A 72,089-nucleotide genomic window follows, 5' to 3' on the forward strand; every position below is an offset into this window, starting at 1 on the left:
ATACTAGGTTTTAACATTCACCTCACATTAGGAGTCTGTTGTGGCCGAATGCTTTTTAATTCAACTTTTTAGAAGCAATGAAATATTCTCAGGAGAGCCACTGAACCACAGAAGACAGTCCTCACATGTGTTGTTTGATTCAAGCGTAGTTTACAACTCTGAAAAGTCAGTGAGTATCTGAAAGAATTTGTGTCAATGTGACATGAGATGCATTTGAAAAGTAGGAGCACAGCATTAAGTGCAGAACTAGATCATAGCTCCACAGGATGTCAGATATTGGGCTCAGGATACTCTACGATATGGACACTTTTTAGCCTTTAAAACAGGACTATGTTTTGAAATAAAATAAATATAACATTTTCTAAAAGATACAACCTAAATATAGAGATTACCAGCTCTGCATCTGACACAAGCTCCTTCGCATACATTTAAAACAAATGAAATATTATCTAGTTAAAGACTTTGGCAACATGTTTTATTGTGTGTTTGTGAAGGGATTAAACGTTGAAGATTATGTTTAAAATAAGAAACATTAGGAATCTAAAGCGATTGAAACCTAATACAAATTGTTCTTTAGTTGAAATTTAAGCAAGAACCACCGGACATCGTCTGTAGGGAACCTCTGTCTTAGAAAAAAGGTTAGCAGACTAACATCTCAGATCATCTGGTCTACTAGTCATCCATCTCCCCTTCGATCTGTGTGAGGATCTGAAACAGACCATCAGTTTCTCATTGTTTTGTTTATATTTCAACGTAAACATTTTTGTAAATCTTTCATTCACAGAATGGACATCATTGTTTGCAGAAAAATGTAAGCCATTTTTATGATCACCTAAAATTTTGTAAATGTTTATTTTTATACACTGTTACATATAATGTAATTGTATTTATTATCATCTTTAAAAGAAGCAAATTATGTGTTTTATAAGTTCAACGAACCTAAATAAATGTTAAATACATGTTTAAAATGTATAATGAATGATTTGTTTTGCTTGTCTTTAGTAACATGTTTGTTACACTTTTTTACTTGAGTCTCCTTTAGCTTCAAATGTTTATGATTTATTAGATGTATTATTATATAACACATATACTAACATAAATGTGATTTATGATGAAATGTCTTGAGTCTTAGAATAATTTAGATCACTTGCAAACAATATTTTATTAAAAATGGAAGTATGTTGATTCTTTTTGTGATGAGTAGGTGTACAGTTTGTACAGTAAAAACAATAAAAAACAACAACTTTAAAAATGTAACAAATTATGTATCTATAAATTATAAATATAATTCAGGCTCCAGTGCAGCAGGTGGCAGTAACTGTTCAGCTCGTTCAAACCCTCCAGAAAAACCCACGAAGAAGACGAAAACGAAAGTAACTGCGGAAAACACTCAGATAGCAAAACAAAGCGATGCTCATAGGATTTTATCCAATATATGTCCTAGAAAACATTTTATAGATACAACTTTAGCGCAGACCCTACTAATTTTAACACTCGCGGACATTGTTTTTGTATTTAATCCAATCTGTCTGAGAGATATGAGAATTATTGCTGACAAACTACAGGCCTGAAGGACAGAAAATGATCGTTTCAAATACTTATAAATGCTCTTCTTAGTGGACAAGACTGCAAGTAAGTTTTCCAAAAGGGGTTATTGAAGACGAATGTGTTTCTAAAGGTATTTCCGTATTTTCGCTTCTGTTTTTTTTTTTTTTTTTTTTTTTTTTTGCTGTTGTTTTGTGATGCGAAATCGAAAGTATGTTTAAATCCGCCATTTCTCGTGAAGACCATTTGTTTATTCTACATGGTAGTGCATTTGTTCATAACGGACTTTATTTGATCTAGTGTTTTGTGTTGCTGCTAACTCCAGATATTTCTTGATCTCATTAAGGATCATCATCTCCAGGTCAAACTGAACAGCAGATAGTTTTCTCAACCCAGTGCTGATCTCTGGCAGTTTATCTGCAGTATGTCAGAGGAGCGAGGAAAGGACTCTCCGTCTGAGATGAGTCTCTCACACAAACAGAGGTAAGACTGAGTCTGTTTTCAGACAATCATTTTAAACACTGCTGGACTTTCACATGTTTGCTCTAAAAAAGCTTTGCTAAAATAACATTAAATATATTTAAAAAGTAGCCAATAGATTATAAATATCTGAGAACTGAATCATAATTTACAGTCGCTCTTCAGCATTTGATATGTAGATACTTGAGTAAATTATTCCACATCAGTGATTTTGTTTTAGGTCATAAATGTATATTCAGACATTTAAAAATGACCACACACTTAATTTAAAGGGGTCATATGATGCTTTTTAATGTTTTCATTTTCCTTTAGTGTGTAATGTATCTGTTTGTGTAAGATCTTCAGAGTTATAAATGTCATAGTCTCCTGCAAAGCGATTTATTCTCTCTAACAGAGAACACTGATCCAGAAATGACTAAAATGCCTTGATTGAAGTTCAGATATTACTTTCACAAATGTCTGCATCACAATGTGAAATATTAGCGTAATGCTGTCCAAATGTTTCCACAAAGAGAAAACGAGTCTTCGTTGAGTTGTAGTGTTGTCGTCATGTTGTGGAGACGCTGTGTGTTTGGATGCGAAAGCAAACCCGCTTTGTTTGGAATCAGTGGTTAAGATTTATTCATCATGCTGTTCCTGAGCCGTTAACCCAAAGGTTAGCTTGTGTACAGCACACTTTATGGAGCTGCAGTGCATACACACCTGAGCTATACACACATAAATAAATTGTACATGAAATACAATAAACCACACCTAAAAAACAGTTTTTATATGTTGGCACTTCAGGACATTAAGTTGTTACGGTGAAAAAGAAAAATTATAATTTTATGAGATTGTATCTGAAAGGTAAGAGAGTTGCAAAATGAAAGCTTAACAATGTGAGACATTCAGCTCAGACTTGGACTCGAGGTCAAATGGATAATTATTACGATGACATTGTTATTGTTACACCCAATAAACAAAGTGATGAACTTTTAAAATAGTGTCATATGGTTTCTTTAATTGAAGTATGCTAACAGAACTGTGTAACACTGACATTTCTTCTCTCAAAAAAGAAAAGGTTGTCTTCAATTAGATCAGTAAATTCTTTACAGATATTGTGAAAAAATGTGAGTCTGTAAACAAGAATAACTGCTATCTTTAAAGCTCTGCAAGTATTTCTGTGAAGGATTAGAGAGAATGAGTGCCAATATAAAACACGGATGAACCTCATGTAGTAAAGTTGTTCTCTCTGCATCATTAGTGAAAGTTCAGATGCACATGTGTCCAGCTCTGAGTCTGTGAAGAGTGACCGCTCAAAGGGTAGAGTACCAGACTTCAGTGGAGAAACAGCATCACAAACCATACGGTATTTGATGTTTCTTATTTTTTCTTTACAAATGTGTTAGAAAGTGTATAATTATCATTAAACTTTATAGTTCATAAATGTATCAAATATTTGTTTTCCTTTTGCTAGAACATGTTTACAAGAGATTTTAGTCATATTTCTCCAGAAATGCAATAATTTGATTAATTTTATTGAGCAGCGGGCTTCAGAATGAAACCTTAGATCCAGATTTCCAGACTAACAGGAACCACAAGGACTTTACAAACAGTTTCCTACAGGTTTTCCAGGTAATAAAACACATCTTCATGAATAATTAATAAATATGACAAACAAATGTGTTATTGAATAAGAGTGCAAGAGAAATGTTATTTCTAAATCTTATTGACCATTATTTTTTAAGAACCCATAAAATAAGAATGTATTATTAATACTGACAGCTAATTAACATTAGTCTTAAACTGATTTTTCAAACATTTTTAATTATTAAAAAATCAAATATGGATGAAGATTTTTTTCTTTCATTTATTTTTTTCTTGCTTTGTAGGATCTTGAGAGCATAATAATCACATTTCTAAAGAAAGAACTGGACAAGTTTAAGAAAATATTACAAAAAGAGGACGTGCAATACTTTGTGAAGGATTTTAATGAGAACAGATGCAGTATCAAAGAAGCAGCTCTTGATCTCACACTCTACTTCCTGAGAGAGATGAAGCAAGATGAAGCTGCTGATACTCTAGAAGGTAAGAGACTTATGACAATTTGTCAGACTGTCACTTATGAATGTAGGAGAGAAAATAAGATTAAAATATTCTGTATTTTTGTTTCTGTTCAGATGAGCTGTTCTTCATTCATCAGCTAAAATGTAGCCTAAAGAAGAAATATCAATGTGTGCTTGAAGGAATTGCAAAGCAAGGTGACTCTACTCTTCTGAATAACATCTACACAGATCTCTATATCACTCAGGGTTGTAGTGAACAGGTCAATACTGAACATGAGGTAAGACAGATTGAAGTTGCTTCCAGACGTCATGAATCAAAAGAAATACAGGTTGAATGCACAAATTTATTTGAAGCACCTGAACAAGACAAGCAGATCAGATCTGTACTGACAAAAGGAGTTGCTGGCATCGGAAAATCAGTCTCTGTGCAAAAGTTTGTTCTGGATTGGGCCGAAGGAAAAGAAAATCAGGATATCAGCTTCATATTTCCTCTTCCATTCAGAGAGATGAACTTAAAGGAGAAAGAAAAACTAAGTTTGATGGACCTTATAACTAAATTTTTTCCAGAGTCAAAAAATCTGAACCTTACAAAAAGGAACCAAAAAGTACTGTTCATTCTTGATGGACTGGATGAATGTCGACGTCCTGTTAACTTTAAGGATAATGAGACGTTGCATGATGTATCTTCACCAGTCTCTCTGGATGTTCTCCTGACAAACCTCATCAAGGGAAATCTGCTTCCGTCTGCTCTCATCTGGATCACCACCAGACCAGCAGCTGCCAGTAAGATTCCTCCTGACTGTATCGACCGGCTGACAGAGATACGAGGATTCAATGATGCACAAAAGGAGGAGTACTTCAGAAAAAGAGTCACAGATGAGGATCTGGCCAGAGAAATCATCGATCATGTTAAACAATCAAAGACTCTCTTTATCATGTGCCACATCCCAGTCTTCTGCTGGATTTCAGCCACTGTTCTGCAGAACATTTTAGAGGAGAAAAGAAATAATGATGTGAAAAACAATCAGGCTGATGATGCCTCCAAAACACTGGAGAAGTCAAATACTGAAGACACTCCCAAGACTCTGACACAAATGTACACACACTTTCTCAGATTTCAGATCCAGCAGAGCAGACGAAAGTATGATGGAGAATACACACCAGATGTTTCCTGGGATAAAGATGCCATCTTTTCACTGGGGAAACTGGCATTTCATCAGCTGGAAAGGAACAATGTGATCTTCTATGACAGAGATCTGGAAGCCTGTGGTATTGACGTCCATAAGGCATCAGTGTATTCAGGCATGTGTACCCAGATCTTTAAGGAGGAAACTGGGATTGTTCTTGGTACCATGTACTGCTTTGTTCACTTGAGCATTCAAGAGTTTATTGCAGCTCTTTATGCACATTTAAACATAAAAAAGAAAAGTATATTTCTTTTCAAAAGTGAAACCATGATTGATTTGCTCAAGACTACAGTGGACAAGGCACTAGAGAGTGATAATGGACATCTGGATCTTTTTCTTCGATTCCTCCTTGGTTTGTCTCTCCAGTCCAATCAGCGACTCTTACAGGGTCTGTTGACACAGCAAAATGACAATGACAAAAGGAAAGCATAAAGCATAAAGGAAATTGTTTGGTACATCAAGCAGAAATTGGAAGCTAATCTGTCTCCAGAGAGATCCATCAATCTATTCTACTGTCTGAATGAATTGAACGACCAAACTCTGGTGAAAGACATTCAGACCCACCTTAGCAAAGGAAGTCTCTCATCTGCTGATCTTTCTCCTGCCCAGTGGTCTGCTTTGGCCTTTGTGTTGTTGACATCAGAGGAGGAGCTGGAGGAGTTTGAGCTTCAGAAATTCAAGAAATCAGACGAGTGTCTCATTAGATTATCAGCAGTCATCAAAACCTCCAAAAGAGCTCTGTAAGTTAATTTTTTTGCTTTCATAAGTCAAAAACATTTGTCTAGGCTCCCAAGCATCCTGGAAAACCTGGATAATTAATTATTGATTTTTTTTAGTCCTGGAAAATGTGTGGGAAATTAGAGAAACATAAAATGTCATGAAAATCTTGCTTTTTCTGGAAAATTATTTCTTGTGTTTCTGGAAAATATTCTTGTTTTTCTTTATAGCTGAGAATAGCTGTTTTTTTTTCCTATTGAAACTATTATTGTTAGTAGCAGAAAGTGCATTGTTCAGGAATGCGGAGATTTGACGTATGAGAAGTCTTTTGAATGATGATGGTCAGTTCATCAAATGTCCACTCAAATGTGTGCAGTAAATGTCAACAGATAATCAGCTAACTAGTGATTGTGGTTTATATTAATGTATATTTCCAGTCTTTCTGTAGTATGAGAAGTACAAATACTGGGGCAATGCAGTAACCGCTGATAGGCAGCAGCTCTCAAATATTCCTGTGCATATTTTTTGTGAGCACTCTAAAGAGCCTTGTGTTTTTACTAGGGGTGGGCATAGATTAATTTTTTTTATCTAGATTAATCTAGATTAAATCTTGGAATTAATCTAGATTAATCTAGATTAAAATGGCTAATTTGAATTCTGCTGAAGGCATTCAGAATATGTGTGCTACCCAAATAATGACTTAAAGTCTTTGAGAATGGATCATAAAGCTCATAAAGCTGTTCTATGATAATTTGTTGATGAAAATAAATTATGTTCAATTAGATGTACTTGTGTTTACTAACTAACTAACAATGAAATTATTTTTTCTACCTATTAGATTGTGTTTTTTTAACGTCAACACCTACCCAGCCCATTACATGTTACACCATACTTTTATTTTGACAGGTTGCCATGAAGTTTCTGTGTCATACAGTATGATATGATGCTAGTTTTCTCAAATGAAACGGTAAAAGTGACACTCACAGCAGTTTGGGAGATTAAGTTTATCTGTTCATGTGAGATGAAAATGCCAAAAATTACCGGGAGCCTCACGTGTGTTTCAGTATGCGTGTAGTAAAAGCTCGTCTCCGCAATGCATACATACAGCTAGGCAAACGGAACATATCGGATTCATATTAAAACGGTCTTTTTGCATTTCAGTTTTCACATGCACTAGTATCGCGATTTGAATTAAGTTACTGACCAACATTTGATTTATGAATCCAAAAAACGACGAATTTACGTGGCATTTCGCTATAGTAGATTCGGTTTTTATGAATGGAGGACGACGCGATGTCTGATGACCCGTCTGTGTTTTGGCGGAGGAGACGTAAACGCGCCGCGTTAAACTATCAAGGTGAAAGTCATCATAGTTTGCCTATTTTAGACCCAGCTCCCAACCCAAATTTGAGAATAGATTAACGGCGATATTTTTTTTATCGCGCGATAAGAGTTTCACGTTAACGCAGCACGTTAACGCCGATAACGGCCCACCACTAGTTTTTACATCATGTTTTACAGCTATCTTGAGCACATGATTGCAATGGTTATGTGGTTTAATTAGAATTCACTCAGTAATGCTTTTTCTTAAAACCATGGAACTAACACATTCAAATGTATGATTTATTGTAATTAAAGCTATAGATTAACTATTATTTATTGTTTGTATTTAGCAAATGTATTTAATCTAATGATTCTGTAACCTTATTTCCATCATAGGCTAAATGATTGTGGTTTAACAGACAAAAGCTGTTCAGCTCTGGCTACGGTTCTTGGATCAGATAACAGTCTGAAAGAACTGGACATGAGCAACAATAATCTGCAGGATTCAGGAGTGAAGCTGCTCTGCTCTGGACTGGGAAATATGAAATGTCATTTGGAAATACTGAGGTAAGTTGTGTGACAATAGACCAAAATTGAGCTCGACAAAAACATAAGGTGAAAACCAGACTTAGATAATGAACAAGTCTGTGTTGTGCATCGAGATTCTTTTATATTAACACCTGCCATGGTGTTCTTTTTTTAAATTTGGTTTGTCATTGACACTGTCCTAAACCAATTTGTTGTGAAATACTACAAACTTGCGTTTGATTGTACATAAAAGATCACATCTGTATTTACATATTGTCTAAAGACTCATTATGATTTTAATTTTAATTAAAATCTTTTATTACAATCATGAAGCTTAAACAATTTTAACGTCAGTTTAACAAAAAATATGGCCCTATGGAATGTTTTTTTGTTTGTTTTTTTAAATTGTTAAATTCTGTGTTTTAGCATATCTAATTATTTTAAAGCATACAAATAAGTTTAATGTATTCTTACAATATACTTATCTTTTTTTCCCTCAGAAATGTTGTGTATTTGCATTTTTCTCTTTATCAAAATAGGGCGTAAAACATTCATTTTATTTGTCTTTTAATTAATGAAAAATACATGTTATTTGTTGGCAAATAAAGAGGATTTAATATTACAATTAAAACATTGGAGAAATATTGTATGAGTGTACAACTTTGTTTTAAAATGTGGCTGGGACATTTTCCTTTTTTTCTCAGTGTTTTTGCCTTTATTATTATAGGACATTATTAGGCCATTAATTCTGCATCGATATGTGATTAAACATTTGTTCTCCTAAACAGTCTAGTTTTAAAAACAGCATTAGGTGTGTAGGAGGTTTCGGGTTCTAATCTGCCCATGTCAAGATTTTTTCTCCCTTATTAAAATCAGATATGATAATCAGTAATCATATAGGCAGAGCAGACACACATTTTCTTTTTTTTTTTTTTTAACCTGAATGAATAAATAGTCTCTGCAAGGTTTATTTCTTAATTCCAGTCCTCTAGTACGCCTGCTCTGAATATTGTGCATTTCTCTCTTTTATAACACACCTGATTCAAATCATCAGCTTGTTAAAAGTGAGCTCTGTGCATGAACTGTGTTCCGATTGACATGGTCTTTACCAAGGTTATTATAGTTTTGCTTTTTTAAATGAATTTTAATTTAATATGGTTTTCAAATTTGCAATACAATAGTTTAGTTTTTATTAGTTTTATTAACAATTTTGTTTGTTTTACTGTCATTTTAATTTTGTGAACACATTTTTATTTAGTTTTATATAGTTCAGTTTCAGTTTTAGTTTTATAGAGATCAAATAGAGATCACGATTTCCTCGCAATTCTAAACTAAGCAAAATATGGGAGACAAAATATCTGTTGCTGCAGTTTATTTAAGTGTTTAATTCATTTGCATGAATTATTAAACATTTAATGCATAATATATGTGTGTAAAATAGAATATGTTTAATACACCAATTTTTAATATTAAATGTATGTAAAAGTGGTTTAAATGAATGAATGACTTACTCATAAAAAAACATTACTGGATGAAGCAGCATTTTTGAATGAATCTCTATTCAATGACAAATAACTTTTTTAACAGTCAGTTTGTTTACCTAGTGGTGAAAGATTGCAATCGACACAAATGTTATTTAAGCACCAATTACTTTCAAAAGATGACATGCTCTATTTTGATATCTACCATAGACATCAATGTTTATCCAAACTATGACCTTTAATCCCAGTATTTCTGTGATAATATGAATGACTGTATTTGAAAAGACTGTTTGTCAAGCTGTTTCTTACCTAAATGTGAATAGTGACGACCAAGCACTTGCGTGCTACAAATAATGAATGGACTTGAAAATGTTAAATATTATTTCCAAGCGTTTATACCGTAAATCAAACCGAGCTACAAGCTAACCGAATTGTTTTGTATATGGGCCCAAGGCTGACTTGCTACGCCACTGTGTGGATAGCAGAAACCTCTAGCATTAATTCTGATCATAGATTGTCTTGCAAAACGATGGCACTTTAACATTCGCCGTAGGAGATCTATTTATTATTTTTAGCACACAATTCTTAGCCTATAAATTCTGTCAATTTATTGATAAAATACAAATAATAAATGTGTTTTTACAATCTTTCATTTGTAGTGAGAACTATATTTGCCTCCGATCAAGCGTCATGTGAATCAACGATCTTTTTCTTTTTAATATTTACCGCACAAAATTAACATGAAAAAATATTTGAATGCATTTTTTAATTAATAAACACAATGTCTCATGAAATCGATCAGTCAGAGTAAAAAAAAAAAAAAAAACATCAAAACATAAAATATATTTTAGATGCTGCGCCCTGTATCCACATAATTTTGTTTTTGTTTACTTTTCACGATAGCCAATATTTCAGCCCTGCGTTATGCAGCTCGAAGTCACTGAACGACTTGACTGTCATACAGTCTGACATTAATAACAATGAGATCGCATTCTGACATGATCAGCAAGTTCATACAGTCCGACAAGTACAATCCTAAAGGACTTAAAAAAAAATCACACAGCAAGCACCCGGCTTTAGCCACAGCAGTCATGAGTCACACTGGAGTGACATAATCTCCCCCTTTGAAGGATTGGCTAGAGGAGCAGCTGTCAATCTAGACTAGTGGACCAATGGTGACACTGAAGCCCTCCCTAATTTACAAATGTCCCAGATGTGACTGATAACACTCAGCAGTGTTAATAAGGTTAACTCTCCGTATTAACACCAGCCAGAGGGTGCTGTTTACACCAGCTAGTGTTAATCCCCCAAAATACAACTCCACAACTTTAACACTTCACTCCAAAAGCCTTTACCACTGCAATTTCAACACCAGAGATTTTGCTGTGTAACCATTTAATTTAATTCAATATTAATTTGTCAGATTTTGCTTTACAACTAAGTTTTAGTTCATTTGTGGAAAAAAAAAAGATAATTGTGTTTAGGGATTTTCATAGTTTAGGTCATTTCTAAAATAACTGATTAATGATCTGAATGTGACATTTTCATTCTGGTTCTAGGCTTTCAAACTGCAGGATCTTTGAAGAAGGCAATAAAGCTCTGGCTTCAGCTCTGAAATCAAACCCATCACACCTGAGAGAACTGAACCTGAGCTGGAATGAACTAGGAGACTCTGGAGTGAAAAACCTCAGTGATCTACTGATGAACCCACAATTCAAGCTGGAGAAACTAGAGTTAGTATCATTATACTGTACAGCAGTTACAGTCAGATTAAAGTTCACTGTTTAGATTAGGACCACTGGACTCTTGACATCTTTGCTGTGAAACAAAACAGAAGTGTAAAAAAACAAACAAATGACAGGAGATGTTTCTGACAGATTTATACTGGACTAATGAAATATTTTAGGGATGGTTCGATCCGATCTTCATATCAGGTATCGGTCATAGAATAATATTCACAATATTGGATGTGGAACGGCCCTCTCTGTAACCTTTAAGCCGTATAAAAGCGTAATGAAGCACAATATTGTTTCCGTGCACTATTTTCCAAGTCTTCTGAAGCCATACGATAGCTTGATGTGAGGTACAGATGAATATTTACATTAACATTAAAGTTGACACAAACTCCTCACAGGATGTGGCGACAGCTGCATGTTTATAAAAGTATTTATCACTGAATCATTTATTCAGGAGATTGCAATACAGAAACAAATCTTTATTAATTGAGACACTGACGCCTTCATTTTTTAAAAAATATTTTGTTTGACTATAGTTTTTAAAAGAATATGAACATGTTGTCGGAACCAAGTAAATTATGATATTTTGTTTAGATTTTATTCTTTTTTTCTTCAGAATCATGAGAGAATCGTGATCTCCATTTTTATTTTATTTTTTTTATTTTCAATTCATCCAGAAACATGCCGCTTCAGTTAACATGTTTATTACAGCATATATTAATTAAAATAGAAGTCTTTGTTGACTGAGGATGTGTCATGGATTGTAACTAGTGTCCTCAAATACTCCTGTCTTGGTTTGTTTCATATCATTAAGATTTCATGATCTTTCTGGTTTATTAGTGACTGTATAGCATTTGCTGATGATCATCATAGATCTGAGTCATTGTTCTTTCTCTTTCTGTCTTCAGTCTGTGTAGATGCAGTATTACAGAGAAACAGTGTCTCATCCTGACTTCAGCTCTGAAATCAAACCCATCACACCTGAGAGAACTGAACCTGAGCGAGAATCAAATCACAAACACAGGAGTGAAACACTTATGTGACGTACTGAAGGATTCACACTGTAAACTGGAGAGATTGAGGTCAGTAACATTCACATACAAGAATCAAAATGATGAAAATCACTTCAACAGTTTAAACCACAACACTTTATACTCAATATCTCATGATGAGTTTGATTTCACATTATATTTGTTCTTATAGTTTTTGAAACTTCTGCTACATAGTTAAAATGTAAAACTGAGCTTTTGAAAGACAGAGAGAATAAAAACAAACAAGTCACATTTTATTATTGCATTTAGAAATATTTATATAGCGGTAAATAAAGTGAAATGTTTGCAAACATTAGAAACACTATAAACATAGCTATAGTCTATTTTAGTCCCCTTTACTCCACAACAAATCCTTTCAATTGAACGCCATTCAGAACAGAACAAGAATGAAAAATATAAGTAGTTTACATTTACATTTATTCATTTAGCAGACACTTTTATCCAAAGCGACTTACAAATTGGGAATACAACAAGTGATTCATCCTAAGAGGGCAGACCAACACAGGAGGTCATGTTAAAACAACTAAAATCATACTAGCAACTTCCTTTTAAACTACTTGAACTTCCTAAACTTTTTAAACTGTTTTAAGTGTTTAGAACTTTCTGGTCTGGTTTTCTCGAGACAACATAAAGTTTGTCTTGATGAGCTTGTTTATCTAGTTGAGTATATATGATGTTATTCAGCGCTGTATGTCGGTGTGCTATCGGCGCTGACCACGAACTGAGGTAAGTCTATCTGGTGACACTTTATAATAACATTCAGTTGTAAGTCATTTATAGGTGATTAGTTAATGATAAAATAATCATTTACAAAACATTCACAAATAAGCGATATGCTAACAATTTGTGTATGTTTTGTTAATTCATTTACAAGTCAGTTACAAGTAATCTGTTAACGATTAACTAATTATTTACAAAACATGAGTATGTGTTTATAAATTATTAATAAGTAATATGTTCATTTTATTCAACTACTCATCAGTTGTAAATGTTTTATAAAGCTGCCGGTTCCAGGTTGTGTGGGTGTCAGGTGGGTATACACACTGGGGGAAAGACCTTTGAATAATGAGTCAAACATTTACAACTGATGAGAAGTTTACACTTTAGATTAGGGGACGCAGAAAGATTTGTCAATGATTTATTCATGATGCGATCTTCAGTGGAGCATAAACATTTAAATGATTGATACCTGTATTTTAATTAAAATTAAGTGACATAATATATTGACTTTTTATTATTATTTTTATTATTATTTCATGATATGCTATTTTTTAAGATAACTTAAGACAGATTTGTAAATTGTTAGCGTATTACGAAATAATCATTTGTGAACGTATAATCATGTTATGTAAATGATTAGTTCATCATTAACTAAAGACTTTGTTGAATTTTAATTGAATTAATTGAATTTTTTTTAAAACACACAAATTGTTAGCATATCACTTATTAAACATTTATGAATGTTTTGCAAATCATTATTTATCATTAACTAACCACTAATAAATTACATAAAACTGAACGTTATTATAAAGTGTTACCGTTGATCTTTTATCCTCTGTTTTATTTGCTTATGATAAATTATGTGACTTATTTTATTTTCTTCTTATTTTCTGCTCTCCCTCTTTCTGTCAATGTAGGTTAAGTTACTGTGAAATGACAGATGAAGGTTGTTCTGCTGTGACTTCAGCTCTGAAATCAAACCCATCACACCTGAGAGAACTGGACCTGAGCTGGAATAAACTAGGAGACTCTGGAGTGAAAAACCTCAGTGATCTACTGATGAACCCACAATTCAAGCTGGAGAAACTAGAGTTAGTATCATTATACTGTACAGCAGTTACAGTCAGATTAAAGTTCACTGTTTAGATTATTTGAAGACAACAGACTCAAGTCACATCATTTATAGTGCTGCATCTTCTGCTTTTTCTCCATCATCAGAAAGATTCAGCAATACTATTAGTTCATGGGTTTGTATGTGTATTAGAAAGAGCATTAAACTTGCTGAAATCTGAATTGTTTGCTGTGAAACAAGACAGAAGTGAAGACAGAATAAAAACAAGTGTAACAAATGACAGTAGATGATTTTGACAGTTAGATTTATACTGGACTAATGGTATATTTCACTAAATGTTTTATTAATGAAAATGTACATTTGTATAGTTAGAAATTGTAAACTACACTCTAAAATTTCTTTAAAAATATTTGATTTGATTGATTTAATGATTTTCATTCATTAAAAATGTGAAATTAGACCATTTAATTTAGTTAATTTTACAGTTGTTTCTATATTGATTTAATGTATTGATTCATTATTTGTTGACTGAGGATGGGTCCAGACTTGGATTATAACTAGTGTCCTCAAATACTCCTGTCTTGGTTTGTTTCATATCATTAAGATTTCATGATCTTTCTGGTTTATTATTGGCTGTTTAGCTTGTTGATGATCATCATAGATCTGAGTCATTGTTCTTTCTCTTTCTGTCTTCAGTCTGTGTAGATGCAGTATTACAGAGAAACAGTGTCTCATCCTGACTTCAGCTCTGAAATCAAACCCATCACACCTGAGAGAACTGAACCTGAGCAGGAATCAAATCACAAACACAGGAGTGAATCACTTATGTGCCGTACTGAAGGATTCACACTGTAAACTGGAGAGATTGAGGTCAGTAACATTCACATACAAGAATCAAAATGAATAATAAACTTTATTATTTTATTTTTTTTACAAGTAATTTTTTTAACTTCTGCTGCATAGTTAAAATATAAAATTTAGTTTTTGAAAGACAGAGAGAATAAAAACAGATAAGTCACAAACAAGTCACATTTTATAAATGCATTTAGAAATATTTATATAGCGGTGAATAAAGTGAAATGTTTGCAAACATTATAAACACTATAAACATAGCTATAGTCTATTTTAGTCCCCCTTACTCCACAACAAATCCTTTCCATTTAACGCCATTCAGAACAGAACAAGAATGAAAAATATAAGTAGTTAAGCGTCGAGCCAAAATGAATGAATTGAAAGTAAAACTGAAACAGAAACTGTTGTTGGGCTCATGTAGTCTACCTCTCTGATTTGACACAAACCCAAAAACTCTCATCTTCACAATGTATTTGTGTGCTAAACTATTATTTCTGATGTAAACTAGTCTTTGTCCTTCACTCATGTTCAATACGGATGTAAACGTCATTCTTCACATGAGCAATAATGTGTTTGTCATAACAGCACAGCGGTACGGTGCTCACACTGAACAGCACAGATTGTATTACGGACTATTTAAATGAAGCAGTGTCAATATTTGATGTGTTTGACTGTATTTTACTTTGATGATGCACAGCTGTAATGTGGAGTTAGAAATGCTAGAACTGATCTGCTGTGTGTGTGCATGAGGCACCAGCGCCATCACTTCAGTTATATACTTATAACAGCAGAAACAACTCAAACACCTCATTTTTGGTCATACAGAGAAGAGGAAGGCATCATTTGAAACTATAAAGGGTTTACTTTTATTTGTGTCCAATCACAACAAAAATAAAGCATTGTGCTTTTGTAAAACAAAGAAGACAAACAGGATGTGCTTTCTGTCGTCTCGCTTTCCATCAACTTATTTGTGGAGCGCGTCACAAAAATGAGACAAAACTTATCAGACAGTTTTTTCATTTAGTTTTGTTAAATATATTTCACACATTTATTTATTAAGTTGGCTTGAGAAAGCCCAATTACTGAAATGCTATTTAAATGTATTCTTCTTCTTCTTCTGATACTCAAATGTCTGACTGCTGCTTCTAGAGCTTTAACTCTACAAACTCCAAACTCAGTCCAGATCTTCAGACTGATCTGACTCCAGTTACTGGATCTTTTCTAACTGATCGGAATTACAATTTTCCTATGAATAATGAAAATCTCATAGACTTACATTGAGGGAATGTTTAACCCTTGTATGGTGTTCGGGTCTGTGAGACCCGTTTTCAGTTTTTTTCAAAAGAAAAATTTAACAATTAATTATTTTTTTAAACCTGAAATTCATTGGCTTTGGCTTATTTTCTGTGAAGAACATAAATCCGAACAAATTTTCAATGACCGCATATTGTACCTCCCCCCACGCATTTACATTACATACAAGGTGTTCGGGTCCACTGGACCCAGGTCTAATAAAAGTGTTGAAAGTGTAGGTCCAGTGTTCCTACACTCTGTCTTCATCCTTTCTGGTGATGCTGTTTTCTTCCCCTCCCCCTCCTGCTCCCGCAAAAAGTTGCAACATTGTTGAAAATTCAACTATCAACACTGTCTGCTCTTACATTCCCGCACATTTTATCCTCTCTCTTGCGGGAACCAAGATTTATTTTTTCATACCCTGTCCCACCTTCAAATTAGGGGCATAATACTATAAATAAGCCTTTGCCCGTGTGGTTCCTTATCACAACTGATCAAGATGGCCAAAAGATTATCTGCTGCGAGGGCCTTGCAATTGATTTTGAAAGAGAGAGCTTCTGATGATGATGTCGAGGAAGAGGTTTCAGAATATGAGGATCACATTTCTGAAAATTCAGAGTCTGACAGTGAGTTTGAAGAAGAGGATGAGGTTGAGCACCATTTAGTAACAAAACGAAGATGAGTACCCCATCAGCAGCCAGCTTCAGGACCAGAGCAAGCCCACCAGACAGCAAGTGAAGAAATATGGATGTCAAATAATGTAAAAAAAAAAAAACGAGAAGCACATTAATTCATCAATGTGATCTAACAAAGGTAAAGGGGGAAAATTAACCATGTTTGCTGTTCATATGGCTTGTAATTGGTATGAAGTAAACATTTGTTGAGTAATTTAACATAAAATAGTTGATAGTGTTAATTTGGAAAGCCAAAACTCTAGCGGGTCCACCAGACCCATGAACACTGGCTGAGTAACAAAAATACGAACACCACACAAGGGTTAAATGCACCAGGGATCATCACACTCGGTCCTGGAGGGCAGGTGTCCTACAGAGTTTAGCTCCAACCCTAATCAAACACACCTGAACCAGCTAATCAAGGTCTTAATAGGCATACTTGAAACTTCCAGGCAGCTGTGTTGAGGCAAGTTGGAGCTTAACTCTGCAGGACACCGGCCCTCCAGGATCAAATTTGGTGACCCTATCGACCATTTCAAGAGCTATTCGGCGGCTTAAGGAAGTGACGTCTTTGGTTCTATGATGTTTTAGTGATCGAGTGCATTCAAAACAATGGCGGGAGGCGCTTGATGCACAGTGGGATTGTGATCATTTTTATACAATCCTCCTGCTTAAATGTCTAAATTAAAATCAGACCTTGTCGTTCGGTGGTTGGGTGCTTCCTCTGGGACTGAACTACGATTCTGAGACGTGTTTAACGGTAGATTTCTGAAAAACGTCCCCGAGTTACAGCAGTGAAGGAGAAGGCTGGATTAACAACTCTAGGATACACAGCGCACATTTCGATTCAGGCAAGTAAATGTCATTTTTAATTCATTTGATTATTTGTATTTCTTTACGTTAACTCTTCAAGTATGATGCTGCATAACTTAAAGTAACATTTTGTCATTGTTTACATTTGCACCTCGCATTTTGATTCGTGTGTAGTAAAAAAGGCAAGTTTTTATTTCTGTTTTATTGCTAAGTGTCATGTGGGCTATAACTAAGTTCATATTAGTCGTCTAGTTATCTTGTAAGTTGACAAATGCAGTGAGTAACATGAAAGTAAACTCGTATAACGTTGTACCGTGTAACAGTTAGCTGCAGTAGTTTACAAAAGGTAACGTTAATAGTAAACATTGTTTCCATCTCATAAGCTTTGGTAATGTTAATTCCAACATACACTGATGTATTAAGCAATAACAGCATTGTATTTTAAATATTGTGCAGTATATTAATTGTTTTTCTACTTTTGTCTTTAGGAGAGCCCTCATCTGTAATGTAAGACACCCAAGGACAGCTGATCATCCTGCAGTGCCACACCAGACATGACCATATCAACCCAGACTTGAGGATGAACTTCAGTCTAGTACTTAAAGCTACTGATGGCCAGATACTGACTGCTGCTTTGGATATTTGTTCCTTCTTTGTCCAGAGACTCATTACTCCATTTAAGTTCAGATGTTGTAGTTGTTTCATTTGTTGAAGCATTTTATGTTCATACAGATATTTACATATCAATACATGTGTTGGAAATAAAAACAGTTGAAAGGGAGAGAATGTTTTTTGTTTATATACAGTACTGTGTTTTTGAAAGAAGTCTCTTATTTTCATCAAGGCTGCATTTATTTGAGCAAAAATACATATAAAAAAGAAATTTTAATAAAATAAAATAAAAATTGTGTCATACAAAGCTGAATTAGCGTCATATATAATATGTATGTATGTATATATGTAAATATGTGCATAAAAACATACATAGATACATAAATACTGTATGTAGTGTGTTTGTGTGTGCATTTATTAATCTGCAGTTATACAGGTTTATGCAAAACACCGTAGCCAGCACTGAATTGCATTGATCTTGTTTATTTGTGATCACATGACGACTCAGAGCATTCATACCCTCTTCTTACACTGTTCCACAACAAACTCGACCAAACTAAACACATTTGAAATCAATGACATAAGTAATAACAGCATGGAGCGCTTAGTTTAATAGCATACATTAGCATTGCACTGAAACGATATGTATTGTGAAAAGCAATGTACTAATAAATATGAATATTTGCATAGATATACAGACTGATCAAGCAATGCAAAAACATGCTAATAACTAATTGCTAATCATAGTAGCAACATGTTAGTAACATGCTAATAATTGTAACAACATGCTAGTGACATGCTAGAAACATGCTAGTTACTTGCTAATCATGCTAAAATAAGTAAAATCAAACTAGCAACTTGCTTTTTAACTTTTAAAACTTTTTATACTTTTAAACTTCGTAAACCTTTAAAACCATTTTAAACTCTTTTAACTTTAACTTCTAAAACTTTTTAAACTTTTTAAAACCTTTCAAACTTTCTGGTCCGGTTTTCTCAAAACAACTTAAAAACTGTCTTGACAAGCTTTGTCTAGTTGTGTATTCGGTGTGCTATCGGCGCTGACCACAGTCTTGTTGTTTCTCAGTTAATGATCAGTTTACATGCTTTGGTTTTATTTGTTTGGGAAAAATAACTGAAATCCCTAATCTGCTGAAATAAACAAGTTGATCTGTTTTCCTCTGTTTTATTTGCTTATGATAAATTATGTGACTTATTTTCTTATTTTCTGCTCTTCCTCTTTCTGTCAATGTAGGTTAAGAGAGTGTAAAATGACAGATGAAGGTTGTTCTGCTGTGACTTCAGCTCTGAAATCAAACCCATCACACCTGAGAGAACTGGACCTGAGCGTGAATAAACTAGGAGAATCTGGAGTGAAAAACCTCAGTGATCTACTGATGAACCCACAATTCAAGCTGGAGAAACTAGAGTTAGTATCATTATACTGTACAGCAGTTACAGTCAGATTAAAGTTCACTGTTTAGATTAGGACCACTGGACTCTTGACATTTTTGTTGTGAAACAAAACAGAAGTAAAAACAAAAAATAGTCTTAACAAATGATAGATTTATTCTAGTATATATTAAATTTCAGGAGATGATTCTGACAGATTTATACTGGACTAATGTTATATATCACTAAATCTTTTATTAAGGGAAATGTATATTTGTATAGTTAGAAATTGTAAACTACACTCTTAAATTTATTTAAAAAATATTTGATTTGATTGATTTAATGATTTTCATTAATTAAAAATGTGAAAATAGACCATTTAATTTAGTTTATTTTACAGTTGTTTCTATATTGATTTAATGTATTGATTCTTTATTTGTTTGCCTGAGGATGGGTCCAGACTTGGATTGTAACTAGTGTCCTCAAATACAGTACTCCTGTCTTGGTTTGTTTCATTTATATATTAGGAGTTTCCATGATTTTGCTGGTGTGTTAGGGAATATATGCATTTGCTGATGATCATCATAGATCTGAGTCATTGTTCTTTCTCTTTCTGTCTTCAGTCTGTATTATTGCAGTATTACAGAGAAACAGTGTCTCATCCTGACTTCAGCTCTGAAATCAAACCCATCACACCTGAGAGAACTGGACCTGAGCGGGAATCGAATAACAAACACAGGAGTGAATGGCTTATGTGACGTACTGAAGGATTCACACTGTAAACTGAAGAGATTGAGGTCAGTAACATTCACATACAAGAATCAAAATGATGAAAATCACTTCAACAGTTTAAACCAAAACACTTTCTACTCAATATCTCATGATGAGTGGGTTCATGGGTTCACATTATATTTGTCAAATTCTTCTCCTTAATGATTTGTTTGTAAGATGATCTTCTCTTCCTCTGTTTGTCTCTTTCTAGTCTATTTAACTGTGGCATTACAGATGTTTCTTCTTTAACTCAGTCTTTGACAAACACAAAAGCACTGCAGTTTCTGAAAAAGCTTGATCTGAGAAACAATAAGATTGGAGACTCAAAGCAGCGGCTCATTGATGTGCTACGAGACTCAAACTGTAAACTGAGGTGAGTAAACTTCACTTTGTGATATTAAAGAGATCTTCAATTTCCTCTGATATGTGGACAAATATTAACTTTCAAATATTTGTGAAAGGAGATGATCAAATGATCATCAAGCTTTATTTCAAAAGGGTTTGTGTCAGAATGAAATGTAAAGTTGATCAAAATGTTGAACACAAAGGAGGAAAGAGAACAAAAGCAGACTGTCAGAGCTTTATCCAACAACAGCTGCTTTATTAATGCCATCAGTAATAGTGAATCATTCCAGTTTGAAATAGATTTGGTCAGATTGGAGGAAAACGCTGGTAAAATCAGTGCAGATTCCAGCTTCAGCTCACAGCCGTCCAGCATCACATGATCAATGTCTCTGTCTCTTGTGTGTTTTTACTTTGACAAGCAACACGTCACATTACTTTACACTTACTTTACTTTCACTTATTTACTGAGACCAATACAAATGTTGAAACTAGAGGAAAAACAGCTTTAACTAGTGGAACATTGAACTGAAAGGGTTTAGTTTTGAGGCAAAATCACATTAGTATTTGTTCTTGTGGTTTATTATATTTGGCGTTCACTCATTAGCGTGTGTTTCTCTTTATAGTGTCTCAACAGGAGTCACACAAACAAACAAACATATGAATGGAAATCATGTTCAAATGTACTAAAAACACAAATATTTTGTTTTAGAAATATCTATGCAAGATCATGGAAATGTAACCTTTAAAGAAACCGTAACTGAAGTAGTAACTGATTTGCAAATTTGTTCCACTGAACACTGATTTTTCTTTCTCTCTATTTTGTTCCACCTTACAGTGTTGATTAAAATTCTTTGTCAAGAGTCCCTAATATAATTGATTCACCAAAGGATGGTAACTGCTGTCTATCCTAGTTGTTGAATCCTGATGAAAGCAGCAGTAAACATCAGGTGAGGATCCACAGAAGAGCTTCACTACTGTGTCTATGAGGAGAAAGAAATGTGTGATAAATGTGTGAATGTGATCCATACAGGTGAAGAGACTCAGACTTTACAATCAAATAATGCAGCATGTGTGTTAGAAACATGTGATACTGAATGATTCATGTTGATTTAGTATTCAAGCAAATGATGCTTTTGTTTTATTGAAAGCTGAAACAGGAGGAAGACGCTCAGATGAGTCTGTCTGGCTCTTCAGTTTAATAATATTTGTATTAAACTCATCCATAATGATTCAAATGTTTAAATGTGATTGTCAAGTGCAGCACTTAAATGTGTCAAAGATATAAAACAAGTCTACAATGTGAAATGTCCATGTTATCTAAAACATTAGTTATCTCATATTTTATACACATTGTTATTCTATTCTACTTTATATTCAGTTATGTGTGTGTCTGTTGTTAATGGACAGATATCCAGTATATTGTCTTTGTTCTGTGGATGGAGTCTCTCCTTCATCAGTCCAGACCAACTAAACATTTTTTGAACAGTTAACAGCATTTGTGTCTTTCTCGCTCCTCTATAGATAGTCAAATACATTGTCTTTATTCAACACATTTATATTTGCATATAAATACAGTGATACATATACAGTTTAAACTTTTTTTTTTTTTAAGTTCACCTACCTGATTTCAGTATTATTGAAAAACAGAAATAATTATTACGAAATTATCTAATGTCTTATATCTGATATAAACTAGGATAGTATTAGTAACACAAGTGTCTTGAGGTCAAGAAAACGGATTAAAACGGCATTTGATCAACTCAAATTCACAGAAATATTGGAAACCGAAAAAATTGTTCTGCTTATAAAGTGTAATGCAAAACTTTGCGGTTTAAATCTCACAACGGTGTGAAAGGCCTAGCGCAGTAGCGGCGTTAAACACACGGATAAGGTCAAGATATCTAACAATTGTAGGTGTACTTAGCAAAGATCAGTCTGTTGTGTCGTTAGAATATATTATGAATATTTGTACGTTTATTTTCATTTCAACGTTTTAATGAACACTGCTACAGAATTTGTCTTAGTGGCATTCAATGCAATATTTTATTAAAAGATAACACGGTGGACTGTTTGAGTAATACTCTCATCTGTCACAGTTACTGTCGAGATTTCCCCGCTTACGGACATCCGACTACACAGAACCTGTAACTCTATCATAATTATTTAAAAATAGATATACATTTCATGCCTGACAACTATTGTCATAGTTCTGTCTGTTTGTGTACTTAGTTTCTCCCATTGTCTTCCCCTGTCGATCTGTCTGCTTTGGTTTAGCCCTCATTATCATCATCCCCTGCACCTGTCTGTAATTATCTAGTTCCTTTATAAGTCTGTCTTTGAGTTCAGTTTACTGTCGGTCTTTGCTTTGTGTATACGTTGCGTGTGTGGAAAGATTTCATGTTCCTGATCAGTCTGCTCCTTGGATATATTAAAAGACTCTGTTTGTAATTCGTGTCTCGTCTCATCGTTCCAGCACCAACCCGTAACAACTATGTAACTGACAAAAAAATAATAATATTTAAGCTAAACAAACATTTACAATTATGAAACATTAAGAGAACTAAGATATGTTAAAAAATGTTTTCTTAAAGAAGAAGAGATTTTTAAGGCAAACATGACAAGCGCGTAGTTGCAGTTGTACCTGTTTCCTGGAACAAAAAACTAAAAGACAAACACAACAACTGAATAAAATGGTCTGAATCATCCCCTTCGCTTAAAATAACTGTGATTTATTTATTAATGGCCTGTTTAGAGATGCGTACAAAGACAATAGTGATTCCACACCGTCTTCAACTTGTAATGTGTAACTTTATGTGTTTTTAAATAAGATAGACGTACATGTAGCAGAGGAACAGTAGGATTGACGATTAAGATTTTGTAGCCAGATCGGGGGAAAAAAGCTCTGAAGTACTTCACAATCTCAGTTTAAACACTTTCTTGTAGAAGGACCTTCATTTAATTATTTTATACTGTACTAGTTCTTGTTTTCCTGCAAACATTCACAGCATGTTTGACCTGAGAAGTCTGAGAATAGTCTTCGTCTAAAAACTGTACAAAAACAGTGACAAAGGTATAACATAGTGGACGGACATTCAAAATCAATATTAAAAAAACTTCCACGATAGTTCAGAAGAGAGGGTTTCAGTATTAGATATTTGTTAAACTGATCAATATTTATGTTGTGCAGACATATTTCTTGCATAAAAGACTATGTCTAAAACCTTTTCAATGGGGAGCAGTATAATGTTATGTTTCTTAATTGTGATCAGGTTACAACAAGGTGCCATATACCTCTAGCAAATCTGACAAAAGCAATGCTGAATGCTGACGGCTCTCATAGAGAAGGACTCGCCTAAAGACAAATACAATCCAACAAACAAGATGTGAACAGAGTCATCCGTAATCCTGATCATTTGATGATGGAAAATGTCAGTCGTAATAGATCAAGAGCAGGATTTCTGTATTCTGGATGCATTATGACACTTTTCTTACATGATGTGTAACTGGGTAACTAGTCTTATTGAATTGATGATCACGCTTGCGGTCTTATTTGGGGTTTGTAAATGTAGGGGAAAAGCATGGATGATAAGATTTACTCTATATCTATGTGGGTCAAAAATAATAACATAAGAAAATGGCCATAAACAGTTGAAACAAGCTCAGCTGATACAATTAGAAAAAGATTAACATTTAGAAAAAGCAATAAAAAAACATGGTACTCATGCAGAAATATTAAATAAAATATGTTGAAGGAATATAAAATGTGTTTTCTTTGTTCGGTTGAGAAGCCTCACCTGGTTCTCCTCTCCAGTTAAAAACATCACTTTCTTAAAACCATTGTGTCTAACATACTTGGTAGCATGATTGTCATTTTTATTATGTACAGTATTGACCACACATTTATCAGACTGATAAAAGTAGCAAATAAATGTTAACAGTAAAATCATATACATAAAATGCTGCATATTGTATACTAGGTTTTAACATTCACCTCACATTAGGAGTCTGTTGTGGCCGAATGCTTTTTAATTCAACTTTTTAAGAACAATGAACTATTCTCAGGAGAGCCACTGAACCACAGAAGACACTCCTCACATGTGTTGTTTGATTCAAGCGTAGTTTACAACTCTGAAAAGTCAGTGAGTATCTGAAAGAATTTGTGTCAATGTGACATGAGATGCATTTGAAAAGTAGGAGCACAGCATTAAGTGCAGAACTAGATCATAGATCCACAGGATGTCAGATATTGGGCTCAGGATACTCTACGATATGGACACTTTTTAGCCTTTAAAACAGGACTATGTTTTGAAATAAAATAAATATAACATTTTCTAAAAGATACAACCTAAATATAGAGATTACCAGCTCTGCGTCTGACACAAGCTCCTTCGCATACATTTAAAACAAATGAAATATTATCTAGTTAAAGACTTTGGCAACATGTTTTATTGTGTGTTTGTGAAGGGATTAAACGTTGAAGATTATGTTTAAAATAAGAAACATTAGGAATCTAAAGCGATTGAAACCTAATACAAATTGTTCTTTAGTTGAAATTTAAGCAAGAACCACCGGACATCGTCTGTAGGGAACCTCTGTCTTAGAAAAAAGGTTAGCAGACTAACATCTCAGATCATCTGGTCTACTAGTCATCCATCTCCCCTTCGATCTGTGTGAGGATCTGAAACAGACCATCAGTTTCTCATTGTTTTGTTTATATTTCAACTTAAACATTTTTGTAAATCTTTCATTCACAGAATGGACATCATTGTTTGCAGAAAAATGTAAGCCATTTTTATGATCACCTAAAACTTTTGTAAATGTTTATTTTTATTTTTATACACTGTTACATATAATGTAATTCTATTTATTATCATCTTTAAAAGAAGCAAATGATGTGTTTTATAAGTTCAACAAACCTAAATAAATGCTAAATACATGTTTAAAATGCATAATGAATGATTTGTTTTGCTTTTCTTTAGTAACATGTTTGTTACACTTTTTTACTTGAGTCTCCTTTAGCTTCAAATGTTCATGATTTATTAGATGTATTATTATATAACACATATACTAACATAAATGTGATTTATGATGAAATGTCTTGAGTCTTAGAATAATTTAGATCACTTGCAAACAATATTTTATTAAAAATGGAAGTATGTTGATTTTTTGTGATGAGTAGGTGTACAGTTTGTACAGTAAAAACAATAAAAAACAACAACTTTAAAAATGTAACAAATTATGTTTCTATAAATTATAAATATAATTCAGGCTCCAGTTCAGCAGGTGGCAGTAACTGTTCAGCTCGTTCAAACCCTCCAGAAAAACCCACGAAGAAGACGAAAACGAAAGTAACTGCGGAAAACACTCAGATAGCAAAACAAAGCGATGCTCATAGGATTTTATCCAATATATGTCCTAGAAAACATTTTATAGATACAACTTTAGCGCAGACTCTACTAATTTTAACACTCGCGGACATTGTTTTTGTATTTAATCCAATCTGTCTGAGAGATATGAGAATTATTGCTGACAAACTACAGGCCTAAAGGACAGAAAATGATCGTTTCAAATACTTATAAATGCTCTTCTTAGTGGACAAGACTGCAAGTAAGTTTTCCAAAAGGGGTTATTGAAGACGAATGTGTTTCTAAAGGTATTTCCGTATTTTCGCTTCTGTTTTTTTTTTTTTTTTGCTGTTGTTTTGTGATGCGAAATCGAAAGTATGTTTAAATCCGCCATTTCTCGTTAAGACCATTTGTTTATTCTACATGGCGGTATGCAACCGTTCATAACTGACTTTATTTGATCTAGTGTTTTGTGTTGCTGCTAACTCCAGATATTTCTTGATCTCATTAAGGATCATGATCTCCAGGTCAAACTGAACAGCAGATAGTTTTCTCAACCCAGTGCTGATCTCTGGCAGTTTATCTGCAGTATGTCAGAGGAGCGAGGAAAGGACTCTCCGTCTGAGATGAGTCTCTCACACAAACAGGGGTAAGACTGAGTCTGTTTTCACACAATCATTTTAAACACTGCTCTACTTTCACATGTTTGCTCTAAAAAAGCTTTGCTAAAATAACATTAAATATATTTAAAAAGTAGCCAATAGATTATAAATATCTGAGAACTGAAAATCAGAATCATAATTTACAATCTTGACTCAGTTTACAGTCGCTCTTCAGCATTTGATATGTAGATACTTGAGTAAATTATTCCACATCAGTGATTTTGTTTTTAGGTCATAAATGTATATTCAGACATTTAAAAATGACTGCACACTTAATTTAAAGGGGTCATATGATGCTTTTTAATGTTTTCATTTTCCTTTAGTGTGTAATGTATCTGTTTGTGTAAGATCTTCAGAGTTATAAATGTCATAGTCTCCTGCAAAGCGATTTATTCTCTCTAACAGAGAACACTGATCCAGAAATGACTAAAATGCCTTGATTGAAGTCCAGATATTACTTTCACAAATGTCTGCATCACAATGTGAAATATTAGCGTAAAGATCTCCAAAGGTTTCCACAAAGAGAAGACGAGTCTTCAGTGAGCTGTAGTGTTGTCGTCATGTTGTGGAGACGCTGTGTGTTTGGATGTGAAAGCAAACCAGCTTTGTTTGGAATCAGTGGTTAAGATTTATTTATCATGCTGTTCCTGAGCCGTTAACCCAAAGGTTAGCTTGTGTACAGCATGCTTTATGGAGCTGCATACACACCTGAGCTATACCGGCTAAATAAATTGTACATTAAATACAATAAACCACACCTTAATAACTATATTTTATGTTGGCACTTCAGGACAAAAAGTTGTTAAAGTGAAGAAGAAAAATTTTAACTGTATGAGATTTGTATCTGAAAGGTAAGAGAGTTGCAAAATGAAAGCTTAACAATGTGAGACATTCAGTTCAGACTTGGACTCGAGGTCAAATGGATAATTATTACGACGACATCGTTATTGTTTCACCCAATAAACAAAGTGATGAACTTTTAAAATAGTGTCATATGGTCTCTTTAATTGAAGTATGCTAACAGAACTGTGTAACACTGACATTTCTTTTCTCAAAAAAGAAAAGGTTGTCTTCAATTAGATCAGAAATGCTTTACAGATATTGTGAAAAAATGTGAGTCTGTAAACAGGAATAACTGCTATCTTTAAAGCTCTGCAAGTGTTTCTGTGAAGGACTAGAGAGAATGAGTGCCAATATAAAACATGGATGAACCTCCTGTAGTAAAGTTTTTCTCTCTGCATCATTAGTGAAAGTTCAGATGCACATTTGTCCAGCTCTGTGTCTGTGAAGAGTGACTGGTCAAAGGGTAACGTACCAAATTTCAGTGGAGAAATAGCATCACAAACCATACGGTATTTGATGTTTCTTATTTTTTTTACACATGTGTTAGAAAGTGTATAATTATAATTAAACTTTATAGTTCATAAATGTATCAAATATTTGTTTTCCTTTTGCTAGAACATGTTTACAAGAGATTTTAGTCATATTTCCCCAGAAATGCAATAATTTGATTTATTTTATTGAGCAGCAGGCTTCAGAATGAAACCTTAGATCCAGATTCCCAGACTAACAGGAACCACAAGGACTTTACAAACAGTTTCCTACAGATTTTCCAGGTAATGAAACACATCTTCATGAATAATTAATAAATATGACAAACAAATATGTTATTGAATAAGAGTGCAAGAGAAATGTTATTTCTAACTCTTCTTGACCATTATTTTTTAAGAACCCATAAAATAATGTATTATTAATACTGACAGCTAATTAACATTTGTCTCAAACTGATTTTTTACAAACATTTTTAATTATTAAAAAATAGTAGTTTTTATCATATATGGATGAAGATTTTTTTTCTTTCATTTATTTTTTACTTGCTTTGTAGGATCTTGAGAGCATAATAATTACATTTCTAAAGAAAGAACTGGACAAGTTTAAGAAAATATTACAAAAAGAGGACGTGCAATATTTTGTGAAGGATTTTAATGAGAACAGATGCAGCATCAAAGAAGCAGTTCTTGATCTCACACTTTACTTCCTGAGAGAGATGAAGCAAGATGAAGCTGCTGATACTCTAGAAGGTAAAAGGCTACTGATCATCTGTCACTTATAAATGTAGGAGAGAAAATAAGATTAAAATATTCTGTATTTTTGTTTCTGTTTAGATGAGCTGCTCTTCATTCATCAGCTAAAATGTAGCCTAAAGAAGAAATATCAGTGTGTGATTGAAGGAATTGCAAAGCAAGGTGACTCTACACTTCTGAATAACATCTACACAGATCTCTATATCACTCAGGGTTGTAGTGAACAGGTCAATACTGAACATGAGGTAAGACAGATTGAAGTTGCTTCCAGACGTCATGAATCACAAGAAATACAGGTTGAATGCACAAATTTGTTTGAAGCACCTGAACAAGACAAGCAGATCAGATCTGTACTGACAAAAGGAGTTGCTGGCATCGGAAAATCAGTCTCTGTGCAAAAGTTTGTTCTGGATTGGGCCGAAGGAAAAGAAAATCAGGATATCAGCTTCATATTTCCTCTTCCATTCAGAGAGATGAACTTAAAGGAGAAAGAAAAACTAAGTTTGATGGACCTTATAACTCAGTTTTTCCCAGAGTCAAAAAAACTGAACCTTACAAGAAGGAACCAAAAAGTACTGTTCATTCTTGATGGACTGGATGAATGTCGACTTCCTGTAAACTTTAAGGATAATGAGACATGTTCTGATGTTTCATCACCAGTCTCTCTGGATGTTCTCCTGACAAACCTCATCAAGGGAAATCTGCTTCCTTCTGCTCTCATCTGGATCACCACCAGACCAGCAGCTGCCAGTAAGATTCCTCCTGACTGTATCGACCGGCTGACAGAGATACGAGGATTCAATGATGCACAAAAGGAGGAGTACTTCAGAAAAAGAATCACGGATGAGAATCTGGCCAAAAAAATCATTGATCATGTTAAACAATCAAAGAGTCTCTTTATCATGTGCCACATCCCAGTCTTCTGCTGGATTTCAGCCACTGTTCTCCAGAACATTTTAGAGGAGAAAAGAAATAATGATGTGAAAAACAATCAGGCTGATGATGCCTCCAAAACACTGCAGGAGTCGAATACTGAAGACACTCCCAAGACTCTGACACAAATGTACACACACTTTCTCAGATTTCAGATCCAGCAGAGCAGACGAAAGTATGATGGAGAATATACACCAGATGTTTCCTGGGATAAAGATGCCATCTTTTCACTGGGGAAACTGGCATTTCATCAGCTGGAAAGGAACAATGTGATCTTCTATGACAGAGATCTGGAAGCCTGTGGTATTGACATCTATAAGGCATCAGTGTATTCAGGCATGTGTACCCAGATCTTTAAGGAGGAAACTGGGATTGTTCTTGGTACCATGTACTGCTTTGTTCACTTGAGCATTCAAGAGTTTATTGCAGCTCTTTATGCACATTTAAACATAAAAAAGAAAAGTATATTTCTTTTCAAAAGTGAAACCATGATTGATTTGCTCAAGACTACAGTGGACAAGGCACTAGAGAGTGATAATGGACATCTGGATCTTTTTCTTCGATTCCTCCTTGGTTTGTCACTCCAGTCCAATCGGCGACTCTTACAGGGTCTGTTGACACAGCAAAATGACAATGACAAGAGCATAAAGGAAATTGTTTGGTACATCAAGCAGAAATTGGAAGCTAATCTGTCTCCAGAGAGATCCATCAATCTGTTCTACTGTCTGAATGAACTGAACGACCAAACTCTGGTGAAAGACATTCAGACCCACCTTAGCAAAGGAAGTCTCTCATCTGCTGATCTTTCACCTGCCCAGTGGTCTGCTTTGGCCTTTGTGTTGTTGACATCAGAGGAGGAGCTGGAGGAGTTTGAGCTTCAGAAATTCAAGAAATCAGACGAGTGTCTCATTAGATTATCAGCAGTCGTCAAAACCTCCAAAAGAGCTCTGTAAGTTAATCATTTTTTTGCTTTCATCTTTTATCTAGGGCTCCCATGCATCCTGGAAAACCTGAAAAATTATTCTTAAAAATAATTACTGATTTTCTTTAGTCCTGGAAAATGCGTGGGAAATTAGAGAAATATAGAATGTGTGCATAATTATTAGGCAGGAAAAAAAGTTGCATGTTTATTGCGAAAAAAGTAAGAATTAATGTTAAGAATTAGATATGAAACCATCAGGAACCATTTAGTCTCCAGTGCCACCATTTTCCAGAACTGCAACCTACCTGGAGTCTCTAGAAGTGCAATGTGTCAGGTTCTCAGAGACTTTCTCTTTTGAGTTTATCCTCCAGAATTTGGCAGTAAGTTTTGGGACTTCAATATTAGTCCATCTCCTGTCCTGAAATGTCTGTCTTGCAGAGATGGACCAAAATGAACTCTTAACCCTTGTGCGACCTTATGGACATTTTTTGTCCATTTCAGTTTTGTTTTTTGTTTTAAGTGTGTCTGTGTTAATGCCAACTGCATAAATCGTGGCTCAGGTGTGTATTTTTATTGAAATTTTAATATTTCACCCTCATTTCCTTCAAAAAATCTTACCCTCCGTACAAAAAATACTCACACTCAGGACCTTAAGGACAAAAATGTCCACATTGAAACCTATTAAAACTGCATTTTTTTAACCCAGGGCCATTTGACTATAAAATTATGCAATATTTGCTAATAGGCATTCATTCTATCGGAAAGGCTTCAAATTTAAAATTTTTACCATTTTTTACTAGATCGTGCCATTTTTTTCAAATTTGGCATATGAAAGAAATACTCACTTTTTTGTGTTTTCTGCTTATGCATATTATAGCCTATTATAGAGTCAATTGGAAAAATAATGCAGCTAAAATTGTGTGGGTATGTTGGTAAGGATGTCAGAGTGTGGTTTGCATGTGTTTACTGAAAATTTTATGGGTGTAATATGTTTGAAAGAAATGATATTGTACTGGCAATCAAAAATCCCACTCCATGTATATGAGTCTCACCTTTGGCAGGGTCATAGGGCCATGTGAAAACTAGGAATAAGGTCAAAGAAGGTTAATGAGCGTTGAAGACTTTTCTTTTTCACCCAAACACACATCTTATTCCTTGATTGCACTTTTTCATTTGTTATTGTTTTTGTACAGAGATAAAATGTGAGCTTGAATTTGATGTAGAAGTTCAGAAGCCCTTAAACAGATTGTTTTTGTTTTCACCACAAGAAAACGCTGATTGTGTAGTCTGGTAGATTTTACATTTTACATTTACATTTATTCATTTAGCAGACGCTTTTATCCAAAGCGACTTACAATTGGGAATACAACAAGTGATTCATCCTAAGGAGGCAGATCGACATAGGAAGTGCTCAAAAATACCATATGTCAGGCGTTGTTAGATGAGTACGGGCTAGAAAGGGAAGATCAGGAAAGAGAGGAGAAGATTTTTTTTATTTTATTTTTTTATTATTATTGAGTCAGTGTCGAAAAAGATGGGTTTTCAGCAGTCGCTTGAAGACAGTTATGGAGTCTGCGTTCCGGATAGGGGTGGGAAGATCATTCCACCAGGCAGGGACGTTGAAGGAGAATGTTTTGGAAAGTGATTTCGTGCCTCTCTGTGGTGGTACAATAAGGCGTCTTTCACTAGAGGATCTCAGACTTCTGGAGGGAGTGTAGATGCGTAGTAGTGAATGGAGGTAGGCAGGTGATGAGCCGGTGGCTGTCCTATAGGCCAGCATCAGTGTCTTGAATTTGATGCGAGCCGTAACCGGTGGCCAGTGCAGGGATATGAAAAGAGGTGTGACATGGGCCTTCTTGGGCTCATTGAAGACAAGCCGTGCTGCAGCATTCTGAATCATTTGTAGAGGCCTGATTGTACATGCTGGAAGACCAGCTAAAAGAGCATTGCAGTAGTCCAGCCTGGAAATGACCAGGGCCTGTACGAGGAGTTGTGCAGCATGCTCGGTTAGGAAGGGCCTGATCTTTCTGATGTTGTGCAATGCAAACCTGCAGGATCGAGCAGTTTTAGCTATGTGGTCTTTAAAAGTCAATTGGTCATCAAAGATTACACCAAGATTTCTGGCTGAAGTCGATGGGGTAATTGTTGATGAACCTAACTGGATGGAGAAGTCATGTTGTAAAGTTGGAGTGGCGGGAAAGACAAGGAGCTCAGTTTTAGCTAGATTGAGCTGAAGATGGTGTTCCTTCATCCATGCAGAGATATCCGCCAGACAGCCAGAGATCCTTGCAGCTACTGATGGATCATCTGGTTTGAAAGAAAGATAGAGCTGTGTGTCATCAGCATAGCAATGGTAGGAAAAGCCATGTGCCTGTATGATGGGGCCCAGAGATGTGGTATATATGGAGAAGAGGAGGGGTCCAAGAACTGATCCCTGAGGAACCCCAGTGACCAGTTGATGAGTTTTGGAAACCTCCCCTCCCCAGGCCACTCTGAAAGACCTGCCAGAGAGATAGGATTTGAACCAGCGAAGTGAAGTCCCTGTGATGCCCAACGATGAGAGGGTAGACAGAAGGATCTGGTGATTTACCGTGTCAAATGCTGCAGATAGGTCCAACAAGATGAGTACTGATGATTTGGAATCAGCTTCTGCAATCCGCAGGGCTTCAGTGACAGACAGTAGTGCCGTCTCAGTTGAATGGCCACTCCTGAACCCTGACTGGTTAGCATCCAATCGGTTGTTCTGTGAGAGAAATAAAGATAGCTTGTTGAAAATAGCTCATTCCAATGTTTTTGCTATGAACGGAAGGAGAGAGACAGGTCTATAGTTGTTTATGAGTGAAGTGTTAAGTGTAGGTTTTTTGAGCAGTGGGGTTATCCGGGCCTGCTTAAATGTAGTGGGGAAAGTGCCTGTGAGAAGAGATGTGTTGATGATGTGTGTGAGTGCTGGTAGGATTGTTGGGGAGATTGCTTGGATAAGGTGTGAGGGGATGGGGTCTAAAGGACATGTCGTCGGGTGGCTGGAGAGGAGAAGTTTGGTTACTTTTGCCTCAGAATGGGGATGGAAGGAGAAGGGGGGAGTTTCAGCCGTGGGTGGTCAGTTTTAGTTCCTGTATATGTGGAGCTGAGAACTTATTACTGATAGATGTAGTTTTGTCTGTAAAAAATGTGGCAAAATCATCAGCTGTTATAGAAGTGGTGGGAGGTGGTGGAGGGGGACAGAGCAGTGAATTAAAAGTTTTGAAAAGGTTGCGTGTGTCCGGAGCATTGTTGATCTTGTTGTGGAAGTATGAAGATTTGGCAGTATGGACTTGGGTAGAGAAAGCTGAAAGCAGAGGCTGATACATACTCAAGTCAGATGGATCCTTAGATTTGTGCCATTTTCTCTCAGCTGCCCTAAGTTTGGACCGATGCTCACGAAGAACATCGGATAGCCAAGGGTTGGAAGGAGCAGCCCGTGCTGGCCTGGAGGAGAGAGGGCATATTTCATCTAGGCAAGAAGTAAGAGTGGAACATAACGTGTCGGTTGCTGCATTAGTATCCAGGGATGTGAAGTGGGTAGGAGAGGGAAGAGAGGAAGATACTGAGGAAGAAAGATGGGAGGTTGAGAGAGAGCGTAGGTTTCGTCTAAAAGTAACAGGTAGGGGGGATGGGTGCACAAGTAGCAAGATGTAGGTTTAGTGTAATGAAGAAGTGGTCAGAGATGTGTAGGGGTTTGACCACAATGTCGTCTGAAGTACAATTTTGTGTGTAAATGAGATCAAGTTGGTTGCCGGATTTATGAGTGTATGCAGTGGTAGTGCGTTTTAGGTCAAATGAACCAAGGAGTGAATGGAAGTCTGCAGCATAGGGTTTGTCCAGATGAATGTTAAAATCTCCAAAGACTAGAAGTGGGCTGCCATCTTCTGGAAAAGAGGATAGCAGCCCATCCAGCTCTTCTAAGAAGATGCCAAGTTGACTAGGAGGGCGGTAAATGACCACAACATGGAGTTTGATAGGAGATGTTATAGTGATTGTATGAGATTCAAATGAGTTATAATTGCATAGAGGAGAATGGGTTGTGTATTTCCAGTTGTTGGAAATCAGAAGTCCCGTACCCCCACCCCTTCCAGTCTGACGAGGGGTGTGAGAGAATGAGAATTTATTAGATAGAGCGGCTGGGGTTACAGAGTCTTCTGGACGTATCCAGGTCTCAGTCAAACCTAGGATGCTCAGGTCAGATTGCAAAGAAAATGCCGAAATGAAGTCAGCTTTGTTGACGGCTGATTGACAGTTCCAAAGTCCAACCCTGAAAGAGAAAGGTTCAGTGGAAGAGGTGTCTATAGGACGCAGGTTAGAGAGATTGCGTCAGCGTGTGATGTTAGTGCGGTGTGTAGAGAGCACCGGAATGAGTTGGAAACACATGATAGAGAAGGACAGAAAGAAGAGTGATAAAAAGGGAAGGAGTACTTAAGTGCGTTGTCGGTGTCGTTGCTCGGATAAGTCGCGCAGGAAAAGTCGCAAGTCTTTACTCTTGTTGGTCTTCACGCGAGGAGGCTGAACGCTTCAGCTGATACAACACAGTTAAATACACCACCAATCAATACTTAGGTGATAGCAGCTGGGGACGCCCCCTGGGCTGAGTCAATCCCAAATAGATGGTACGCAAATGGGTCAGACCGAAACGAAAAACTAACACCCTTTGCACTTTAAGCGTGCTCAGGAAGGGAGCGATCTCACAAACAAAAGCTTCCCTTGGCCGAATGAGAGCAATCAAAACTACAGTTTACAACGAAATCACCAGGAAAACAAATAAACAGAAACGGATAAATTAAGTCTAGCAACAACTAAATCAAATAGAAACGAATAAGTCAAATAGTTTAGAAAACAAGGACGTGATTCTCTAGCAGCAACAAATGTAACAACTGCCTATTTAAACTACAGCATTTAAGTACTCACTTACGCGCTGTCGTCCTGTCCGTGCCTGAGGGCTAAAATTCACTTATTTTATACAAAGTTTGAGTGTTCGCACAGCCCAGACAGGTGTTCACAAAGCAAAACCTATACATATTTGGTGCTTGAGGGCTTGGTCATTTCATTGCTTGCAAGATGAAGAGACATTACTCAGCAGAGGAAGCTCTGGAGCTAGTGTTGCCCACTGACAGACAGCATTATGGAAAGAAACCAGCTTTTAAAGCATTACAATTCTGAAATTGAATTAATGTTTGGTAATTATGAATGGAAGAGATGCTGATGAAAAACAACAGTCAGTGAAAGTAGAAAAAATATATTAATATATAACATGTCTATGACAGTTCTTTGACATGGATATTTTTGTCCATTATGGCCCTGTTAGTTTAAAAAAAAAAATCTGACACTACATAAAAAATATAAATGCCTCAAAATTAATGTTGTTGTTCTTCATTGACACACCCAAGAAGCTAATAAGTAAAGAAAAAAAATTCTGCTTATCATTTAATATATGGAAATGAACTACTATTTTTCATTTTTTCATAAAAAACACCTGTGGCATTATGTAAACAAACCAGAATTTAAAGGGTTAAAATTCTGAAAATTAATGAATGTTTGGTATCTATGGATAGAACAGATGCTGGTTAAAAAATTGACATCAGTGAAAGTGGGAAAAAATATTAATAAATCATATTTGTATGGCAGTTTTTGGACATGGACATTTTTTGTCCATTTTGCACCTATGTGTAACTTTTTTTTTTTTTTTTTGAATGCACAAGGGTTAAAGCTTACTGCCAGATTCTGGAAAATATATTTTTGAAAGGTGCTGCAAGAGGATGTGGTGCTGGTCCTTTAAGAGCCACTCTCAACTCATCTGTTTTTTAAAGCCTATAAAAAAAAAAACAGTCTCCATGTTTTTCACAACACTTCAGAATGTTATTCTTATTAATTGAGTCATTTTTTAGTTTTTTTTGCCCAAGCAAAGTCTCTGAGAACCTGACACATTGCACTTCTGGAGACTCAAGGTAGGTTGCAGTTCTGGAAAAAGGTGGCACTGGAGACTAAATGGTTCGATGGTTTCATAACTAATTCTTCATCGTAAATCTTTGCAATTACCATGCATCTTTTCTCCTCCACCTATTTTTCTGACAATGCAGACGCAACAAGCGTTTTTCTGTCCGGTGGTCATGCCTTAACTTTGCAAATTCCAGTATTGCATTAGTATTGCATCCTTCTCATGGGCATTTAATAGTTTTTGATTTTTCAGTCTGAAGTAAATCTTTTTTTTGGCCCATTTTATCTGTAAAAGAAAATGTGCCTAATAATTCTGCACACCTGAATATGAGGAGTTTTTCACTTCCAGCCTTCATGGACAATTATATTTCACTTATAAATAATTAAATATGAAATGAATAGTAGTTATTCAATTCAATTCAATTCAAGTTTATTTGTGTAGCGCTTTTTACAATACAAATTGTTGCAGAGCAGCTGTACAAAAGTTTTAGGCTACTACAATATATTTAGTAGCTTATTAGTGGTGAATACTGTATGTTGAGTCGATGTACATATGATCTAAATCAATGTTAAAATCAGTAACTGTGTAATCAAAACAGATGATGAACACTAATTGCAATGGTTATGTGCTGTAATCAACTTGTAGGAAAATTATGTAGTGCTGTATGTTGTTTCAAGGCTGGCATCATCTGCGGTCATCTGAGGGTTGGCATCATCTCTTCTTCTGATCCAGGCTGAATCTTGTGTAAATCCTAGTTACCACGGGATGGAAATCCCGTGGCAGAGACAGAGAAACAAAGAAATAATTAGCGTAGCTGCTGTTCCAACTTCCGACCAAACAAAAATGATGTGTTTAGCCCAAGCTGAAGAATATTAATGTGCATTTGATCAGATGTAACTGAAATTACAACGTTATAAGATACATTATGTGAATGCTTGGCTAAAGAGATGAGTCTTTAATCTAGATTTAAACATAGAAAGTGTGTCTGAACCCCGAACGTTATCAGGAAGGCTATTCCAGAGTTTGGGAGTTTGGGAGTTATTAACATTGATCTGGTTTGGAATTGATCAAATGTGCTTGGAAAAAAAATATGACCACAATATCAGCGTGCCTAATAATTATGCACACAGTGTATACTATCATGAAAATCTTGTTAAATTATAAAATTTTAATTTTAAATTTATAAATTTTAATGTAGTGTTTTCAAGGTTTGAAAAATGTTTGGATTTTGGATGAAGTGCTTGAATATGCAGTTTCATCAATTTCATATTAATTCGCTTTCATATTAAATAGTTATTTTTTTGTTATGCTGATGGAACAGAGCAGCAGATAAAATATACCGGGAGCCTATTACTCACAAAATGTCTCGGGGCTGTTGTGTTTTTTAGTCGGGCTACCAAAATGTTTCACTGGGCTATTTTAAAGTAGAGGGCTCCTGTGGGTCCTTAAAACACCTCGATTTAGTTGTATCAAATTTAAGGCTATACAAAGTTTTAAATGTATTAATTAGTATAAGAAAAGGCTTAGATAGGTGCAGGGGCGGACTGGCCGTCTGGACGTTCTGGAGAATACCAGAACGGCCGCTGCAGCAGGACGGCCGTCGGCTGTTTTTTTTTCTTGCTTATAATTTACTGTTGTTCCATGTCAAGACCGATAGGTGGCAACAATGCACCTACAAGCCCATAGATGCACAAGCTCACTCGTCAATGCTTGTCACTCAACCGTTTACAAGTGAAGTGCAGATGGGAGAAAGAACAGGGATACTGCAGGTGTTGGCAGTACAAAAAAAAAAAGGAAAGAAAAGGGTGGGGCTGAGAAGGTGAGGAAAAAAAAAACCACGATATAAACATGCCGCAGCATTAACATGAAGGCAGAAGAAATATTTAATAAGTAATTAAACCGTTTTTGTGCACACTGCAAAAACTCCATCTAATCAAGTAAAAAAATCTTGTTTCCAGCTAAAAGTATTTGTAACCTTGTTACTTATATACTAAGTAAGAGTAGAAGGTGTTAGATTATTAATCTTAAATTGAGTAGCCTATATATGCCTTATTTTTTAGAATTCTTACCAAGTGTCATTTGTCTTCTTTCATTGGTAGATTATTTCACTTAATTTAAGAGGTTTTCGACTAAAATCAAGTATTTTAAGGGTTAGGTTAGTCGAAAGCTTCTTAAATTAAGTGAAATAATCTGCCAATGTAATAAGACAAATCACACTTGCTAAGAACTCTCAAAATGAGACAAATATACTCAAAATAAGATTAATAATATAACTGCTCTATAATTCTGCTCTTAATTCTGCTCTTGCTTAGTATATAAGTCTCAAAACAAGATCAAAAATACTTTTTAGCTGGAAACAAGATTTTTTGACTTGGTTAGATGAACAGTTTTTGCAGTGCCGTATGTTTGTGCACAAATTAATTAAGAGATTATTAAGTAATAAATATAGTTTAAGATTGCATGGAATAGATGGCGTAACACATAAACCCTGTTTTTTTCACCTGCATATTTTTCAGCAGAGAGACATTAAAAGGGTGCTGTTTATTTCTGTGAGTATTCTACACTTTGCTTTTAACACATCTTTTAGTCAACATCAGAGATAATGCTGTAATTTGGAAGGTAAAACATCATGGGTTAAGATTTAAGTATTTTGAGACCCGTGTCTGTTGCTGATTAGCTTTCATACACATCTGTTGATGTGGGCTGAGCCGAGTCAAAGTCCAGGGCTGTTTTTTAGTCCCAGTCCGCCACTGGATAGGTGATAGATTTCAGCGCTCCTACCACGCCACCTTGTGACAGAATGAATTTGCGGATTTTCAGCTGTTTAGTCAGATTATTACAAATATTGACCCATGTTTTTATGCAGCAAACACATTAGTGTTGTAAATGTGAAAGAAGGTATGTGCTTTCTAAAAACCTAAATAATTAACACAGTAATAATTATGTTTTAAATAAATATTATAAATTATATACTTGATTTATACCTTTTGAAGTTATAAAGGCTGAAATGCCATATATATCAGGGAAAACTGAATGTTTAGTGATTAGTGGAGAAGGGGTAGGTTTTAATAAGCTTATGCTTCATCCTACTCCTTTTTGGACATGTTGGTTTTATGTTATTATTATAAATTGTTTGTTTTTTATTTTTATTTTTTTTATTTTACTTGGTAATATTGTTATTTGTTTTATGTTTATGTTCGAAAAAAAAAAAAAAAAAAATTATAGTTGAGAGAAAAAAAAGAAAAAAAAAGTCCGGTTTCTAATATCTCACATCTTCATTAAAAGTAATATTATAAATATTAAGTTTAAATGGTTGTAATGTTGGAGAGAACAGCGAACCTGTCACTGCATCAGCAGTCTGTGAAAAGTTTTGTAAAGAAATGAAACCAATTAAACGTCATTTTTAGCAACTCTCTGCGATACCAATATCGCGTATACTGTTATCACGATAACGATAATTATTCGATATATCGTGCAGCCCTACTGAACGGAGTGCACACGCACAGGGCGGAATATTAAGATGCGTTTCACACCGCTCCTCTTCACTCACATGCTCTGGTTAGTAGCAGAAAGTGCTTTGTTCAGGGATTCTGAGGTTTGACATTTGAGAAAAGTATTTTAAATGATGATGGTTAATCCATCAAATGTCCACTCAGATGTGTGCAGTAAATGTCAACAGATAATCAGCTACCTATTGATTGTGATTCATTTTAATGTTTAATTCCAGCCTTTCTGTAGTACCAGTAGTACCAAATACTGGGTCAGTGTGGTAACCGCTGATAGGCAGCTGCTTTCCAACAATTTTGTGCATATTTTTGTGAGCACACTGTAAAGAGAATTGTGTTTTTACATCATGTTTTACAGCCAGTGTTGAGCACATGATCGGAATGATTGTTTAATCAGAATTCACTTAGTAATGCTTTTCCTTGAAACCATGGAACTAACACTTTTAAATGTATATTTCATTGTAATTAAATCTGTAGATTAACTGTTATTATTTATTATTTGTATTTAGCAAATTTATTTAATCTAATGATTCTGTAATCTTATTTCCGTCGTAGGTTAAATGATTGTGGCTTAACAGACAAAAGCTGTTCAGCTCTGGCTACAGTTCTTGGATCAGATACCAGTCTGAAAGAGCTGAACATGAGCAATAATAATCTGCAGGATTCAGGAGTGAAGCTGCTCTGCACTGGACTGGAAAATATGAATTGTCATTTGGAGATACTGAGGTAAGTTGTGTGACAATAGACCAAAATTGAGCTCAACAAAAACATAAGGTGAAAACCAGACTTGGATAATGAACAAGTCTGTATGTTGTGCATAGAGATACTTTTTATATATACACCTGCCATGGTGCTCTTTTTCTAATTTGGTTTGTGATGTGTGTGTGTGCATCGAGGCTTAACTCCTCCATCCATAATACAGAGGAGAATTGTAAATGCATGACCATGTAAAGACAGAAATGACATACTTTTGTGTAAATAAGATAAATAACATAGGGCTATTTGATGTGATCAAGGAGAGAGACACTGCAGGCAAAAAAAAGTTTTCGTGCACCTGTCAAAATAAGTCTTTATTTTGAAGCACTTTTTTCTTCTACACTGAGCCATAAATCTCCACTTCAGTAACACTTACACACACTAGATTTTACAGTTTTATTCCTGTCTATATCCTGAAGGTTTTTACAGAGGGATTTGTTCATATAATTTGTTGGATTTTATACCATTTATTTCCCAAATAAAAACATTTTTTTAAATGTGGCGTGAGAAAATTAGACACATTTGACTCTAATATGTCACTGATTTCATCCAGTGCTTAGATTTTTGTACTAGAAATGTATTCAAATTAGCCCATATTGTATTAAATATTAAACATTTTAGAAGACTTGCAATACAAAAAATGTTTGCAATTATCAATGTATTCAATCAACTTGATGAGGTGAAGTGAGGTGATAACTATTAGTTGTTTTTTTCCCCCAATTCATCTGCAGTGTCTCATTTTAATAAAGGAATAAGGTATAGACCTGTTCTATAGGAAAGGTAACCTTACACACTGTCACGGCCGTTTCATACTGAGTGCGATGCGAAAAAGCGAGGCAACTTTCCAACGAGTGGTGCTTTCAATTTGACCACTTTCTGCTAATGCAATGCATTTGTCCTCAGATATGTCTATCGTATATGGATTTAACATCATCTGCTGCTCAATATACAGCATTAAACTGAGATAAATAAAGTTTGGTTCCACAGCAGAAACACAAACTATCTATAATGATTAATAATACATCTTAAAATATAATAGAAGCACAATTAGCATCAAGCTAAATTTGAAAATGTTTTTAAGTTTTGTTTTTTTTTTGGCTTAAAAACTTATTTAAAATATCATCATGTTCTTGTGATAACATTTGAGAGGTTCCTTGTGAATGATTGCGTCTGGTGTGAATAGCTCCATAGGGATCTATTGTTTCAATTCAAAAGGGTCATTGTGCCAAATGTTTGCATTCAGTGTGAAAAGGTGGTCTCAGTTTGTTCTGTTTCTTCATGTCATTCCAGACAGACTGATGATGATGAGATCAGATCTCTGTGTGGAGCACTGGCTGTTGTCAGACTCCTTGTGCCAGAGGCGGACAGTAGTGAAGTATTTTTGATTTACTCAAGTAAATTTAAAAAGTATCTGTAGTAAGCTTTTTCTTTGGAAAACTTTACTTCACTACATTCCAAAGCATAGTTTTACTTTTATACTTTTTATTGCACTATATTTCGTAAATAAAAGTTGTTGTTAGTTTTACCCTTAATACTTAAGAACATTAAAAATGTAGTACTTACTTGTACTCAAGTAAATATTTAAATTACTTTTACTTGAGTAAAAGTAGGAAAGTAATAGATTTCTAAAGTAATTAAGTATTAAATTATATTTAATAGGAAAAATAGTGCAGCAAATAGTACAATATTATGCTTTGGAATATTTTGAAGTAAAGTTTTCTAAAGAAATACACTCTAATAAAGTACAGAAACGTGAAAAGTACTTCTATAGCAGTACTTTTACTTCACTACTGTCCGCCTCTGCCTTGTGCAAACAAAAATCTCACTGGATTATTACAATTAATGGCAACGTGAATGTTAACTGTAATGTAAACTGATATTTCCTACTGACACACTACAGCAAAAGATAGAAATAACAGACTTTAAACAATTTTTTATCTGGTGGAAATACTAGTGGCATAAGACATTTGCACAGTACTATACAGAACAAAAATGTATTAAATTGAACACCTGAAATGTAACTTTTCTTTATTTTCAGTAAAATCAGTCACTTTTGACCATAAAGACCACAAGTGTACCTCACAAATTAGGAGCATCAGAAGGTTCAATCTTAAAAGTGACTGTAAGCTGGGCATACTAAAGTGAACTGATATCTAACACTTTAATTTAATGTTCATTTGTCAGATTTTGCTTTACAACTAAGTTTAAGTTCATTTGAATAAGGAATAAAATATAATTATGTTTAAGGATTTACATAGTTTAGGTCATTTCTAGAATAACTGATTAATCATCTGAATGTGACATTTTTATTCTGGTTCTAGGCTTTCAAACTGCAGTATCACTGAAGATGGTTATAAAGCTCTGGCTTCAGCTCTGAGATCAAACCCTTCACACCTGATAGAGCTGGATCTCACAGGAAATGATCCTGGACAAACAGGAGTGAAGGAGCTCAATCATTTTCTACAGGATCCAAACTGTCAACTCAAGACACTGAGGTGAGACCTGATCAAATAATGGTACATAAATTAATGGGTAATTTATGTTTTTAGCAATATAATAATCTGGACAATGTGTTTCATCAGAATGATCGTATCAGATGCTGTGGGTTTTGTTGAACTGATGATCAAAGTCTGCTTTATTGTCAGTTCTGCCACATCTACAGCACATACATACAGAGAATTAAAAATGTGTTACTCGCAGACCCTTGGTGCAAAAACATTCAGTTTCACAAGCCAGTTTACAGTTTTTCTCAGTTGCTTAAACACAATTTCTGAAACCTTGCTCCATTTTCTGAAACCATTAAACACAAAACCTCATCTTCAAGCACCATTTACAAAACATCTTACTCCTCTTGCAAAATGGAACTTTTTGCCTCAAAACTGTTTTACCTGTGTTCAAAATCAAGCACTGCTCTCAAATCATAAACAACCTGAACTGGCTTATATTGGTTGTGTCACATCATTTGAAAAAGTTAACATCAATTTTGAGTGGTTGTGTTTAACCAATGACATTAGTTCTCTATTTGTATTTGATTGTTGCCACTTGTGTTTACCAGTATGGATGATATGTGTATTAGAGTGCATAATGTGTTTTGAGAATGAGAATGTGTTTAGAGTTTTGCTGAAAAGTCTAAAGGTGCGTTCATACCGGACGCGAATGAAGCGGCAAGCGCGAGTGATTTACATGTTAAGTCAATGCAAAGACGCGAATAGCTATGGAACGCACTTGGGGACAATACATATTATATGAAACGCGTGAAATTTGGACGCATTGACACGCACAGTTTTTACGCGTCTTTTTGGTCCATGTAAACACGAACGCTTTGAACGTCTGTACGCGAAGTTTTTTGTCATGTTATTTAATGACACGATCGTTTGTATCGCCTTAACGCAACATTTTTGACCGTGTGTTTCTAGACGAATGTTTTCGTCGTATAAACACGACATTTTTGAATGAGTAATATTTCTGAGTCTAATTTGATTTGCGACATCTTAATTTTTCTGTTTTAGTTGAACTGGTGATAATTTAGGGTCAATGATTAAATACATTCAATGACTGCATGAATCCATAATTAAAATTATATTCTTTTGTAACGTTAAAGGAATCCAGTAGGCAGGCCCGGTTCTACAGGGGTGCTTGAGGGTGCTAAGCACTCTCAAACGAAATCAATAGCACCCTCAGTTACATCTGTAATAAATGGCATTTTATTGCAGATTTAGACCAATCCAGTGCGTTATGGTTTGCGCTCTGGAGGTCTATTTCTATTATGTTTTTGCTGAGTTAAGCAATGTAGCCAACCACGCACATATCTGTTGATTTCTCGAATCAGAGGCGTTATCCACTCATCGTTCAAATCGCCGGAGTTTTTGTTGAGGTAATGTTATTGTGTTAAGCACGAATCATCTCATTATAACAACAAAGACGTGGTGTAAATAAGAGAGATTCGAACTTCATTGTTTGTAGTCTATCTTTGTGAGATCGCACTAAGCATAACATCTGAGACTTGAGTCAGGGCAAGAAAAAAAAGATTAATTTTTCTGCTGTAAGCATTAAAACAAGCAGTCAATTAAACTCTTAAAAAATAAAGATGCGTTATTATGCCATAGAAGAACCTTTTTGTCTAAATGGTTCCATAAAGAACCTTAAACATCTGAAGAACCTTTTCACAAAAGGTTCTTTGTGGCAAATAAGGTTCTTCAGATTATAAAAAGGTAAGAATGGTTATTTAAAGAACCTTTGACTGAATGGAACCAAAAATGGTTCTTCTATGGCATCGCTTAAAGAACCTTTTGAAGCACCTTTATTTTTAAGAGTGTAGAGCCGCTGCATTTCAGCCTCGGCCGACGGGCACGACTTTTTTTTACACCTCTAGGGCTGGGCTTCGGGCCAGTTTTCACATCAGTTCAGAGGCGGGCGGGCATTGGTTTTATCTCTTTTAGGCTTCTCCTTATTTTTATATTTTAGACATCCATCAATTATGGTGAAGAAAAAAAATGCCGCGCTACTGGAAACAACAGGAGACTTTAGTTTCGCTTTCATTTTGGAGACTGGCTCTGGCAGCACAGCTGGAAGAGATCTTCAAGCGCACACAATATGCTAAAACTTGCCACAAATATAAATAAATAACAATGAATGTGTCTGTGTGTGTGGGGGGGGGGGTATTTATTTATAAACTAGTGTATTCTGAGTCAGTAGCAAAGATCCTGACTCGCCATATTTCCCCTCTGATTAATATAACCCTACATGTGGAAAAAGTGCATGGGAGAAATGATTTGACTTAAAATTCATTTTAATTCATAAAAGTTACATTTAGGGTAAGGTTAGGGGTAGCTCTAGGTCTTTAATATTTCAATAAGTTGCCACGATTTTAATACTGTTTTATAAATATAATGATTTACTGTCGGTTATATTGCAGGATGTTTAATGCACAACAATACTGAGGAGGAAATAGTAACGTCACTATTTATAAGTATAGCATCTAAATGTCTACTGAATCCACAACTATTGCTATTTACACTTGGACTTGGACTGGCTGCCCCACAGTTTACGTTTTATGGTCCGCCTGCTGTAGTGATTCTGTAATGTTTATGTGTCGTATGATTGTGTCTGGGTTTAAATGTTGAATAAAGATTTGTAAATCATCATACGCTAATGGTGCTTTGTTTTCTGCTTTTGGATTTGCCTGATTGTTATAATATAATTGTTAAATTTGTGATTGTTACAATATATTGTTGTTATTATATTATTTTTATCTGACATATACAGCTATATTATTGCTATATGTTATTATAATAAATTCACCCCTTTCACGTTACCGGAGACAAAAAAAACCCCCTGCATGAGTACAAACGGGATGAGATGCCACAGCATGACACAGCACTGACATCACAACCAACGTATAAATGCATCACTGACTCTAAAGTTTTACGCTTTCTTATGTACATACCAACGTCTTATTCACGAACAAATGTTACGTGTGACGTTTGCATAGGTATTTGCTTACCTAACAGCACATCATCCTTCACGAAAAGAAATGTCGTCTGATGTTTATATATGTATACAGCAACGTGCCATTGCATCACAAATGCAAATGAAATCCTAAATAGAGCAACGCTATTGGCTGTTGAGCGGTCTGACGTGACACCCGAACATATACTTCGTATTAACGCGTACAAACTGTGCGTGTTAATGAGTCCAAATTTTACGCGTTGTATAAAATAGGTATTTTCCCCAACGGCGTTCCATAAATGGCCATCCTGCGGCGCGAAACGCGCAAATGAGGCGGCGCGCATTGAGCGTTTCAAGCGATTGCCGCGCCATTCGCGCGAATCGTGCGAAACGCGCGAGTTCAAAAATCTGAACTTTGGCGAAAATCCGCGCCGCGTTAACCAGTCAGGAGCTTGCTCTAGTAGTGACGGAGGCAGAAATCCGAAACAACAATGGCGGACAAAATCACCGTTGCTGTCTGTGGTTCCTCGGAGCTGTACGATACATCTTTGGACTTTTGTAGAAACAGGAATAAAAGGGATCTTGCTAGGATTAAAGTGAGTGAAGAGGTTGGACAATCTGGTTAGTTTTAAAAAACGCTCTTTACTCAATTTGACCTACATATACATACATATTGAGACTACAAGCAAGCTAAAGCTGACAAATTGAGCTCATTCACCTATTTTACAACTATTTTCCTGCTGACGAGTGGCAGAAGCCCCTCCATTGATGCGAATTCGCGTCTGTTGTTAAGAAAATGTCACGCGCGAATGACGCGAATGGCGCGAGTAAACTCAAATGTTCAAGCGTTCAACTACGCGCGAATAGCGCGTTTTTTCCGCGCAAGTCGCGTCCGGTGTGAACGCACCATAAGTGTGATCTGAAAATTGTGTTTTAACATGTGAAATGGTTTAATGTATTGACAATAGACTGTGCAAATAGCTAAATCAGGTCAGGCAACTGAGAACTTTGTTCAGCCAATGGGTTTTAGTGTTTTAGCAATTGATAAAAACTGTAATTGCACACTCTGTATATGTAAACTGAACAGATTTCATTTTCAAATATTTATGTATTTGTGTATTTAAATGTTTAAAGTTTTGCAGTTACTAGATCTCGTTTTAGAATTTTTTTTTTTTTTTTGTATTGAATGTATTTGTAATGCAATGGACCTTTAAATCAGAACTAAATTAATATTGCTTGCTTCATCTTCTCATCCGCAGGTTTGGGTCCTGCTGCAAATGAAGGCTGTCAGTATGTGACTGGAATTGTGGGTAAAAACCCGTTACTCCTGAGAGAGCTGGATATGAGGAAACAAGAACTAGGAGACACACGAGTGAATCAGATCTCTGCTCTACTGGAGGATAAACACTGTCAACTCAACAAACTGATGTGAGTATTGCTGCTTTAGTTCGTTAAAAGTAAATCTTACATTACTTTTAATAGTACTGCTATTGTAGTTGATAATATTTCCTCATTAGTTTGAGTCAGAGCAGTTTTTCTCAGCATTACAAAGAGCCGCTAATGTGAAGATCCTGCTATTTCTTGCTGGATCGGGTGTAATGGTCAGACAGGGCTGATCTAAATCCTGTATTGTGTGAACTGTTCTGTCTTACTGTTAAGCCACACAAAAGGCATACAAACACAATGTTCCAAGTTTTCTGAAGCTATTCGAGCTTAATGTGAGACACAGATGAATATTTAAGGCCTTACAATAAAGTTAATGTAAACTCTTTTCTCTGCTGCGTCTGTAAGTCATTCTCTGTTCAATTCGAACTCTGATCACGTTCAGTTACAACAGTCAGCTTGATAAAACTCTCTCCAAGATCAATCAGTGTTCCCATTATTATACTTTATTTGTAGATAAATGTCCATGATTTTACATATATATGGCTGTTTTTGTTGTTGTTTCTAAATCATGTTTCCAGATGTCTGTTAGAACAAAACACAGCTAGCAAAGACTATAAATATACATTTTTAAGATGCACATTAACTGCATACCTTTATAACTTTTGTGTAGTTTGTAGTATATTTAATGAACAATGTGTAGTCTTTCTCCATGTTACCTGCACACAGATATCAGCATTTATTTGTCAAAAAAAGTTTGCAAGACACATTGGTTTGTTTCATATCATTAATATTTCATGATTTTTCTTGTTTATTAGTGACTGTATAGCATTTGCTGAAGATCATCAAAGATCTGAGTCATTGTTCTTTCTCTTTCTGTCTGTCTTTATGCAGTATTACAGAGAAACAGTGTCTCATCCTGACTTAATTGTGAAATATCATAAAATTAAGTATTGACACTTTAATTCAAAGCAACTTACAATTTAGGAATACAAGAAACAAATCATCATAAAGAGGCAAATAAACAGAGGAGGTGCTAGTAATACAAAGTTTGAGGCGTTATTCAGTTTAGTATGAGCTAGAACAGAGAGGAATAAGGAAAAGTGAAATTAATATTGTTTTTTTTTATGATCTTTCTTCTTTCTCATTCTGTCTTCAGTCTGTGTGAATGCAGTATTACAGAGAAACAGTGTCTCATAATGACTTCAGCTCTGAAATTAAACCCATCACACCTGAGAGAACTGAACCTGAGCAGGAATCAAATAACAAACACAGGAGTGAATGACTTATGTGACGTACTGAAGGATTCACACTGTAAACTGCAGAGATTGAGGTCAGTAACATTCACATACAAGAATCAAAATGATGAAAAGCACCTCAACAGTTTAAACCTAAACACTTTATTTCCCAAATAAAAACTTTTTTTTTTTAAATGAGACACGTTTGACTCTAATATGTCACTGACTTCAACTTTCTAACGAGTGGTGCTTTCAATTTGATCACTTTCTGCTAATGCAATGCATTTGTCCTCAGATATGTCTATCGAAATATGGATTTAACATCATCTGCTGCTCAATATACAGCATTAAACTGAGATAAATAAAGTTTGGTTCCACACCAGAATCACAAACTATCTATAATGATTAATAATACATCTTAAAATATAATAGAAGCACAATTAGCATCAAGCTAAATTTGAAAATGTTTTTAAGTTGTTCTTTTTTGGCTTAAAAACTCATTTAAACCATCATCATGTTCTTGTGATAACATTTGAGAGGTTCCTTGTGAATGATTGTGTCTGGTGTTAATAGCTCCATAGGGATCTGTTGTTTCAATTCAAAAGGGTCATTGTGCCAAATGTTTGAATTCAGTGTGAAGGCCTTTAGTCAGTCGGTCTCAGTTTGTTCTGTTTCTTCATGTCATTTCAGACCATAGGTCACGTTAACAGAAAATTTTACGTCATTGACGGAATGTTTTAATCAGTGACGGAAAAATCTGAAGGCTGTCCGTCACTTTGACGGAATACACCACACAGAGGGTGATCTATTGTAATTTGTAACTGTAGTTCCCACCCCTGTCCAGTTGGTGGCAAATGCGCTTTAGTGTTCACGTTTTTAATGTCTATAAAAAATAATATACACCTTTTTAAAATTGAATATTTTGTTGAAGTCATGTTATTTGGTGCTTTAATAAACAAAATCTGGGTTGTTTTATGGTTTGGTACTTGTACGTCTTACATTAACAAAATATAACACGGTATATCATAATTCAGTCTCATTTAATGCTCCTTATGATGGTTAAATGTGCTCTGATTATCTGTAGTGATTAAACTATTGTTTGAAACAAGACATGGTGTGTAGTAATGATTATTGAGATTCACATCCGTCCACCTTCCATGCCGCTTACTTCGCGACGTGCAGAAGCGGTACCGGAGTGAAGAGGTTAGGAGAACGTTCTGGGAACCATCAGAGAACTTTTATGGAACCTTCTAGGAACATAAATAGAACGTTCCCTATTGGTTATCAAGGAAAATTTTCTTTACGTAACTAGAGTGTTCCCTTTAGGTTAGGGGAACGTTCTTGGAACCTACTGGGAACATTCCGGGAATGTTCCTAGAATCAGCCCGATTCCGCTGGCTACCTGGGAAACAGCATATACCTAAAGACCGATTGGGATTTAAGAAATATTAGTCTATAAAAATAAGAATCTATTCAAATCGAGAAATTGATTTTTTTACCCAGCCCTAGCATGTTTTGTTGTTTTGTCACTGCTGAGAGTGGTATTGAACACGAAAACTAACGCAGTTTTTGTTCACCTGTTCTCTTCATAAATAAATGCAAAAACCTATACAGTATGCTTGCATTGTAGGTTCATTATTAAAAATGAAAATTTGAAAAAAAAATAAAAGCAATTGAATATATTATTATAATATGAAAATTCAAATGACGGGTAATAATAGATTTATGACGGAATTTTTATGGCCCTGTCCGTCAAAATGACAGACAACGAAAAAGTCTAACGCAACCTCTGTTCCAGATGGACTGATGAGGATGAGATCAGATCTCTGTGTGGAGCACTGGCTGTTGTCAGACTCCTTGTGCCAGAGGCGGACAGTAGTGAAGTATTTTTGATTTACTCAAGTAAATTTAAAAAGTACCTGTAGTAAGCTTTTTCTTTGGAAAACTATTTCGTAAATAAAAGTTGTTGTTAGTTTTACCCTTAATACTTAAGAACATTAAAAATGTAGTACTAACTTGTACTCAAGTAAATATTTAAATTACTTTTACTTGAGTAAAAGTAGGAAAGTAATAGATTTCTAATGTAATTAACAATTAAACTATATTTAATATGAAAAACAGTGCAGCAAATAGTACAATATTATGCTTTGGAATATTTTGAATAAAGTTTTCTAAAGAAAAACACTCTAATAAAGTACAGAAACGTGAAGAGTACTTCTATAGCAGAGTACTTTTACTTTACTACTGTCTGCCTTGTGCACACAAAAATCTCACTGGTTTATTATTAAAATTAATGGCAACATGAATGTTAACTGTAATGTAAACTGATATTTCCTCCTGACACACTACAGCAAAATATGTCTTTAAACCATTTTTTATCTGGTGAAAATACTAGTGGCATAAGACATTTGCACATAGTTTAGGTCATTTCTAGAATAACTGATTAATCATCTGAATGTGACATTTTCATTCTGGTTCTAGGCTTTCAAACTGCAGTATCACTGAAGAAGGTTATAAAGTTCTGTCTTCAGCTCTGAGATCAAACCCTTCACACCTGATAGAGCTGGATCTCACAGGAAATGATCCTGGACAATCAGGAGTGAAGGAGCTCAATCATTTACTACAGGATCCAAACTGTCAACTCAAGACACTGAGGTGAGACCTGATCAAATAATGGTACAGAAATTAATGGGTAATTTATTTATGTTTTTAGCTATACAATACTGGACAATGTTTCATCTGAATGATCATAGCAGATGCTGTGGGTTTTGTTGAACTGATGATCAAAGTCAAAGTCTGCTTTATTGTCAATTCTGCCACATTTACAGCTCATACATACAGAGAATTAAAAATGTGTTACTCGCAGACCCTTGGTGCAAAAACATTCAGATTCACAAGCTAGTTTTCTCTGAGCTGATGTTTCTCACTCCTTCTGAAAGAACTTGAGGCCTTTACAGTTTTTCTCAATTGCTAAAACACAATTTCTGAAACCTTGCTCCATTTTCTGAAACCATTAAACACAAAACCTCATCTTCAAGCACCATTTACAAAACCTCTTACTCCTCTTGCAAAATGGAACTTTTTGCCTCAAAACAGTTTTACCTGTGTTCAAAATCAAGCACTGCTCTCAAATCATAAACAAAGTGAGTAAAATGATATACACTATCAAGCAGTCAGTAAACCATAAAACAAAAAACAGAAAAGACATTATTCAAAACATATATAGTTCTCAGGGAGAAGTAAATTTTTAATCTCAAAGTTCAGGCCCATACAAATTGTTCATTGGGCAGTATACAGCCTACAATGCACTGTACTACAGTATACAAGAGACAAAAATCCAAGGAGTAAACATGTGATCAATGTGCTTCCTCTTGTGTTTTGGCTGAGTCAGGCCAGAGCACTATGCCAACATCACAAGCAATATTGTCCTTCCTGAGGAACGGGGGAAGAAGCCTCTTGTGTGCTGTATCCAGCCCTGACATGATTCCTCACCTATACAAATACAATCTTTCTTGCCCTCCTCCTCTTCCTCTTCCATCTCCTCTTCCTCTTTCTTGCCCTCTTCCTCCTTTTTCTTGCCCTTCTCCTCCTCTTCCTCGTCACCCACCTCGCATAAGTACTCGTCCTCTCACATTGTTTCTTCTATCCATTCTCAGACGTTCTCCTTCCCATCTTCAACAATCTGTTACAACCTGAACTGGCTTATATTGGTTGTGTCACATCATTTGAAAAAGTTAACATCAATTTTGAGTGGTTGTGTTTAACCAATGACATTAGTTCTCTATTTGTATTTGATTGTTGCCACTTGTGTTTACCAGTATGGATGATATGTGTATTAGAGTGCATAATGTGTTTTCAGAATGAGAATGTGTTTAGAGTTTTGCTGAAAAGTCTAAGTGTGATCTGAAAATTGTGTTTTAACATGTGAAATGGTTTAATGTATTGACAACAGACTGTGCAATTAGCTAAATGAGGTCAGGCAACTGAGAACTTTGTTCAGCCAATGGGTTTTAGTGTTTTAGCAATTGAGAAAAACTGTGATTGCACACTCTGTATATGTAAACTGAACAGATTTCATTTTCAAATATTTATGTATTTGTGTATTTAAATGTTTAAAGAAAAGTTTTGCAGTTACTAGATCTTGTTTTAGAGTTAAAAAAAAAAAAATTGCATTGCATGTATTTGTAATACAATGGAACTAAATTAATATTGCTTGCTTCATCTTCTCTTCTGCAGGTTTTTGGGTCCTGCTGCAGATGAAGGCTGTCAGTATGTGACTGGAATTGTGGGTAAAAACCCGTTACTCCTGAGAGAGCTGAATCTGAGTCGACGTAAACTAGGAGACACACGAGTGAATCAGATCTCTGCTCTACTGGAGGATAAACACTGTCAACTCAACACACTGATGTGAGTATTGCTGCTTTATTTCAAATCTTACATTACTTTTAATAGTACTGTTATTGTAGTTGATCATATTTCCTCATTAGTTTGAGTCAGAGCAGTTTTTCTCAGCATCACAAAGAGCCACTAATGTGAAGATCCTACTATTTGTTGCTGGATCGGGTGTAATGGTCAGACAGGGCTGATCTAAATCCAGTATTGTTTGAACTGTTCTGTCTTACTGTTAAGCCACACAAAAGCATACAAACACAATGTTCCAAGTTTTCTGAAGCTATTAGAACTTAATGTGAGACACAGATGAATATTTAAGGCCTTACAATAAAGTTAATGTAAACTCTTTTCTCTGCTGCGTCTGTAAGTCATTCTCTGTTCAATTCAAACTCTGATCGCGTTCAGTTACAACAGTCAGCTTGATAAAACTCTCTCCAAGATCAATCAGTGTTCCCATTATTACACTTTATTTGTAGATAAATGTCTATGATTTTACATATATATGGCTGTTTTTGTTGTTGTTTCTAAATCATGTTTCCAGATGTCTGTTAGAACAAAACACAGCTAGCAAAGACTATACATATACATTTTTAAGATGCACATTAACTGAAATTGTTAAAAGAAAAGGCTTAATAAACTGTTACTTTTTAATGTGAAGAGTTGCCTGCTGTGACTCTGTGTTGCTTCAAGCGTATCATTTTGCACATCAGATGCGAATACTGTAAACGTTTAGTGCTGCACTGTATTTGTTTTGTTCTGTCTATCATATGTTGCTGCCTCATTATAAAAAGAATTTTCAATTTTATAGTATTTATATTTATGTAGAAATATATTGTTTTTCATAAATGCCTTTTATAGTAACATTAGAGTAACATTTTACCAGTTTTTGTGCTGCACTTTTATTTGTTCCCCACAAAATGTTTTTTTTTTTCACAAAATGTTTGGATTTATAAAATTATTGATATTGTGTATTTTTTATATTATATATACATCTTTATTATTATTATTATTATTATTATTATTATTATTATTATTATTATTATTTAATGGAGCACTCTGTGTTTAGTAAGTTGTAGTTTTTTTTGTTTTGTTTTGACAACTTTGTTTTCATAACTGCTTTTAATTTAGAGTTTGTGTTCGACAAAATATAAAATGTCTAATTTTGGTGCAGCATATACTGTAAATTGAGCATTTTAAGAATCAGTGATCAGTATCTGCCTCAAATGTCCTGATCAGTGCAGCACTAAAGCAAATCAACTGCCTTTTCAAAACTTATTTGAATGTCTGCAGTTTAAGGAAATATGTTTATTCACTAAATAAACACATGTGCAAAGTATAATATTTTATAAGCAAACTGTCTTTGTTGTTGACTTGTAATTGTTTAGTCTACAGTATGTTTGAACATTGATCTGTGAGAATAAAGTGATTTATGACAATAGTAGACAGTATAAATTTCATTAGTTAACATTAGCTATTAAATATATTTTGACAGCATTTATTAATCTGTTCATGTTAGTTTATATAATAAATCATTGTTTATGTCACAGTGTATTTACTAATTAACAGACAAATTTTGAATTTTAAACTATTAGTAAATGTTGAAACTTACGTTAACGTTATTAAATGCTAGTTGTTCATCATTAGCAGGGCCGTGCAGAGACCTTTAAAGGGGCAGGTGCTCAAAGTATAAAAAGGGCATCTGAAAGAAGGCATTAAAGAGCCCCTTTGCGTCCATCACATCATTGTAGGCATCCAGTTACTTATGTAACAAGTAACAATGTCATTAATAAGACAAATTATGCATTATTTGAAGTTTTAATTGCGTTTCAGGACTCAAACAACAGAATAATATTTTTTTTTTCACTATAAAAGGGGCTCCATAAATAGGGCTGTGCTCAAAACATCAGCGCAGCAATAGTGTACTGTATATTGTGACACATTCCTTGCTGATATGTGACCATGACCACAAAACCAGTCATAAGTGTATTTAGTTTTTTCAAAATTGAGTAAATAAGCTTTTCATTGATGTATGGTTTGTTATAGGACAATGTTTGTCTGTGATACAACTATTTGAAAACCTGGAAGCTGAGGGTGCAAAACAATCTAAATATTGAGAAAATCGCCTTAAAAGTTGTCCAAATGAAGTTCTCAGCAATGCATATTACTAGTTTATGGTATATTTATGGTAGGAAATTTAAAAAATATCTTCATGGAACATGACCTTTACTTAATATCCTAATGATTTTTGCCATAAAAGAAAAAAATTCAGTGTATTTTTGGCTTTTTGGTTAAGAAACGGAACATAAAAGACCATTTTAATGTTTAAAAGATAAAAAATATTTTCCTTGGACCTATTTATTTTGATTAGAAATTGTTGTGTATTAAATTGTCAAACCTAAAGATTTCTTCTCTCAGTTAAACACAATAATAAAGAACAGCTGTTATATTAAACTCTGAGGGGTCACTATTGAAACTATATGTGGTCCCTGATGTATTGTATTGTTAGATTGTAGACAACAGGCTTTACTGCAGAGTATAGAAATAAAACAAACATATTAAGGAAGGAATTTTATTTCACTATTTAAAATATTTTAAATATCGATTTAAGGCAATTTGTGACCCTTTTTAAGAGCCGCAGAAGTAAAACGAACAGAATGAGTAGGATTTGACAATGTACGGTAGAATATTAAGGCATAAAATGGCATGATTTATAATTCAGATACAGCTTCACACAAAACAAAACAAAATATCTTATACAATGGAATTTCAGCCTTTATATCATTAAAAGGGATAAATTGAGTATATCATTTATTGTATTTATTTAAAACATAAATATTACTGTCTTATTTTTTTAGATTTTGAGAAGGCACATTAACTTCTTTGACACAACTGTGTTTGCTGCATAACAACGTAGGTCGATTATTGCAATAATTTGACCATAAAGAGCTGAAAAATGTGTAAAAGAAAAAGTCACTCTCTGTCACAAGGGGGCGCTTTAAGAGCGCTGAAATATTACGGTTTCCCTAGAAAAGGCTGTATACAAATCAGCATTAATGCTGTTTATCAGGCAATAAATGAAAATGACAATGACATGTTTCTGAGAACAGTCGGTTCCCTTCAGATACATTCATATAAAGACATCAGTGCTGCGTTTTGACTTTGAAATCTACAGCATGCATATTTATTCAATGAAATCGTTGCCTTTCGAAGATTAATCCAGCCCTATCGCGATTCTCGTCTTTCCGTCCCCAACTAAGACCTCTTAAATTATAATTAAGTATTTTCTTATACTATTTATCATATTTAAAACTTTTTATGGCCTTAAATTTGATACAACTAAATTGAGGAGTTTTTAAGGACCTGCAGGTGCCCTCTACTTTGCGATGGTCCGTCGGGCAGCCGGTCAAACATTCTGGTAGCCCGACTTGAAAAGCGATTTTGCGAGCCCTGCATTACATAAAAAAAAATAAATAAATAATTTTAAAAAAGCTGACCTTTGACAGAAGGGCACTTTTGGCATCTGAGCAAAAGGGGCGGGTGCTCGAGCACCCTCCGCCCCCCCTCTGCGCGTGCCTGATCATTAGTTCATGTTGACTAATATAGTTAATGTTATCAAGTGAAGTTTCATAACTTGGATATGTAGCTCACGTCTTAATGGGTAATTTTGCTGATTTTCAACATTTGCATACCTTTATAACTTTTGTGTAGTTTGTAGTATATTTAAATGAACAATGTGTAGTCTTTCTCCATGTTACCAGCACACAGATATCAGCATTTATTTGTCAAAAAAAGTTTGCAAAACACAGTGGTTTGTTTCATATCATTAAGATTTCATGATCTTTCTGGTTTATTAGTGACTGTATAGCATTTGCTGATGATCATCATAGATCTGAGTCATTGTTCTTTCTCTTTCTGTCTTCAGTCTGTCTTTATGCAGTATTACAGAGAAACAGTGTCTCATCCTGACTTAATTGTGAAATATCATAAAATTAAGTATAGCAGACACTTTAATTCAAAGCAACTTACAGTTTAGGAATACAAGAAACAAATCATCATAAATAGGCAAATAAACAGAGGAAGTGCTAGTAATACAAAGTTTGAGGCGTTATTCAGTTTAGTATGAGCTAGAACAGAGAGGAATAAGGAAAAGTTAAATTAATATTGTTTTTTATGATCTTTCTTCTTTCTCGTTCTGTCTTCAGTCTGTGTGGATGCAGTATTACAGAGAAACAGTGTCTCATAATGACTTCAGCTCTGAAATCAAACCCATCACACCTGAGAGAACTGAACCTGAGCGGGAATCAAATCACAAACACAGGAGTGAATGACTTATGTGACGTACTGAAGGATTCACACTGTAAACTGGAGAGATTGAGGTCAGTAACATTCACATACAAGAATCAAAATGATGAAAATCACTTCAACAGTTTAAACCAAAACACTTTATACTCAACATCTCATGATGAGCTTGACTTCACATTATATATACATATATATATTATTTTAATTTTTTTACAAGTAATTTTTTTAACTTCTGCAGCATAGTTAAAATATAAAATTGAGTTTTTGAAAGACAGAGAGAATAAAAACAGATAAGTCACAAACAAGTCACATTTTATAAATGCATTTAGAAATATTTATATAGCGGTGAATAAAGTGAAGTGTTTGCAAACATTATAAACACTATAAACATAGCTATAGTCTATTTTAGTCCCCCTTACTCCACAATAAATCCTTTCAATTTAACGCCATTCAGAACAGAACAAGAAGGAAAAATATAAGTAGTTTATAAGCGTTGAGCCAAAATGAATGAATTGAAAGTGAAACAGAAACTGTTGTTGGGCTCATGTAGTCTACCTCTCTGATTTGACACAAACCCAAAAACTCTCATCTTCACAATGTATTTGTGTGCTAAACTATTATTTCTGATGTAAACTAGTCTTTGTCCTTCACTCATGTTCAATATGGATGTAAAGGTCATTCTTCACATGAGCAATAATGTGTTTGTCATAACAGCACAGCGGTGCGGTGCTCACACTGAACTGCACAGATTGTACTACGGACTATTTAAATGAAGCAGTGTCAATATTTGATGTGTTTGACTGTATTTTATTTTGATGATGAACAGCTGCAATGTGGAGTTAGAAATGCTAGAACTGATCTGCTGTGTGTGCATGAGGCACCAGCGCCATCACTTCAATGATTTCCTTATAACAGCAGAAACAACTCAAACACCTCATTTATGGTCAGAGAGAGAAGAGGAAGGCATCATTTGAAACTATAAAGGGTTTACTTTTATCTGTGTCCAAACACAACAAAAATAAAGCATTGTGCTTTTGTAAAACAAAGAAAACAAACAGGATGTGCTTTCTGTCATCTCGCTTTCCATCAACTTATTTGTGGAGCGCGTCACAAAAATGAGCCAAAACTTATCAGACAGTTTTTTCATTTTGTTTTGTTAAATATATTTCACACATTTATTCATTAAGTTGGCTTGAGAAAGCCCAATTACTGAAATGCTATTTAAACGTATTCTTCTTCTTCTTCTGAGACTCAATTGTCTGACTGCTGCTCCTAGAGCTTTAACTCTACAAACTCCAAACTCAGGCCAGATCTTCAGACTGATCTGACTCCAGCTGCTGGATCTTTTCTAACTGATCGGAATTACGATTTTCCTATAAATAATGAAAATCTCATAGACTTACATTGACGAAATATTCAAATGACACAACACTATCGACCATTTCAAGAGCTATTTGGCGGCTTAAGGAAGTGCCGTCTTTGGTTCTAGGATGTTTTAGTGATCGAGTGCATTCAAAACAATGGTGGGAGGCACTTGATGCACAGTGGGATTGTGATCATTTTTATACAATCCTCCTGCATAAATGTCTAAATTAAAATCAGACCCTTGTCGTTCGGTGGTTGGGTGCTCCCTCTGGGACTGAACTACGATTCTGAGACGTGTTTAACGGTATTTTTCCGAGAAACGTCCCCGAGTTACAGCAGTGAAGGAGAAGGCTGGATTAACAACTCTAGGATAATCTGCGCACATTTCGATTCAGGCAAGTAAATGTAATTTTTAATTAATTTGATTATTTGTATTTCTTTACGTTAACTCTTCAAGTATGATGCTGCATAATTTAAAGTAGCATTTTGTCATTGCTTACATTTGCACCTTACATTTTGATTCGTGTGTAGTAAAAAAGGCATGTTTTTATTTCTGTTTTATTGCTAAGTGTCATGTGGGCTATAACTAAGTTCATATTATTCGTCTAGTTATCTTGTAAGTTGACAAATGCAGTGAGTAACATGAAAGTAAACTCATATAACGTTGTATTGTGTAACAGTTAGCTGCAGTAGTTTACAAAAGGTAACATTAATAGTAAACATTGTTTCCATCTCATAAGCTTTGGTAATGTTAATTCCAACATACACTGATGTATTAAGCTATAATAGCATTGTGTTTTAAGTATTGTGCATTATAGTAATTGTTTTTCTACTTTTGTCTTTAGGAGAGCCCTCATCTGTAATGTAAGACACCCAAGGACAGCTGATCATCCTGCAGTGCCACACCAGACATGACCATATCAACCCAGACTTGAGGATGATCTTCAGTGTAGTACTTAAAGCTACTGATGGCCAGATACTGACTGCTGCTTTGGATATTTGTTCCTTCTTTGTCCAGAGACTCATTACTCCATTTCAGTTCAGATGTTGTAGTTGTTTCATTTGTTGAAGCATTTTATGTTCATACAAATATTTACATATCAATACATGTGTTGGAAATAAAATCAGTTGAAAGTGGGAGAATGTTTTTGTTTATATACAGTACTGGTCAAATTTTTTTTTTTTTTTTTTTAATGTTTTTGAAAGAAGTCTCATCAAGCCTGTATTTATTTGAGCAAAAATACATATAAAAACTATTTTTTATAAAAAAAAAAAAAAAAAAATTGTGTGATGCAAAGCTGAATTAGCATCATATATAATATGTATATATGTGTGTTTGTCTGTGTGTACAGTAAATACGTGCATAAAAACATACATAGATACATAAATACTGTATGTAGTGTGTTTGTGTGTGCATTTATTAATCTGCAGTTATACAGGTTTATTCAAAACACCGTAGCCAGCACTGAATTGCATTGATCTTGTTTATTTGTGATCACATGACGACTCAGAGCATTCATACCCTCTTCTGCACTGTTCCACAGCAACAAACACGACCAAACTAAACACATTTGAAATCAATGACATAAGTAATAACAGCATGGAGCGCTTAGTTTAATAGCATACATGTAGCATTGCACTGAAAAGATATGTATTGTGAAAAGTAATGTACTAATAAATATGAATATTTGCATAGATATACAGACTGACCAAGCAATGCAAATTAATTAATCACGAATAACCTCTTCAGATATATTAGGGACAAAACGTGAAGTAAGTTGCACTGTCCTGCTTCAGACTGGCATCCATTGTAAGAATAAATGTTCGTCACATTTCCGTTCGCATCCAGACTGTGATATGCTTTTAGTTTAATCTCCCATGAACACACACAGAGCATCGATTAGTAGCGTTTTCGATAGATTTAAAAAGTATGAGCTTGTATTGACAGATCAGAGAAATGGCGCTACCGGAAATGGTTCAGGACCAGACAAGTGCAGTAGTGCTCCAACGCGCTTGTTATTGTTTGCGTCCTTGAAATGGTCTTTTCAAACTACAGCTGTCAAAACTCCCAGAATCCTTTGAGACTCAATCAAACTGCCCTTATATGTAGACTCTATGGAAACTCATTCAGACTCATGCTATTAACTTGCTAATCATGCTAGCAACATGCTAGTGACATGCTAGTCATACTAGAACATGCTAATAACTAATTGCTAATCATAGTAGCAACATGTTAGCAACTTGTGAATCATTTTAATAACATGCTAGTCATGCTAGAATCATTGCTAATCACAAAATGTTAGTAACATGCTAATAATTGTAACAACATGCTAGTGACATGCTAGAAACATGCTAGTTACTTGCTAATCATGCTAAAATAACTAAAATCAAACTAGCAACTTCCTTTTTAACTTTTAAAACTTTTTATACTTTTAAACTTCGTAAACTTTTAAAACCTTTCAAACTTTCTGGTCTGGTTTTCTCAAAACAACTTAAAGACTGTCTTGACAAACTTTGTCTAGTTGTGTATTTCTGATGTTATTCAGCGCTGTATGTCGGTGTGCTATCGGCGCTGACCACAGTCTTGTTGTTTGTCAGTTAATGATCAGTTTACATGCTTTGGTTTGATTGGTTCGGGAAAAATAACTGAAATCTCTAATCTGCTGCAACAAACAAGTTGATCTTTTTCCCTCTGTTTTATTTGCTTATGATAAATTATGTGACTTATTTTATTTTCTGCTCTCCCTCTTTCTGTCAATGTAGGTTAAGAAACTGTGAAATGACAGATGAAGGTTGTTCTGCTGTGACTTCAGCTCTGAAATCAAACCCATCACACCTGAGAGAACTGGACCTGAGCAGGAATAAACTAGGAGACTCTGGAGTGAAAAACCTCAGTGATCTACTGATGAACCCACAATTCAAGCTGGAGAAACTAGAGTTAGTATCATTATACTGTACAGCAGTTACTGTCAGATTAAAGTTCAGTGTTTAGTTTAGGACCACTGGACTCTTGACATCTTTGCTGTGAAACAAATCAAAAGTAAAAAAAAAATAAATGTCAGGAGATGATTCTGAGAGTTAGATTTATACTGGACTAGTATATATTTGTATAGTTAGAAATTGTAAACTACACTCTTAAATTTCTTTAAAAAAATATTTGATTTGATTGATTTAATGATTTTCATTAATTAAAAATGTGAAAATAGACCATTTAATTTAGTTTAGTTTACAGTTGTTTCTATATTGATTTAATGTATTGATTCATTATTTGTTGACTGAGGATGGGTCCAGACTTGGATAATAACTAGTATCCTCAAATACTCCTGTCTTGGTTTGTTCATTCATATATTAGGAGTTTCCATGATTTTGCTGGTGTGTTAGGGAATATATGCATTTGCTGATGATCATCATAGATCTGAGTCATTGTTCTTTCTCTTTCTGTCTTCAGTCTGTGTGATTGCAGTATTACAGAGAAACAGTGTCTCATCCTGACTTCAGCTCTGAAATCAAACCCATCACACCTGAGAGACCTGGACCTGAGCTGGAATCAAATCACAAACACAGGAGTGAATGACTTATGTGACGTACTGAAGGATTCACACTGTAAACTGGAGAGATTGAGGTCAGTAACATTCACATACAAGAATCAAAATGATGAAAATCACTTCAACAGTTTAAACCAAAACACTTTCTACTCAATATCTCATGATGAATGGGTTCATGGGTTCACATTATATTTGTGTCAAATTCTTCTCCTTAATGATTTGTTTGTAAGATGATCTTCTCTTCCTCTGTTTGTCTCTTTCTAGTCTTCATAACTGTGGCATTACAGATGTTTCTTCTTTAACTCAGTCTTTGACAAACACAAAAGCACTTCAGTTTCTAAAAGGGCTTCATCTGAGAAACAATAAGATTGGAGACTCAAAGCAGCGGCTCATTGATGTGCTACGAGACTCAAACTGTAAACTATTGTGAGTAAACTTCGCTTTGTGATATTAAAGAGATCTTCAATTACCTCTGATATGTGGACAAATATTAACTTTCAAATATTTGTGAAAGGAGATGATCAAATGATCATCAAGCTTTATTTCAAAGGGTTTGTGTCAGAATGAAATGTAAAGTTGATCAAAATGTTGAACACAAAGGAGGAAAGAGAACAAAAGCAGACTGTCAGAGCTTTATCCAACAACAGCTGCTTTATTAATGCCATCAGTAATAGTGAATCATTCCAGTTTGAAATAGATTTGGTCAGATTGGAGGAAAACGCTGGTAAAATCAGTGCAGATTCCAGCTTCAGCTCACAGCCGTCCAGCATCACATGATCAATGTCTCTGTCTCTTGTGTGTTTTTACTTTGACAAGCAACACGTCACATTACTTTACACTTACTTTACTTTCACTTATTTACTGAGACCAATACAAATGTTGAAACTAAAGGAAAAGCAGCTTTAACTAGTGGAACATTGAACTGAAAGGGTTTTAGTTTTGAGGCAAAATCACATTAGTATTTGTTCTTGTGGTTTATTATATTTGGCGTTCACTCATTAGTGTGTGTTTCTCTTTATAGTGTCTCAACAGGAGTCACACAAACAGACAAACATATGAATGGAAATCATGTTCAAATGTATTTAAAACAAATATTGTTTTAGAAATATCTATGAAAGATCATGTGAATGTAACTTTAACTTAAAAAAAAACTGGAATTGATATAGTAACTGATTTGAAAATTGTTCCACTGAACACTGTTTTTTACTCTCTCTTACAGTGTAGATGAAGATTCATTGTCAAGAGTCCCTCATAGAAGTTATTCGGCAAAAGATGATAACTGCTGTCTATCCTAGTTGTTGGATCCTGATGAAAGGAGCAGTGAACATCAGGTGAGGATCCACAGAAGAGCTTCACTACTGTGTCTATGAGGAGAAAGAAATGTGTGATAAATGTGTGAATGTGATCCATACAGGTGAAGAGACTCAGACTTTACAATCAAATAATGCAGCATGTGTGTTAGAAACATGTGATACTGAATGATTCATGTTGATTTAGTATTCAAGCAAATGATGCTTTTGTTTTATTGAAAGCTGAAACAGGAGGAAGACGCTCAGATGACTCTGTCTGGCTCTTCAGTTTAATAATATTTGTATTAAACTCATCCATAATGATTCAAATGTTTAAATGTGATTGTCAAGTGCAGCACTTAAATGTGTCAAAGATATAAAACAAGTCTACAATATGAAATTAAAACATTTACATGATCTCTCTTACATGTAATACACATTGTTCTTCTATTTAATTGTATATTCAGTTAGCTATGTGTCTGTCTGTTGCTGATGTACAGATGCAGTTTTGACAGATTAATTGATTAAAACAGGAGTTTTCTCACACACAGTGAGTTTGTGCCTCTGCTTATCTGCTCGTCACACAGTTTTTTTCTTGTTATGGAAATTTGAATTTCTTTCGAGGCATCACTGTTTTTGGAAATTAACTAAAAAAATTGTTAATTGGCCGATGACTACACTATTAAAAAAAAAAAAAAAAAAAAAAAAAAAACGTTTTCTTAAATTCAGTTTTGATGTTAACAACATACTCTTAAATGATCTGATTTTGTGTTTTTGATTTTTAAAAAACTTTTCTCCTTTTTTATTTGGAATAAATATCACACAAATAAAAACAATAAATAAATACTTTTTTAGACATTGGTTTGTGACGGTCAGCTGTTGAAAATGTTTTTATAGTATTAATGATCTATGCCTTAAATGTAAGTGTCATATTTCAGCTCTAGAATATTGTATTGTCATGAACTCATGTCTCTGTCAAATACTTTCTCTGCTCAGAAATCAGGCACTTGGTGTAAGACTGTAGGAAGTAAGGTCTCCAAATATTAGTTTTTAGATACATTTGATTTAATTGATGAAAAGTGCAGGAACCAATCAGTCAGATCTCTCTTTGTTAATATTTCTTATTTGTGTGGAACATTTTTGGAAAGTTCTTAGTCATTACTGTATAACAAATCAAACCAAAGTCATTTAAAATAAAATATCTTTATTTTGGAATGAAATGTCACCATTTCTAAGTGTTTCATTAAATTGCAGTCTAATCTTAAATGTCATCAGTTTTATTTCATTCAAATGAATATTACTCTTCCAAAAGAAAAAATATATATTATTTTGTTTTTGTTGTTAGGAAAATATAATATTCAATAAACTAAATAAGTCATAACTGTGAAATGTCTTATTAAAGTCCTTTAAGGAAGCCAGAGTATTGGAAATTAAATGCCTCTCTATTACAAAATACTAAATATTGTTTGAGTATAAGAACAATTATTTTTTCACAACATACTAATAATCTTCAAACTGTAAATTGAGAGTTGTTTAAATTCTAGCTGTAAATTCTCTATAAATTTTAGTAAAGATCTTTCCAAATCAAAAGGGATTACAATATGCAACATTATTAAAAGAAATTAACCATATCACACGTCTGATCTCTCCAAATTGATTGAGAAATCACTTTTAAAATTTAAAGTTCTCAGCAATGCATATAACTAATCATTTTACTTTATCTTTACTTCATATCCTAATGATTTTTGGCATAAAAGAGAAATGTATAATTTTGACCCATACAATGTATTGTTGGCGATTGCTTCAAATATACCTGAGCTACTTAAGACTGGTTTTGTGCTCTTTGTGGTCACTTTTATTGATGATATATTGATTTCATCCTAATGCTGCCATGAAGTATGAACATGATTATCACTTTCTTTTTGTTCCTCAACTCTAGTCAGATATTAATAAAATATGTAATTCCTAATAAAGTTGAAGAAATTAACTTTAAAATAATTCATTGATATTAAGTAATGACTTTTAGTTTAAAGAAGGGTATCCATTATCATGTGGTTTTTTAAGGAGGAGTCAAATTTATTTTGGACCCAAGTATACAGAACAATGCTAAAGTATGTACTTAATTTCACTCCGTGGTAAACTTTCTATTATCTAAGAACTCCCTCTAGCTGTCACACTACCTAATGACATGATACTTACTACTTCACTACAGACATAAAGATTGCATTACACCTTATTCACTTTCCTTTTGTTATTCAGATTCTGATGCAGGATTTTGAGGACAGTGGTAAAGACAGGAATGGATAGATGAGCTCAAAATATCTGAGAATAAATTACATTGAGAGTAAATAAGACAGCTGTGGTATTTGTCATTTAAACTTAAATTACATAAAAACAGTGTTATACGTGTTGAATAAGAGTACAGAAAGCCATAAATTATAAAGACTAATACATTCATTAGTCAGTCTTATATTTCCTTAAATGTAGGATTTAAAATACATTAAATAAGTTTGAAAATACAAAAAAATACAATAAATGATAACTACATTTTTGATTGTACAATGATAAAAATGTTGATTTCAGCTCTAAATAAAAGGTAAAGTGCTGTTTTCTCCTTTTCAAACCCACATAAGTTAGTGAGTTACAGTCTCATTAAGTTTGAATACTTTAACGATTACAGTTATTTAGGACATTGAACGAATTTCATAGCTTCACTTAAGCGTGATTTGTTAAGTTATTTAGTAAAATAAACCGTTTAAAGACACCGCATGTTAAAACATTTTTAAGTCTGTAATAATGTAGCATTAAGAATAATTGTATCCCCCTTTTTCACGTTAAAACGCGAAACCGAAAGTATTCTGTGGACAAATCAAATCTGTCCTTCCGGATAGAGAGGTCGATAAACCCCAGCAACAAATTAATGTTCTTTTAAACTTCTTAATATTCCGAAAGTTGCTGCATAGTATTGTTCACGTAAATAAAATCTGTTGTGGGTGATCTGAAGAGATTGTGACACCAAATACTTGCTTTTTTTATTGCTTGTTTGATAACTCAAACATTCAGCACTAGTTATTTTTCATCATTTATTCCTCTGAACTATCCTGATATTGATGTCAGAGACACATTGTCATGTTCAGGTCATGATGAGCATCTGATCGTCTTCAGAGACACAAAGATCCCAGTGTTCAGCAGTTTATCTGCAGGATGTCAGAGGAGCGAGGAAAGGACTCTCCATCTGAGATGAGTCTCTCACAGATTTAATAGCGATTTACTGGCGTATTTTTCAAACTCATGTTTGTCATTCTTGAAACGGTATACATGGATGTTTGGTCCTCTTAGACGAACAAAACTTGTTTTTGATTGTGAATGGATTATGTAGAGAAAACGAGCAAAGTACACTCCTATTACGGCACAGTACAGTTGACCGGAAATGATTTAGCTGGCTTGTCTAAACAAGTAAGTAATCCGTGCATATGTTCAATTGGTCATGAAATGAACAAAAATCACCAAGACTATGTAACTGTTACGTCGTGTGTTAGCTGTGTTTATCTCACATAACTTCTGTAATAATTCCAGAGCAAATTACCTATGTTTTTTGGCAAAACTAATCCAGTCCTAATGCGAATGTCTGTAATTGCCGACGATATTTTTTTTTATAACTTGTGTGTTTTGGCCAACGTGAATTACCGTAGACACATTCCGTGTGCATTTTTGATGTTTGCCTCCTGGCATAGAAACAAAAACTAACAATAATAAAAATCAAGAGCCATCATGTAAAGCACTGTAATATCAGCGTCGTTTCTGCACTCAATAAATGTTTTAATTACATATGCACATGAATGTTATAAATGAAACATGGTTTTACTACAAATAAATGAAAATAAATAAAATAGTTAACCACACATTAACCGTTGTGCTATATTAGCCATACAGCTTCACCATGGTATTTGTAGTAAAACTGTGGTTATACTAACTATGGTAATCAATCTGACTACGCAATGCACCCATGAGCGCGTGATCTCTGCAACGCCCAGATGTACAAAACAGACCCCCCCCCCCCCCCCCCACCACCTCTGTAATAAACACGGAGATGTTAGTCCCGTCCGAATTGATGAAAATCGCAGACATCAGGTGATAAGAATCGGAACTCAAACGTATAGTTTAGAAATCTAGTCCCGTCCTAATTCGGGCTTTAAATCTTTTAATCTTACATATTATAACTTAATATCACGTCAGAATCGGCGAATCTGCTGCGGTCGTTTCATCACATCCGAAGCGGAGGACCTGAAACCGGTCGCCAGTTAACACGGTAAGTGCATTCATCTTTGTTTTGTAAATTGGGTGGTACTAGCTTTTTTCTCGAATGTGACTTTGATTTACCCAGACTTCCAAGCTATCAGCTTTTCACCAACACGTCTTTTTTATGTTGGAATTTGGCACACACACAATTTCACACCCCACAATACTCGAATCAGGAATAACAAACCAACAGGACAGGGTAAATAGAAATATTTGGTCAGTGATGGGTCTAATGGGTGAGATGGTGACATGTTAGATTACAATTCTTTCACTTTAAAACACGAGTTTACCTGTCGTCCAAAGCAGTTCTTTACTGTTCTTAATGCAGTAGCCTGAGGTATAAAAATGTTAATGAGATGTTCCATTTTTATCCCTTATTATATGTTGGTGATATTGAAATAGAGAATAAAAACTGTACTCACAGATATGTAAGACCAATTATCATCCAGTCATAAAATTACTTTTAAATATTTCAGAACGGCCTAAGATTCCCTATGCTCCCCAAGGTAAAAGAAATGCAATGCAAAATATTAAATGATATATATCCTTCCAATAAATATCTACATCAGTAGAGACTTCAGTGCGACTTTACTGACATTTAGTGGTGAAATTATGCAATGACTCAAAACAGGAATGCACCAGTCAATGGAATTTTGTAAAAGAATAAAGAAAAGGGAGAGAAACACAGCTTTATCAAGAACAAGCTTAATGAGCTTACATATTTTTTAATCTAATTTATTTACCAAGTTTTTTGCAACAGCCTTTATACATGCCGAACACAAGAGTATTTCACCATGAGCTTCTGCCTGAAGACAAATGCACATAAAAAAGAGAGCAGATGCATCAATAACTTAAAATAAGGACTTTTATGTCTCGAATAGACAGATTTTTCTCCATCTATTTTTGTCATTGAGTACCTTTATAGTTAGCTGCTGGTATCTTTGTCATTTATTGACATTATGTCTCAAGCATGAACTTTTGCCTGCATTTGTTGTCAGACCCGACAGATTACTCCAACTGCAAACTACTTCCTGCACTTCTTTTAGCAACATGGAAAGAAACATCTACATGATGTAATCTCAAAATGCAGGTATGATATACTCTCTTTATGTTCGTTATTTGAGACCTAATTGTGACACGCAATGTTAAATAATGACTTTAGTTCATTTATGAATGTAATAGCTGTATGAGCGATTTCACTTTCAATTTCATGTAACACTGTAGTTAAACAGAAAACTGAACGGCAAACAACAGGCACAAAATTGCAGAGCAGTGACGGAGCTTCACATAGTCTGGACCAATGATCAGAGACTGTGTTACTGTTTGAAAATCACTGACATCTCTTACAGGAAGATCAACAGACGTCACGTGTCAGAGAAGTTGATCAGCTGAAGACTAAAGAAATAGATTTCTGTCTTGACAACTCTCTGAGGGATTGGCATGGTAATGTACATGACAATGTTAATTTGGTCTTTGTGGAATAGATCTGCTACGCTGCTGCTGCCAATACATCCACAACATGCTGTTGTCAGCATGTAAGAAATATTGCTGCTGCACATATAACACATATGATAACCCCCCACAAAGCAGTAGACACAGAACACAATACAAGCCAATGTATGCATGCCACAGAATATAAGGATAATGACTACGTGTGCCTGGATGCCACGCCGTCTGGCTTAACTCTAATTAGACACGCACTATGTGTAATGTTAATTAACAAAATGGATGTACGTTGCAATCTGATAGATAAGACCCCAGCATCCACCTGAGCAAATATCATAATTTAGTCATTTGACAACTGCTGTTACTTTCTACACTTCATCAGTCCCAGCGGCAGTGTAAATATTTATATAAAATATTCCAAAATCCACATTATGCAGAAACTTTATAATTGTTTTTGTATTTAATGTACTATACTTTCAATAAACATTTGCAATGGATTTCAAAAGCTGTTTTATGCAAGTTTTAGCCTGAGTTTTGTTGCATTTACACACTTTTGACCAGCAGGCGTCACTAGCGTGTGGTGTTTCGAGCACTTCAAACAGTGAACCATTTCGCTTAGCAATTGGTTCAATTGATTCGAAGCGCTGAAAAGGTTCGTTTCTGCCATACACTATCTTCAATGTTGATTTCGGCTCTTCGAAGCATGCTGCAAACTGCTACAGCAAACAGTAGCCATATTTGAATGTTGAGCAGTGAGCTCATTGGCTACTGATACAGGAGTGAACCAATCAGCTGTGCCATGTGTTAATGATGTCATTAGGTCAGATTGAGTTAGACGTATTGGAGTGCGCCATCTAGAGCCAGAATTCTCTATGGAGGAGAGAACAGAATATCAACCAGAATGTCAACCTCCGATAACACAGGTAAAAATCAGTCACATCGTTTAGAATTATTCTAAAAGAACATTTTCATTAAATTCTGTAAAAAAATGAAATTGTCAAATGTCAGAACCATTTCTTGAAGCACTTATGTTAAGAGGCAATATACATCATATGGAAATCCATTTTCTTTTTGCACATTTAGTGAAAATGATCAAAATTATTTTTATCTCCTCAACAAACTCCAAACATATTTATTCTGATGTGACTTCTAAGCATCTCAGACTTTCAGTTAGATCAGTTTTGCTGTTTTAATAATTTTGTTCAAATGTTTTCTGATATAATCTAACCGTTTTCTTTCTTACAGTGATTGTCGTCCACATTCCTCCTCGCAGGAGAAGACAGAGCAATCATGAACCTCCTCAGGGTTAGTCTATCTACGTAACTTAATGAAGTTATGTGTGGAAAATGTTATCTTCTGCTGGTGGATTCTGGTTATTTTAATCTGTGATGTTGGATTACGTTTTTTTACGATTGCTATGACATTTTTTTCCATACTTCTTACAATTTTTCTAAACTCTTAACACACCTACAACACAAAATTGTCAAAACAGTTAATTTCATGCTAAAATCACACACTTCAAACTAAACTCCAACACTAATTTTCAAATTTAATTAATTCACTAACACAGTACACTACATCTACCAAAACACTGCAAACATGTTTAAAAATCTAATTTTTATTCCAAAACACTAACACGTGTTCTCATCCAACAGGAACATTTAGCACAATATCATACAAACTAGGGATGTCACAATACTCAATATAATATCGAACCGTTCGGTACGACATGCACGGTTCAATACGCGCTTGTGAATTGCGGTTTTTCGGTTTTGCATCTAAATATCTTCCTTCCTTTTATTTCTCTTGGAATTTGCTGTATGTTTGCCCAGGATTTCATGTGCTGAAATGAGAAAACGCTTCCCCTCTTATATTTGAAAAAAATAACGCAACACGCAGAGCATCTTCCATTCTAATGACATGCAATGATAAGCCTTTCTAAACCTGTTGTCCAAAAAAAGTTATAAAACAAGTTACAAAAACATTATAACTTGTTTTTAATTCACAACATCAGTCGAGTGTTTGAAATAACTTCCTTATGTTGTGATCTGATGTGGATTCTCATCACAGAATGAGGCAGACGATAAATTCTATACTCATATTCAATGTATGTCAATTAGCAATGGCTTATGAAAATACCTGAGATGGCTTGAAGAACACAGATAAACCATATATTAGTGCAGACGAGTGTTTATTGTCCTTAGATTTCATCATTCAAAACGTTTACCGTTATATCTTGTTTTTAATAAGTTACAGCAATAGCGATGCTTTTATCCATATTAGAGAAGCTGGAACGGAACATTATTAGCGCTACTTCTTTGATGCATTTGACTTTTTTTTTTATGCACAAGGGCGCCCTCTGGCATCCAGTATGAATGAAACCCATTCTTTATTGGGTTGTTGTTCTGCACGCTTAATAAACAAACTCCAGCTGGTCCAAAATGCAGCAGCTAGAGTTCTTACTAGAACCAGAAAGTATGACCATATTAGCCCGGTTCTGTCAGCACTGCATTGGCTCCCTATTAAACATCGTATAGATTTTAAAATCTTGCTAATTACTTATAAAGCCCTCAA

General features: G+C 34.7%; 1 protein-coding gene and 1 long non-coding RNA gene across 2 annotated transcripts; both read left to right on the plus strand.

The window, feature by feature from the left end:
• Window positions 1–3,674: 3,674 nt before the first annotated feature.
• Window positions 3,675–52,356, plus strand: LOC141338845 (NACHT, LRR and PYD domains-containing protein 3-like). The gene is made up of 13 exons (XM_073844461.1): window positions 3,675–3,689; window positions 3,897–4,092; window positions 4,185–4,348; window positions 4,919–5,166; window positions 7,694–7,864; window positions 10,866–11,039; window positions 28,171–28,258; window positions 28,528–28,723; window positions 28,808–30,608; window positions 40,608–40,778; window positions 43,130–43,303; window positions 48,799–48,972; window positions 52,269–52,356. The coding sequence occupies exons 1-13, from the start codon at window positions 3,675–3,677 to the stop codon at window positions 52,354–52,356; spliced, it is 3,660 nt and encodes a 1,219-aa protein (XP_073700562.1).
• Window positions 52,357–69,070: 16,714 nt separating this feature from the next.
• LOC141338428 (uncharacterized) lies at window positions 69,071–70,438 on the plus strand. Its single transcript, XR_012355851.1, has 3 exons — window positions 69,071–69,159; window positions 69,419–69,512; window positions 70,336–70,438. It is a non-coding gene; the product is annotated as an uncharacterized lncRNA (long non-coding RNA).
• The last annotated feature ends 1,651 nt before the right edge of the window (window positions 70,439–72,089 follow it).

Source organism: Garra rufa, chromosome 7, assembly GCF_049309525.1.
Source record: "Garra rufa chromosome 7, GarRuf1.0, whole genome shotgun sequence".
NCBI classification, from domain to species: Eukaryota; Metazoa; Chordata; class Actinopteri; order Cypriniformes; family Cyprinidae; genus Garra; species Garra rufa.

What these genes read in the sequence shown, in the direction of transcription:
- LOC141338845 (XM_073844461.1), top strand. An exon ending in AGCTGCTGATACTCTAGAAG is followed by an intron (nt 4,093 to 4,184) that starts GTAAGAGACTTA and finishes GTTTCTGTTCAG; the next exon opens with ATGAGCTGTTCTTCATTCAT. An exon ending in TGTCATTTGGAGATACTGAG is followed by an intron (nt 40,779 to 43,129) that starts GTAAGTTGTGTG and finishes TTCTGGTTCTAG; the next exon opens with GCTTTCAAACTGCAGTATCA.